The sequence below is a fragment of the Cyprinus carpio genome, chromosome B7 (genome assembly GCF_018340385.1).
Source record: "Cyprinus carpio isolate SPL01 chromosome B7, ASM1834038v1, whole genome shotgun sequence".
In the NCBI taxonomy this organism is placed as follows: domain Eukaryota; kingdom Metazoa; phylum Chordata; class Actinopteri; order Cypriniformes; family Cyprinidae; genus Cyprinus; species Cyprinus carpio.
The window spans coordinates 3,104,510-3,169,876 of NC_056603.1; the positions used below are offsets into that span (position 1 = coordinate 3,104,510).

The following is a 65,367-nucleotide window of genomic DNA, read 5'->3' on the forward strand; positions in this document are numbered from 1 at the left end:
TCTGAAATAATTGTCATAAAAATGCACATTTAATATAAATGGCGTAATCTAAAAAAAGATCAAAATAATCACTTTCTAAAAATAAGTAAATCACAAAAATATAGAATGTAATTATAATAAATATATTGTGTAAATAAAAATGATCAAAATTGAGCACTTTATTAAAAATAAATAATAAAAATGTAAAGTTAAAATAAGTCATTGTAAAATGAAGGCGAACAAAATAACGTCCTTTCTAAAAAATAAAAAAAATTGTCTTTTTTTTATGCTCTTGAACATTTTTGGATTTGTTTGTCTTATTACATTTATTTGATTCCTAAATGTTTTTTCCCTCTCCTTTTTACAAGAGGAAGACGGAAGCTGCCAAGAAGGAGTATCTGAAAGCCCTGGCGGCTTATAAAGCCAATCAGCTTCAGACGGCAGTAATACTCCATAATATTACCAATCATATTGCTGAGCCATATAGGATTCACAAGCCCATTTACAGCTGGTATTATCATGTGTTGTGCTTGGCTGATGTGTCTAGGGACTTTTATGTTGACATCGCTGAGAACGCCTGCCGTGCCACATCCAGTGTCTTGTTCCCATCACTTTCACTCTGTGCTTTATGTAAACTGACCACTACTAATTTACATAAGTGTGTTTACCACAAAGAATATTTTGGTCATCCCATTAAACAATCATTTTTAGAGCTCTAAGTGCTGGAAACAGTTGTGGATGTGCTTTTCAATTAAGAATAACAATAAATCCATCTTTTGCTTTAGTCTTCAAATTGAAATGTGTGTTAATATAAGCAAAACAGACAATTATCTTTTCTTGTAAAACGTGACAAGATTGTGAATTTGAAAGCGAAAGCCTCCGAAGCCTGCAGCTTATAACACAGCAAAAGAGGAACGGTTCACGAAATCAAATCACAAGCAATACTAACTGATGAAAAAGAGCGGGTTGAATGTTAACCACTTTCATTTCCATATAACTATAAATGATGATAACAGTTCAGCAGCATGCATCGATTAATCCCATAGCAAAAAACAAATCAAAATTAAAAATTATGACCAAATTATAAGTAAGTCAAAAGAGTGACCGGTGGGAGGAGTCTAGAGCCCCATCAGCAGAAAAACTGGAGTCTGGAGCCCTGCTTGTGTTTATTTGAGAAGTAGGTTTAAGAGCACCCTTGTTAATGTGGTGTTGTTTTTCTGCAGCAGCCGACTATTGAAGTATTAGACGCTCCGGTGTCTCCTCCGGAACCCGTCACGCCGCCGCGCTCCTCCCGCATCCCAGTGCATGCTCCCGACAACAACACCATCACCAACATCTGCACCTCCAACATCATCCTGGACCTGCCGCAGGTGACCACGCGCTCGCGCACCGGCGCGCACAAACCACAGGCCCCGCCCCCCGCCAACAAGATCTCCAAGCAGCAGCTGCAGTCGCCGCGGCAACCCCCGCCGCTCCAGCAGATGCAGAACACGCCCCCTCCCCCGCGCCTGCAGCAGATGCTGCATTCCCCGGCTCCGCCCCCTCTGCAGGCCAAACCACGTGTGATCGCCACGGCAACGCGGCCGCCACTGCAGATCAAGTTCGTCCCGGTCGCGCAGAGCAACGTAAGCGCACCGATCATCGTAACCACCGCAGAGTCGCCGGCCGCCGAGGTGCCGCCCCCCACTGCCATAATAACGGACCTGTCGCCGACGGCAACCGAGGAGGTCACTGAAGAAGGGGTGAGTCTGAACTCTGTGCGCGAAGATCCTGTTCTGAACTAAAATTCTGTTATTCCTTTTAGTTGGTGAAGAAACTGTTGAAACTAATAATAAATTAAATTGAAATAAATATATAATTTAAATACAAAACTATCAAAATAAACACTTTGTAAATGTAATTAAATCATAAAGATATCACATATATGATTTGGAAAATATTGAAATAAACACTTTCTATAAAATAGCGCTGTGGGATCGGTGGGCGGGGCTAAACTGGCAGCACTGTGGGATCAGATCGGTGGGCGGGGCTAAACAGGCAGCGCTGTGGGATCAGATCGGTGGGCGGGGCTAAACAGGCAGCGCTGTAGGATCGGTGGGCGGGGCTAAACAGGCAGCGATGTAGGATCGGTGGGCGGGGCTAAACAGGCAGTGATGTAGGATCGGTGGGCGGGGCTAAACAGGCAGCGCTGTGGGATCGGTGGGCGGGGCTAAACAGGCAGCACTGTGGGATCAGATCGGTGGGCGGGGCTAAACAGGCAGCGCTGTGGGATCGGTGGGCGGGGCTAAACAGGCAGCGCTGTGGGATCGGTGGGCGGGGCTAAACAGGCAGCGCTGTGGGATCGGTGGGCAGGGCTAAACTGGCAGTGATGTAGAAGCAGGCACTGATGTTCTGTGGAGGCGGTGCTTATCTACACTATTACATCATCTAGTTTTCACATTCCACAGACTGTTGTTTTGCCAGACTGCCTTCAATATAAGCTGATTTGAGTTCTGAAACTGTCAACCCTTTAATAAAAATGTTTTATATATATGTAGGCTTCAAACGGCGAGAGTGATTTTGATTGTGTGTGTGTGTCCTCGTCAGATGGAGGTGGAGCTGAACGTGTCTCTGACTCCAGACGCTCCTCCTGCAGACGCTCCCAGTGTGTGTGTCCGCGCCGGCTGTAACAACACACCCACAGAGAGCAAAGACTGGGACCGAGAGTACTGCAGCAACGAGTGTGTGGCTACTCACTGCAGGTACACACACACACACCTCACACTTACACCTCTCTGCTTAACCTGCATTTGAAAAAGCAGCACACCCTGAACTTGTTCCCTTGCGATGAGAAGCGTCTCTGCTGTCCAACAAAAGAGAACATTTTACAGCACAACCCACAATCACCGTCAAACTGCTGCCACTCGAAAGATGTTCCCAAGCTCGGCAGGTCTGCAGAAGTGACAGTTAAATCATTGGGAAAAAGCTTTTTATCCCCAAAGCTGGCCTGCTTGTAACTCAAGAAGTAATTATCTCAGTATCCTTTGATATTGTAGTTCTTAAACTCGTCTTTTAATGTCTTCATTTTTAAGGCCCACTATGGCTCACTTCCAGATATTTTGGGGCGTCAGTGCAGCTCCATGTGCAGATTTGACACTTTCAGTGGTTGAAAACCAGATGCATATCATGCTGAAGGAGCAGCTGTGTTCATTTGTGCTGTTACTGATGTCTGGTCTGATGTCTGCAGGGACGTGTTCATGGCCTGGTGCGCCATCAGAGGACAGAACTCAACCACCGTCACATAGAAGCACATGAACACGGATGAGACGGACCTGTGTGTGTGTGTGTGGACACTGAACCCTCAGCGTGAAGCTTGAGCTGCATAAGAACAGCAGAAACACCCATCAAAGACTCAACGTCAAACTGTTAAACGCTGCCTCACATGCACAGACTGACCGAGAAAAGCAGCGAAAATCTTGGGATTTATATAAAAAATATGAATATTCAAAGAGATTTCAATAATGTAACTGTATATGAATGGATGGAGTGTGTGTGAGAGAGGAGAGTGTGTGTGTGAAAGAGAGAGAGAGACAGACCATGCATGTGTGTGTGTGTGTGTGAGTCTGAGCTATGCAGAGTGAGAGAGAGAGTGTGCACTAAACCGATTCTTAAGCTAATAATGCACTGTTTTAAACCCATGACATCACTCGTGTGAATATTCCTGATTTTGCTTGATTTCATTTTGAACAAGGGCAAAAATTACCATGGTAACCAGAGTTCATGCCCAAAATTCTGTTGTTGCCATGATTATAGTTACACTAGCACTGTGGTAACTAACGGCCACAAAATCAAAACCGATTCAGCGAAACAGCTCTGTTTGATCCCATATTTATTGTGATTTTATTATGCTAACAATTGTAGAATATATTTAATTTGTGTGAATGGATTTGGCAGACGCTTTTATCATTGCATTGGGGGAAGTCGTGGCCTAGTAGTTAGAGAGTTTGACTCCTAACCCTAAGGTTGTGGGTTCGAGTCTCGGGCCGGCAATACCACGACTGAGGTGCTCCCCGGGTGCCGCAGCATAAATGATACCCACTGCTCACGGTGTGTGTGTGTGTGTGTTCACTGCAGTGTGTGTGCACTTTGGATGGGTTAAATGCAGAGCACCAATTCTGAGTATGGGTCACCATACTTGGCTGTATGTCACGTCACTCACTCAAGCTCTAGATTTGACCGTTTATGTGTTCGAACCCGTGACCTCTGTGATGTAACTGGGAAACAGAGGTCACTGTGGGCAACCCTTGTACAGTGTTTAATACCTTTTACATTCTCAGCTCTCAGCTGTGACGCTGTGGATTAAAAACAGAGAGATTTTTATATTGAGGACTTGTACAGAAACAGACAATATATGTTTAATGTTTTTTTTTTTTTTCACTTCTTTGATTTTTTTGGACTGCTGTAACATCATCTCAGTTCTTGTATTGTGTTGAGGAGTTTGAGTTGAATAAATAATCAAATGGAAATTAAATAAAACAGTGCTGTGTTCGTCTGATCATTACAATCGCTTTGTCTATTAGGATGATTCTTCAATGATATCCTTTCAGTCCCTTACAATGATAGATAGATAGATAGATAGATAGATAGACAGACAGACAGACAGACAGATAGACAGATAGATAGATAGATAGATAGATAGATAGATAGATAGATAGCTATTCTGTCCTCGTTCAGTATCATATGCATGATATCATGTATTTATGTAATTATGCAATTATCAGTATTATATTTTGTAGTATATGTTGGATTAAAAAGTAAACAGTTACTAAACTGTTTAGTTTTTATTTGGGATTAATTCTTGACCCTTCCAAAATCACTAATTTAATCATTTTTTTCTGTAAAGTAATCTCATATAGGGACCTCGAAGTCGAACACATTAAGAAGTCTGCTTTAAATCATGATGATGTTCAGAAGTAAAATATGATTATTGTTTTAGCTTGAGCTGTCACAGTGTATCAGCTCTGTAACACATTATTTAGCTCATAAAATGTTCTTAAATTATCTTTTTTAAAAACTTACTATCAGCGCGCTGCGAGCCCACGTGCTCCGCTGGAGTTCGCGCTCTTTCGAATGACACTAGATGGCGGGAAAAGGCCGTGCGCGCGGACGGCCGGAACGCGGTGACGTAGGCGTCAGGGGCGGGGTTTGCGCGGGAGCGGAGCGCAGCACGTGGCCATCAGGGCGGGATGTCATTGGGCCCAAGCCGGATGACGTGATGACGTGAGCGTCAAGGGAGGGAAGCGCAGGACAACAAAAGCCGTAATAAACACCGCTGTACCTTTAATAGCCAATATATAGTTAATAAACGCGCGCAGATTTATTTTTTTGCGTTGTTTTTTTATTTTATAACGTGCTTTGGTTTTAGTGGAACGTGTTTGTGTTTTGATTATTATATAATAAACATATCTTCTAAAAACAGACACAAAATGGCAGCATAAATAAATATATAAATAAGTAAATAATTATCCATAAGAAAGAAACAAATACTATTAATTTAAATTAATAAAAATATTCAACTAAAAAAACAATCACGTCAAACAATAAATAAACATGTAAATAAATAAATGTTAAATATATGCATAACGCGCAAAAAGGGGCGGAGCCGAAGATCAGTGGCGCACACATGCGTGTTTTATCACGTCATCATCATCAGCGCGTGCACAGCCCGACAGCACTTAAAACACAACGAATTTATTTTAAACAAGAATAACCGTCTTTTTTTAAATACATAGCATTTATTTTCCGTGGTTTCGGTCTTTTGGGATTTTTTTTTTTTGTAATTTATTTTTTTTGCGCGTGTGTTATTATTATTTTATCCAGCGGAGAGCAGAAAGAGTGAAATCCACCGGAGTGTGGTGTGTGTGTGTGTGTGTGTGGTGTGGTGTGTGTGTGGTGTGTGTGGTGTGTGTGTGTGTGTGTGTGTGTTGTGTGTGTGTGTGTGTGTGTGTGGTGTGTGAGTGATATTATGGCGGTGAATCTGGATAAAGACGCGTTTTATCGCCGCATCAAGCGACTCTACGGGAACTGGAAGGTACGGAGAGCTCGAAGCCGGTCGGTATGAGTTAGGAATCAGCTCAGTATGATTAGGGTAATAATCTTCTGAGGGATATTGTTCTGTTTGGTTTGTTTGTGTTTGTTTTTTTTGTTGGATCCTCTCTCACACACTCTCGGGCCTCATTTCCATATAACGGTCATATAAACGCAGCAGGGCCCCGCGCCGGTCTCTGATCCGGGGTTTATTTGGGTTCGTAACGGAATCGCAGAAGTTTGCGAGCGGTTCTATTTTTTAAATATTTTTTAGCGCGATTAGCGCAGCGGCTAGTGTGCTAGCTTGTTAGCATGTGTTGTCACGCCATTTCCGCTCGGTTGTGATCAGTGTTGATAACGCAGATATAAGTAACCCCGCGGCCTCAGCGTTCCGATGATGTTTCGGTGAATGTTTCTCCGGTGAACGCTTGGTTTGGCTGCAGTTCAGTCAGATGTAGCGTGAGCTGTTAGCTAGCTCATGTCGAGATGCTTCAGACTGTTATCATCACTAACCTGAGATATTACATTTACGACAAAGAGTACAAAACTCAATCAGGCTTCAAAACCAATCTAAGGACTTTTTTTTTTTTTTTTTTTTTTTTTTTTTTTTTTTCTGCAGCATCGTTTCATTGCCAAATCCACATTTTATCTTTACACCAAGACATTTTGTGTAGCCACTCTATGTGTAATATTTTTATGTTGTTTTATAAAATAGTGTAATGTAATAAGTTTTTAATTTTAACAATTTAATGTTGTTTTAGATTTTTATTTAGTTTATTATATTATTATTATTATTCCATTAGCTAAATAATAAAATGTTAGTACATTTATTTTAGAATATATATTAATTATACAGTTATGTTTGATATAATGTATAGTTTTTTGCTCATACTGAAATCTGACCATTGTTGTACGGTTGCAGATCTGCTTTAGAGAAGCGTTTGAGTGGGTGCACATGATACACTCAGTTTCTCATCACTTGTTCATGATATAATTGTGCACCATAACCCTGTTTTGTGTGGCAGAAAGGTGAAGATGAGTTCGGGAAGGTGGACGCTATCGTGGTCTCTGTCGGAGTCGATGAGGAGATCGTCTACGCCAAATCCACAGCCCTTCAGGTGCAGCAAAACACTGCTTATGAAAACACTGATACCATCAGAGCGCATTACATGTTCATGTGTTCCTGTGCGCAGACGTGGCTGTTCGGGTACGAGCTCACCGACACCATCATGGTGTTTTGCGAGACCAAGATCCTCTTCCTGGCCAGTAAGAAGAAGGTGGAGTTCCTGAAGCAGGTCGCCGTCACGAAGGGCAACGAGAACGCCAACGGGGTTCCTCCGATCACGCTGCTCGTCCGAGAGAAGGTACCGCACGCTTCACACTCTGCCATCATCTGAGCGTGCACAAAAACAACTTTTACAGACCCAATGCGAATGCTTTCTTGAAATTAATATTAAATGCAATTAAAATAGTAAAATGCCATTAAATGTGAAGTGTCTGTATGTGACTCTGAACCACAAAACCGGTCAGTTTTTGATCATCTGAAAGCTGGATAAATAATCTTCCCGTTAGAAGTGTGGTTTGTTCTGATCGGACCGTATTTGAATCGTATTTGAACCGCTCGAGCGCCAGTGCTTTAAAGCACTAACAGGTTTTTAATGTTTGTGTGACAGAACGAGAGCAACAAGGTGAACTTCGAGAAGATGATCGAAGCCATCCGAGGAAGTAGAGACGGCAAGACGGTCGGCGTGTTCGTGAAGGACAAGTTCCCCGGAGAGTACATGAAGAGCTGGAGCGACATGATCACGGCCGAGGGCCTGCAGAGGGTCAGTGTCACTCGCTTCACATGCAGAGCGTACCGAAGCTGTGGCATGAGCTGATCGCGTGTGTTTGTGGCGCTCTGTCAGGTGGACGTCAGCACGGCGGTGGCGTATACGATGGCGGTGAAGGAGGACGGAGAGCTGGCGCTCATGAAGAAGGCGGCTGCCGTCACCAGCGACGTCTTCACCAAGTTCTTCAAGGAGCGCGTGATGGAGATCGTGGACGCCGACGAGGTTGGTTCACGCGTGACTAGCTCTATCCTTCATGCAACGCACACCTCTCCAGGCTCACGGTTTCAACACTGGGCTGAGGGTTGAATACAGAACATGGTCTCCCTCATGTATTTTGCCAGTTTTTTTCACCATTACATAATTAGGCCACGACTTCCACACAGAAGTTCTTTTAAACCATTAAAATATATTACAGATCCCGATTTGAACACTGTGTGAATGTTATAATACATGTATTAATAGAGCTGTCGTAATAATCATTATTATTGCCTTTTTTAACTTTATTTTAAAGAACAACAGTAAAATTACAAACTATGAATGTTCTTGCTTTTTCTCAGCGTTTATTTAGGCAGAAACCTCCTTTTTGTTGACAACAGCAGATTTATAAATGATGTTTTTTGCACATATCAATAAAATAAGTGTTACTGAGCATCTGACGAGTAACCGTGTTTCAGCCAGTGTTGGGTAAGTTACTTTCAAAAAGTAATTAATTACTATTACTTCATCAATATTGTATTTAAATTACTTTACTAATTACTCTGTCTGAAAATACTCAATAAGTAACTTAATTATTCAAATCGCTAATTAGGCTACATCTTAAAATCCCTATAAATCTTAATAGAAATTAAACTCTTTATTCTTTCAGTTGGAGTCTAACATAGAATAGTTTAGCCTTTTAGCTTTGAAACAACTGTAATATTAAACATTTTTTTTATATAAAAAAAAAAAAAAAAAGTCGTGAAAATATTGAATAAAACATGTTTTAGGCATTTTAAACTTGCGGTTGTTTTTGCAGTCGAATGTTTAAAATAATCTGAAATGCATAATTTATTTCATATTCCGGTTATTTATTGCAGTGGAGAGCCAGAGTTATTTTGTGGTCGTGGTGCGTCTGTTAACGTCTGTCCCGTGTCTGTTCCTCAGAAAGTCAAGCACAGTCGTCTTGCCGAGTCGGTGGAGAAGGCCATCGAGGACCGGAAGTTTCTGGGCGGCGTGGACCCGTCGACGGTGGAGATGTGCTACCCTCCCATCATTCAGAGCGGCGGCAGCTACAGCCTGAAGTTCAGCGTGGTCAGGTGAGAGCGGCAGAACCGCAGGAGGTTACTCGTCTGACGGAGACGCTCCGGCGCTAAACCACTGCGTCTCTCTCCACAGCGATAAGAACCACATGCACTTCGGCGCGATTACCTGCGCCATGGGCATCCGCTACAAGTCCTACTGCTCCAACCTGGTGCGCACGCTCATGGTGGACCCGCCGCAGGAGATGCAGGACAACTACAACTTCCTGCTGCAGGTGGAGGAGGAGCTCCTGAAGGAGATGAAGCACGGTGAGCCGACGAGTGTGTGAGTGTTTGTGTGCATTTTGTGTTTGCATTTGTTTTTTTTTTTTTTTGTGTGTTTTTGTTTTTGTGTGTTTTATTTTTATTTTTTATTTTTTAGGAGGCTTTTATCCAAAGCGACTTACAAATGAGAACAGTAGAAGCAATCAGATCAACGTGAGAACAACAACAGTATACAAGTGCTATGACAAGTCTCAGTTAGTCTAGTACAGAACACGTAGCTAGGTGTTTTTTTCCCAAGAATAGGATAGACAAGAAAAGGTAAGTACTAGTATTAGTTGGTTAAGTGCAGGCGAAAGTCTTTAGATGTTTTTTGAAAATGAGTAAAGACTCAGCTGTTCGAATTGAGATCGGGAGGTCATTCCACCAGCTGGGAGCAGTCCAGGAAAAGGTCAGTGAGAGTGATTTTTGAACCTCTTTGGGATGGCACCACAAGGCGTCGTTCACTTGCGGAGCGCAAACTTCTGGAGGGCACATAAGATTGAACTAGTGAGTTTAGGTATGTTGGTGCCGTGCCCAGTGGTCGTCTTGTAGGCAAGCATCAGTACTTGAATTTGATGCGAGCGGCTACTGATGGCCAGTGTAACCTGATGAGGAGACGAGTAACGTGAGCTGTTTTTGGCTCATTGAAGACAACCCTCGCTGCTTCATTCTAGGTCAGTTGTAGAGGCTTGATAGTACATGCAGGAAGGCCCGCAGGAGAGCATTACAAATAGTCCAGTTGGAGAGAACAAGAAGTTTGGGTGGCTTGCTCTGACAGGAAGGGTCTAATCTTCCTAATGTTGTATAAGGCAAATCTGCAGGGACCGGGTCGTTGTAGCAATATGGTCTGTGAAGCTTAACTGATGATCCATCACAACTCCTAGGTTTCTGGCTGTCCTGGAAGGAGTTATGGTTGACAAACCCAGCTGTATAGAGAAGTTGTGATTGAAACGATGGGGTTAGCTGGAACCACACCAGCAGTTCAGTCTTAGTAAGGTTGAGCTGAAGGTGATGGTCATTCATCCAGCTAGAAATGTCACTCAGACAGGCTGAAATGCGAGCAACTACCGTCGGGGTCATCTGGTGGAATGAGAAGTAGAGTTGAGTGTCATCAGCGTAGCAGTGATAGGAAAAGCCATGCTTCTGATGACAGATTCTAATGACGTCATGTAGATGGAGAAGAGAAGCGGTCCAAGTACTGAGCCTTGAGGAACCCCAGTAGCAAGTTGTTGTGACTTAGAAACTTCACCCCTCCAAGACACCCTGAAGGATCTATCAGAAAGGAGGAGTTAAGCCACTGGGAGTGCGGTTTCCAGAGATGTCCATCTTTGCTGAGGGTGGACAGGAGAATCTGGTGATTAATGGTGTCAAAAGCAACAGACAGGTCCAGCAAAATGAGTATACTGAGGATTTTGAAGCTGCTCTTGCCAGTTGGGCAGGGCTTCAGTACCGAGAGCAGGGCAGTTCTCAGTTTGAGTGGCCACTTTTGAAGCCAGATTGGTTGCTGTCCAGGAGGTTGTTCTGTACAAGAAACATAGAGAGCTGGTTGAACAAGACTCGCTCAAGTGTCATTTGCAATGAATGGAAGAAGGGATACCGGTCTGTAGTTTTCTAGAAGTGCTGGATTTAGAGATGGTTTCTTCACCAGTGGGCTTACCCGAGCCTGCTTAAATGCTGAGGGAACTGTACCAGAGTAAAGAGAGGAGTTGATAATGTGAGTAAGTGAAGGTATGACTGAAGAAGTGTGTATGTTGTATGTGTGTGTGTGTGTGTGTGTTTGCATTTGTTTGCATTCGTATTTGTGTGTATTTGTTTATTTGCGCTTTTATTTGTGTGTGCTTGTGTTTGTATATGTGTCTATGTTTTTTGGATTTTTTTTGTTTGGTTGTGTTTGATCTGTTTGTTTGTATTTGTCTTTTTGTTGTATTTGTGTGTGCTTGTTTGGTATCACCGTTTGTTTTTGTGTTTGCATTCATGTTTGTATTTTTGTGTGTGTTTGTATTTGAGTGTTTGTGTATTTTGTTTTTGTGTGTGTCGTGGAATGGTTTAATAATTATTCTGTGTGTGTGTTGTACAGGAGTGAAGCTGTGTGACGCCTATAACACCGTCCTGGAGTTCGTCAAGAAAGAGAAACCAGATCTGGTCAGCAAATCTGACGAATAAACCTCGGGTTTGTGTCCTGTAACGCTTTGTTTACTCCAGATCATCGATATGAAATGTGTAAAATTGAGCCGTTGGTGTCACGTGATTTTGTGTGTGATGTGTGTTGCAGGTTTGCTATGGCAAGTTGAGTTCAGAGAAGGATCGCTCGTACATGCAACGCCAAAAAAATCAGTTCAAACTCAAGAGAGGTGAGTGTTGCATATAATCAGGGCCTGTTGCACAGGTATTTATCATTATTGCATTAGAGATACTAGCAAAATTTTGTTCCTGTGTGTTAACTGTATACCTTAAAAACAAAGATTTGTGATACTGTCTGAAAAGTGTTATTGTGTGTAAAGTCTGAGTTGCAGCTACAGAGGGCTTGCACATTGTGGCTTGGTGTGGTGGTTTGGGGGTTTTTGGTTTCATTTAGGGTTGCACATGTTTTGAGGTGGGAAAAAAATTTGATTTTTCAAATCTTATTTTTAAATTGCAAATCTTTAATCATCATTGTTTTTAATGTGTATATAAAATAAACTGTGCAGTGCTTCACTCTTAAACATGCATATTGGTTTCTTTTATTTGTTTGGTTTAGTGTTTTTGTTTAGGGTTGGTGTTGGGTTTGAGTGTCATGATCAACCACGAGGCGAAGAAAGACGAGCAGAAGAAATACGCCCTCTTCATCGGAGACACCATACCAGATCAACGAGGTGCGTTATGCTGCAGTGCTTCATGGGCTGGAAACTCTGGTCTCTGTGAAAGCTCTCAGTAATCCTCTACTCGTGTGTTGTGATGGCAGGAGGATCAAGCGGCGACCGTGCTCACGCCCCGTCAAAAAGAAGATCAAAAACGTTGGCATTTTCCTCAAGGTAAGGACAGTCTGTCTCAAGTGTGTTTCAGTTCAGTTCGAGTCAACCCTTGGTCCAAAATCACACTCGCTGTAAATGTACAATTAAACACAAAACCGACTGAATATGATTATAAGCTTTTCAATCCATGCTATTTGTTTAATGAAAAATTTTGGGATATAGGCATTAACAAAATGCTGGATTTAAATGCAAAGATGTGAAATGTGCTTAAAATATAATATGCATAAAACGTGCTCAGAGTAGGTACTTTTTTTCCTCAATGTTATTGTTGTTGATTATTAGTTCTAAAATCAAAACTAAGGTTTTTTTTTTTTTTTGTCTGTTTTTTTTTTTTATTTTTTTATTGTTTTTTTTTTTTTTTTTTTTTTTACTTTTTTATGATTTATTTATTTATTTTGGTATTTATGTGGGCATTTAAAAATATATTTATTTATTTTGGTAATTTATTTTTTTTATATTTTTTTTTAAAAACCACTTTTTATTTTATTTTTTAGGGTATTTATATGGGCATTTAAAATAAAATAATTGTTACTGAAATTTAAAAAAATGACCTGAAAGAGAATTATATAAAAAAAGAAAAATGTATAAAATATTGTTAAAACCTATTAAATAAATGGCTAATATTAATGAAGTAAACTGAAATGAAATATAAAACTTCTAATTCATTCTAACTTCAGCAATATGCCAATAAAAATATTCATTTACTTTAATAAAATAAACTAAAACTGAAAAGAAACTGAATATCTGTATAAATTGCTGAAAAAATCATAAAAATCATGTAGACCTATTTAACATATTATTTATTTTTAAATGAAGATCTTAACTGAATAAAATAATAAAACATCTATTTCAGCTAGACACTAAAAGTAAAAGTTTCTACATTAACACATTAAGTATAAAAAAATAAAATAACAAAATATGAAATTATCATAAAAAAATAAATAGATAAAATACATAAAACATAAAACAAAAAATAAGAATTCAAAATAAGCGGTTTTTTTAATGGTTTGTGGCACTATGGCATTATATTTTTTTTTTTTAGTTTAGGATTATATGCAGAAAAAAAGATTCTGTAGAGTTTATAAATGTATCTCTAAAAGATGAAAGACAGGTTGTTTACTGTGCACTTCTAGAACGACGATGAATGAGAGGACGAGGGAGGAAGGAGCGAGATAACGCCGAGGAGTCTGCTGGGGAAAAGGAGCTCGCAGCGACCGCCCTGCTGGCGGACCAGAACCAGGGTACGTGCCTCTTCCTGTTCACTAACTCCTCAAAAAACTCACCGTCTCAGCCGCCTGTTCATTCTCTCGTGCTGATTGGTCAGAACGAGGATGACGGCCTGAGGAGAGAGAAGGCGGGCCCATCAGAAAGAACTGGCCAATCAGGTGAACGAGGAGGCCAAGCGGCGTCTGACCGAGCAGAAGGGAGGAACGCAGATACAGAAGTACGAGGATGAACGCTTTTACACCACATTCAGTTCATGTGTGTCCCTGCAGCACAAACTTCAGTCTCTGGGGTGTATTTGTAGCAATAGACAACAATACATTGTATGGGTCACAATTATACAATTCTCTTTTAGGCCAAAATGATCATGACGGATATTAAGTAAAAGATCATGTTCCATGAAGATATTTAGTAAATTTTCTACCGTAAATATATCAAACTTAATTTTTTGATTAGTTAATATGCATTGCTTTAAGAACTTCATTTGAACAACTTTAAAGATGATTTTCTCAATATTTAGATTTTTTTGCTCCCTCAGATTCCAGATTTTCAAATAGTTGTATCTCAGACAAATATTGTCCTCCTCAAAAACCAATGGAGAGAGGATGTTATATGATGTATAAATCTGAATGGTTGTGTGGTCCAGGCTCATGTACTTTAACACGCACTCCTCTCTTCTCATGTTCCCCCGCTCAGTAGCCAGAAAGTCGAACGGTGTCGTATAAGAACGTTTCGCAGATGCCCCGTGAGAAGGACATCAGAGACATGAAGCATCTTCATCGAGTAAGAAGTACGGAGACGGTGGTCATGCCCGTGTTCGCATCGCCACGCCGTTTCAAATCGCCACCATTCCAAGGTAACGGGCATCTCTATCAGGTCTCTATCCGGACACGCTTGGGCTTCATCTGACGACTATGACCTGTGTTTTGCAGAACATCAGTATGGTCTTGGAAGGAGATTACACCTATCTGAGGATAAAACTTCTCGTGCCGCGGCAGCTCGCTGGGACGACACGAACGGAAACATCTTCCCAAACCCCGAGGCCACTTTTTGTCAAAGAGATGTAAAGCCCTTGCTGATCTCCACAGATCTATACTGGAGCTTGCAGGAGCAACGTTCTTTGATTCCTGTAGTTGGTTAACGCTGTCAGCGAACAGCTGTTTCAGCTCCAGCCTAAACCACTGATCTGTCTAAAGCATAACACCAAGATGTTGCTTAAAATAAAATATTTCTTAAAATTAAAGATACTTTTTAATTCAACACTTATTTGGTTATCATAGTTCTAAACCAATAATCTATAATTAAAAAACATGGTTTCAGCTGCATGCCAAGTAAAATTTTCATTTAAGTTTAAAAAACAATAACCTAAAACGAAATAAAACATAATAATAAAGAAGAATATTCAAGACAGGTTTAAAAACAGAACAGACATGTAAAAATATGTAGAAGAGTCAATAATTAGTTATTTTTATCAGTAGTGATATTTGTATTGTTAATTGTTTTAATATTTTAATAACAAAATTAAAAAGTTAATAAAAAGTAGCCAAAAACTGCCTTATTAGTGCAGTTTAGTCAGAACTTTAATTATTTTGATTAATTAATGATTATAAATAAGTTATTTTATGGCTAAAGGCGGGCGTACACGGTGCGAATTCGGATGCAGATGGTCGGAAGATCGTATGTCCACGCGCACGTCACGAGTGAGTTTATCTAAAAATCGTACGGACGAGGTGCGTATACGACACGATTTTACGACCATGCCAATTTCCGAAGCAATCGCACGAAGTTGACAGGTGCGTTTCAACTGAAGCAGCGCTGCACAGATGATAACCGTAGGACATCAAAGTACCGCGGAGAGCGATAGAGAGCACACGGATCCCAATGCATTCGAATCGCTCTCGCGGTACTGGGGTACTTTTGATGTCATTACAGTGATAATTCTGTGCAGCCCTGCTTCAAGTCGACTTTTTGCGTCTAATATAACTGCTCTGCGCTCTCCTAATGCATATATAAATATTGATACGAGCCGTGACTGTTCCTACAATACAGGTTCTTTTTCAGCAAAGGAAACCGGGACGTCTGGTCACCCTAGTGTTGTGTGTGTGTGTGTGTGTGTGTGTGTGTCGTGTATATGGTTTATGGGGACACAAATGCCTAATAAAACATGGTATTACAACGTAAACATGGTTATGAGGACACTTCCTATGCCTCCGTAAACCAAATGGATTAAAAAAAAATACCAAACGGTGTTTAATTGAAATTTTTAACATGCATTTCTGTGATGGATAGAGGTAGTTATGGGGATAGAATATACAGTTTGTACAGTATAGAAAAAGTTACGCTCTAAACTACATATTCGTGTGGTGAGAGGGAGAGATGAGAGAGAATTTAAAAGCATGGTACGCGCTGCATAGAACATCACTACAGTCGCTGAACTCATACTCCTGCCCAGAGTTCAGCGAGTTTATCCTCTTTGTCAGTAGTCCACATTCGCTGTGGCGCTGCGTATTCGTCTTTCTTCTTCTGTGGTTTTCCTAGTTTTGTTATTGGTCAACTTCAGATAGATCAACAAATCGGCTCGGCTTTCAACCGCACACATGTCACAAATTCAAAACCGATAGTCACAAAACTTTTTAGACAATGTTTAAAAATGATCGGTAGAGGTCGGTGCTCGTAAGGCACTCTGCTCGCTACGTAATTCCTCTCACATGATACGAGCCGCGACCATACGAGCACACACGATTTCCACACGATGGAAAAAAAATCGCATGCGAACTTTTTCGTACGACAGCAGAAATCGCACCGTGTACGCCCGCTTTTAGTGCATCCTGAATTTCGATTTAAACCAGAATTAATTTTGGTGCAGATCACTATTTTTACTCCTAGGATGCTTACTGTTAGATTTAATGAAAAGATTTGTAATGGAGTGAGGCAGATTTAACAAAAATAAGATTAAACATTCTTGAAAAAATTGTAATTGTTGTGTAATATAGTTTAGTAAAAAAAATATATATATATTTTTTTTTTTACTATGTCTCATATTAATAACATTGTGGTAGCTGAGTGAGTGGGCTGTCAATTTCAGCCTCTTCTTACAAACCTGTTATGACTCCTCTTTTTTATTTTTTTTTTCGTGGAGCACAAAAGAATTATGTTCATGGAGAAGAGTGTCACGCTGCTCTTTTCCCAACCTTCATAGTGGATGTCACATTTGCCGTTTGCTCCATTCTTTCTGCTACACCTTTTAGTAACGTGCCACAAAGTTCATTTTTGATTGAATCGATCCCTTTTTTGCGGGCTGACACGGTGCTCTCTCGTTGCAGTACGTACCCGCGAGTTCGAACCTCAAGTCCCCCCGGCGATCACTTGGTTCCTCCACCAACCTGCAGAACGCCGTCCGCATCATCAAGGAGGTGCAGAAGCTCTACAAGACCCGCGAGGCGGAGGAAGGAGGAGAGAAGGAGGGGGCATCGCTTAAAACAGGACTCTCTCGTCATCAACCTCAACCGCAGCAACCCCAAACTCAAAGAACTGTACATCGGCCAACATGCACAGAAGGAGGGGGTATAGGCAGGGCTCGCTGACAAGGCGCACACCAACGGGATTTGAGAGAGGAGGAATCTGCGCTTTTAGCAGGCCATTAATGTGGTTTTTTAAATGACCCAATCCAGGCTGATGCAACGCAATTATAAGGCCACTACGGGCCGGGGGGTTTAATCAATCAATTCCAATTGTTTCCTAACAAAATCATATAAAAGCCATTAACCTTTATAATTAATTGAAAATTTTATTATTATTTCACATTCAGAGTCTGTTGGTACCAGAAGAATCTAAATTTTCTCAACTAAAACAATATTGTATCTGATTGGCAGCTTCTCAATGTTATCTACTAGCAAATTTATTTATTTATTTATTTTAAATTGCTAAATTCTTTGAATTCCAAATTAAACATGAAACACACCCCCAAAAAATTATTGCAGAATAATGTCATATATTTTATAGGGTTGTGAAGCTTCAGAAAGACGCATTCCTGAATTTCTCATTATGAAACAACAACCTGATTTTTTTTTTCTCAAAAAACCTATGTATTTATTTCCAGTAATAACTAACTCAAAACTATTCATAAGAAATTAGATATCTCTTCCCGGTCAGAACTGACCTGAACGTGTGTTAATCACAAACGACGACTCTCTTCGTGTCTCTCCAGGCTTCCGTTTCACGTCGGTACGCTGGCGATAAAGTCGACATCCTGTACAACACACATCAAAACACTCCATATTCCAGCCCTGCGACGGGGGAGATGATCATCGGTGCTGCACTTCCATTCTGAAGGTGTCGCCACGAGCGAGAGCGTTCTGTCCTGTGTCTCGCGTGTCACATGACTGAACTGACCACATCTCTCTGTCTGTCTGTGTTAGAAACGCCATCATGTTCGGTAAGAAGCGGCACAACGGACGTGCAGTTCTACACGGAGGTGGGCGCGGATCACCAAAGGACCTGGGCAAACACCAGCACATGCACGACCGCGACGACCTCTACGCCGAGCAGATGGAGCGAGAGATGCGACACAAACTCAAATCGCCTTCAAGAACTTCAGCGAGAAGGTGGAGTCGCTCACCAAGGAGGAGCTGGAGTTTGAGGTTCCCTTCAGAGATCTCGGGTGAGTGGGATACGATCCGGTCAGCATCGAACATACTCGGATGTGCACATGGTGAGCCACAAATAAGATTAAAAAACGTGGGTCTCGTCACTGATTGTGCAAAAAATTCCTCCTACGGAATTTTATTTTTATGCTCTAATACCGAACCTCTGGTACGACAGTCGCTTATTTATTTACTTAAAATACATTAATATTGGGGCAAGATAAGATAAGTCATGTGGTTGTGAGTAGCCAGAACGGTTCCACAAGAAAGTACTGAAAAAGGAATTATCGATGTTAATTTTAATAGTAAAGGAGTTGTTTAATAGATTTAATGTATTAGTCACTTGTGTGGGATGGTTGCTGCTCTTTTTTTTGTTTTATTTTTTTTGTACTTTTTCCTCTATAAAATGTTTTAGTAATCATCTTAAATGTATATGTCATTGAAAAGCTTAGAAGCAAGATTCATCCTGTGAAAAACCATTTTGAAATCGGACATGCGTTACCATGGAAATGGTACTTTAAAATCGTATGGCGGTTACCTACCCAATTAGTGGGCGGAGTCAAGTGTCATATACAAAATGCCATTACGGTCTTTTAGAATCAAAACTTTTTATAATCTTGGCAACAAACATATCATTGGAAAGCTCTGAGTCTGATTACATATTTGGTGTATTTTATTTTGAGTATTGAAGTAAAATTGACAGAAATATAGGGAAAAATTCGTTAAACAAAATTCAAAGGAGTTTTGATGGGCTACAGTGGATGTTGTGGTATGACGCCATAAATAAAATCTCACAGGAACCTCAGTTTTTTCATATCAACTTCAAATTTGGAAACAAACTTATTTAGACACAAGGCTTTAATTTTATACCAATTTTAGATAAAACCTGTTATGTGAAATATTAATAAAAATAAAAATAAAATTGAATATAGCGCATTTTATTTACAGTACATTTAAACTTTCTATAACTTTTTGATACTTTAATTTTTGCAAAAAAAATTCCACTTCTCTTCTTTATAAAGAGGACCAACCTTAGGTCTATATTCCAAAGTGTTCATAAAATACAACAATTTAAGTTTGGATAGTGCACTTTAATGCCTATTTTAAAAAATGGGGGTGACAGTTAAAGGGTTAATCATCATGTGATGATGTTTTTGTGTTTCAGGTTCCAGGGCGCCCCCTACAGGAGCACCTGCCTGCTGCAGCCCACGTCCAGCTCCCTCTGTAAAACGTCACGGAGTGGGTGAGTGTCTCGCCAGACAAAAACATACCCCAAACCCAGGCTTGAGTATCGCTTGAGTTTGATCCAATTCAGATTCTGCTTCTGTGGTCAAAAGAATGAAGTCAAACATTTAGATATCAAACACATTTATTCTGTTTCTTTCTGGAAAACATTTAACTGCTGAAAAATCAGCCGGCTGCATAAAAAACTGGGTTCGTCGTGCAAAATAGAGCTGCACGATTCCAGATAAAATTGGTTCTCTTTATTATTACATTTTTATAAAATGGAGGTTGTAGTTCTCACAATTCTGAAGAAGAAAAAATATTAGACAACGAAATAATCTCATGGAATTTATGAATGAAATGATCTCAGTGACTCACTCAAGATTCATTACTGGGTGAATCTCGTGAATCACTTGAATGAATGATTCAGAGACAAAACACATTTTTAAAAGCCCCTTTTCACCACCAAAAAACAAAACAAACGAAGCTGTGGCGCACAGGAAATTGAAAGGTGGGAGATAAAACTGCAGCGAGTATCATCTGAATCCTGGCCTCAAGTGTCCGGTTTTCGATTCCTAATGACCCCCCTCTCTCTCTCTCGCAGCCTCCATTCGTGGTGACGCTCGACGAGGTGGAGTTGGTTCATTTCGAGCGAGTCCAGTTTCACCTGAAGAACTTCGACGTGGTCATCGTTTATAAAGACTACAACAAGAAAGTGACGATGATCAACGCCGTGCCCGTCAACTCTCTGGACCCCATCAAAGAGTGGCTGAAGTAAGCAGTGTGCGGCCGCGCGCTCTCGTCTGAGACGCTTACAGTGTGAGTGACTGTTGTGTGTGTGTGTGTGTGTGTGCAGCTCCTGTGATATCAAATACACGGAGGGCGTCCAGTCTCTGAACTGGACCAAGATCATGAAGACCATCGTGGACGATCCCGAGGGCTTCTTCGAGCAGGGCGGCTGGTCCTTCCTCGATCCCGAGAGTGAGGTAAGACGTCTCGCTCTGGGTGTCTTACTCTTATTAAGCAGCTTTCATAGTCTTCATTGAGGTGTAGAATTTTTATTTTACTATAATTTGAGAATCACTACTGCAACAGCTACTAAGAATCTTCATAATAGCATCTGAAAGCAGATTTCAGTTTAATCTGCAGTTCACCTGAGCACTGAGTGATCTGGACGCTGACGTCGTGGTGTTTCTGTGTCTCAGGGAAGCGGCGCGGAGGACGATTCTGGGTCTGAGATGGAGGACGAGACCTTTAACCCCTCGGCTGATGAAGAGGAGGAGGAAGAGGAGGACAGTGATGAAGATTACTCATCAGAGACAGAGGACTCAGGTATCGGATATATTACTCGTATAGATGCTGATTATGTGTGAATTTTGAAATTCAGTTATCGTTCAAGGATTTTTGTCCACTTTTTGTGTATTATTTTGTGATATGATGCTTCCTTTGTTGAACTCTTCTTAATTGTACTCATCAGTCTCTGTGACTGAGTTTTAGTTTAGCTGTGTGTGTGTGTGTGTGGTACTAAAGCATCTGTCGAGGGATGTTGATGTCTGATCGTTGATCACAGATTACAGCGCGTCTCTGGGCAGCGAGGAGGAGAGCGGCAAAGACTGGGACGAACTGGAGGAGGAAGCCAGGAAAGGTGAGATGCACATACAAATCCACATTAATCTGACGAGCTGCTGTTTCCCTCCAAAACAATGTCACTTCCTGGAGGTTTTGGCATATTAAGGCAAGAAGCCGCAGGTGTTTTCATTGTTGATTAATCACAGTACAGTAAGAGAATTATTATGTGTTGCACAATTTCTGAGGGGGTTTTGGATTTCTTGTTTTATAACACTGTAAATAAGAAAATACTGTCAACAGACAACTTCAGTGTGTATTTCGAATGTTTGTTATACATCTACTACACAGTGCTGTAACGGTCTCTTATTTCCTTCCGTCAGCTGATCGCGAGAGTCAGTATGAGGATACAGAGGAGACCTCAAACAGGAAGAGGAAAGGCCGTTCATCAGCGCCGCCCCCCAGCAGCAAGAAGAAGAGACGACATTAGATAACACACACACACACTGCCGAATCAGTCTCAGTCCTCTTTGACTGCCCCCCCACACACACACACACACACTGTTTGGTGTAAATAGTGTCGGCCAGCGCTGATGTGTGCTGTAGAATAGTGGTTTTCACATCAGCGGATGGACGGACCCTTACTCGTCTGCATTTCCTTTGGATTTCCTGCGTTCATTTGAATGGCATCTCTCAGGTGTGTGTGTGTGCGAGCGCTTTTCTGAAGCAGTAGCTGTGATGTAGTGTTGGTGTTTTGAGCGTTACATGACACTCATTCCTCAACTCGTCCGGCTCGTCTCTCTTTCTCACGTGCGCCGCTCCTGTTCGTTTATGAACAGACATGCGCCGTTTCACTGCCATGTGCTTTTACGTTAGTACATAATGAATCACTTTGTGCTTTTGTTTGTGTTTTTCTAATACAAGGGGACATAAACACACGTTGTAAACATACACCTTTTCTTTTCTCTTTTCCATTTAGTATTTTTTGCTCATTCTGGATTGGTAGTCTTGTATTGTTCAATCAAAAAAATTGTCTTTTTTTTTTTTTTTAATAAAAGTTAAGTGAAATGTAAAGAAACTTGTTTCTTATTTAAGCCTTATTGTTGGGGTCAAATGGTGTGGTGTGTCATTCATTGTGAAACAGGTGATGGACTTTACATTTGACTGGGTGTCAGTGGAAATCAGTGACGTGTTGCTGTGTAACTGTAAGAGCCCAGTATAAATTTATCTTCTATTCTGTTTTGAGGTTTTAGATTGATCAAGACAACAAATCTGTTATTTACACTTTTAGTAGTTTTTTTTTAGCAGGTTGTCTCATGCTATCTCAACATTCAAATCCGCATTCAAACCAGCTCTGTTTGCATGACTCTGTGCAGTATAGCCATAGCCTTGAGCACATTTACTGAAAGAGAGAATAGATGCTTTTTAACTGCGAGCTGGCTGTACTTATTCTTGAGACTGTACCCGATCGTATGATGGCTGTTATCTGTAGGGTTTATAAATGAAATATTGTGCACTAAATAATGACTGCAGGTCCTGCAAATGACCAGGATCAGTGATTAGTAAAGACAAACCTACAGATACTGATGCGCCTGGTGGATTCACTACATTTACATCTATTCATTTACTTTTGTTTATCCAAAGCAGCTTACAAATGAGGAAAACACTTTTAGACCAGGACAACACCAAATAAGTGTAATTACAGAACAATCTAAAGAAAAGGAAGGAGTTAGTAGGTTGGTTTATGTGTCTTTCTTTTATTTATATATATATATGTATATAATATATATATGAACATCTATATATATATATATACACACACACACACATATATATTTATATTTACTTAAATGTTTATTAATTGACTTGTTAAATGTAGTTTATTTGTTTATGCAATTTATTTATTGTATTCTTTACATATTTTTATGTATTATATTTTTATAGAATTTTATGTGTTTAGTTAAAATTGAGTTATGTGAATGACTATTTGTAATCTGTTATTTTGTTTTTTCTAAAATTTCAATTTTAGTTGATTTAAAATTATTTTTAAAACATTTCATTTCATATTAATTTACATCTGTCTGGTATTAGTGACTCTGTTAACTAATGGACTGAGCGTGATGATCAGGAGTTTGTGTCCTCACAGATTTCAGCTGGTGTTTGTTAATCCAGGTTGATATGTCAGAAGGACAGGCAGAGATATGAGCTGAGAGGAGGTGTGGTTTTGAGAATGAGGAGATAGATAGAGCTGCATGTCCTTTGTCTCGCAGTGAGGTGGGGTAAATCCAGAAGAGAAGCGGGCTGCGCACCGAACCCTGAGGCACACCACTGGTAAGAAGTCATTATTTGAACTTCCAGAAGAGTTTGTGACTTTCTAATGCCTAAAGTGAAGCAGTCTTTGATAAGTAATGTGTATTGACCTTTTAATTGGTCTAATTTAACTAGACTTAGAAGAGTTGAGTTGGCAGTAATCGCAGTGATTGATCTCCCCTCCATTCATCCACTCATTACTTTGAGAGGTTTTTTTTTTTTTTTTTTTTTATATCAACTACTCATGTATTGGTAAAGGAAGCATTTTGATAAAGCGTTGATGTTTTAGTACCATGGTTAGTTTGTAGGTTGAAACAGATTTTTTTTTGTTTTTTTTTTATTTTTTTTTAATAACAGCTTAGTTTTGTTTTCTTATAGGTGATTCATGATGAAGAGGGTTTTGCTCTTGGTTTTTCTGGCAGGTTGGTTAATTTTTCATTATTTATTATTTTTTTAAACAAGGATAATGTCATAGAGGCACCTGTCAAACATCGAATTTAAAGTTTTAGTTCATTTCAACCCAGTTCAAAACTCCAACAACATAGCTGTAGTTCATACACATTTAACTAATTAAATTTCTTTTATCTTCAGCTCTGACGCATGTGACATTCTCACAGACTCGTATGTTTTACTTTGTGCCGAAATTGATGAGCTGGTCAGATGCACAGATGCACTGCAGACAGAATTACATTGATCTGGCCACCATCGACGACCAGACAGATGGGGATGAGATGATGAGAGTCATACGGCAGTCTCATAATGGAGACGTGTGGACCGGACTCAGTCGGACAGATGAGAACGCTTCCTGGGTCTGGTCCGATCAGAGCCCATCCACGTTCATGCCGTGGGCTCCCACTCAGCCGAACAACTGGGAAGGGAAGCAGTTCTGCGTGTTAGTGACTCCGGCGGGGGACCTCAATGATGTGAACTGTACAATAACCCTTCCTTCTGTTTGCTATACTGGTGAGTATTTGCACACATTTCACCACTTTGATTTAAAAGTGCGAAACTTTGATTAATCCGCTGTCCTGTAATTTTTTATTTTTTTTTTGTAATTTAGACGAGATGTGTAATTGCAGATAATATAATATATATAAAAAGGGTTAGTTTGTGTGTGTATATATCTATATATTTAGTTCTTTTGTTATTTTGTTTTTGTGGAGTGGCTGAGATATTCAGAAGATTCTGTCTTTTATGTTTAGTTGCTGAATTTTGTATGTATTCATATTGATTTGTTTCATTCTTTATATACAGGTGCATCTCAATAAATTAGAATGTCGTGGAAAAGTTCATTTATTTCAGTAATTCAACTCAAATTGTGAAACTTGTGCATTAAATAAATTCAGTGCACACAGACTGAAGTAGTTTAAGTCTTTGGTTCTTTTAATTGTGATGATTTTGGCTCACATTTAACAAAAACCCACCAAGGTTATTGTTTTTGTTTATTTCATTGTTTTATTTTACAAATGTTATTTCAGTGTCCTGAATTTGTAGAAGAAATTGGATAATAGCATGATTGGCAGTTATTTTTCTACAATGATACAAAAAAAAAAAAACTACTACTGCAAAATGTTCTATTATTCCATCATACTTTGATCACTGTGTGTATTTTCGTGTTGCACAGAGAGACGCAAACAGACGGTGAGATTGGAGATCAGATCAAGTCAAAATGTGAATGATCCTGCAGTGAAGACAGAGATTCTGCTGCAGGTGAGTTCATATAAGAGCATGCACAGTATACGGAAAGCATAGTGATACTGGAGAAACTTAACAAGAGTGTTAAGATGTACAAGTCTGTTTGTGCTTCAGATAGGGAAGAGACTTGCGGAGAATGGATTAACGGATTATGCAACACTCTCGTGGAAGATTCAGCCAGAGGGAAATGTCTTCCAGAAGAGTAATGCGACTCAACAGACTGACCCTTGAAAAATGGACAAGAGGAAGTCTTTTATTAATCAACTGTTAAATATTAGTGTAGTAAGAGCTGCATCTTTGATTTGACACATGATTACCCATTTTAGCTGATTACATGTTTAAAACTGGCAGATATTTCAGTCACTCAGTACCAATATCAAATGTGATGAGTATATTTATTTAAATAATGTCAGCGAGTCACTATAATGTAATCTTAATCTTTAATTTGAATTAAGGGATCCTTGTTTAAATGCTTAAATCCTGAAACCGTGACATTAATCCTAGTTATTTTAATTGCTTATTCATTTCTATGGGGAAAATAACAAGGAGTTTCCAGTTTATGTGGCCATTTAATGAGGAAAAATTTTAGAGCTAAATACTATTTTCGAGTGCTTTTTCTTGAAATGTTCAATATAGGATCTATATATGCTGTTATGTTGTATAGCATTTAACCTGAAGTGAACTTTCTTCCCTCTGATCGAATGTGTTGTCGATGTTAGACCGCTAACAGCCAGTGATGCTGAATGTGCATCTGCTTCATCTCTGAAAAATGACTCTCGATTGACATTTTGCTGCTGGTTTTAGCAGAACAGGTAATCTCAGGAAAAGCATACTCAGGTTTTTTTTTTTTTTTTTTTTCACAGTTTATGCATCAAAGATACTGTAATGAGAGCAATATTTATGCTGCGTATATAATCTTAATGTTTTTGGCTTTATGATTGATTTGTATGTTCGACATGTTGTAGACTTGAACTTTGCTTGTTTGTTTTATATAAATCCTTGTCATGCAAATCTCTGCCGTAACGGATTGAATTACAGTAGCTTTTGTAAAGTATGTAAAATCAAAACAAAGGGCAAGTTAAAGTCATTCAGATACACAGTAGAGGAAATAAACACAGTCTCATTACACAGACTGTTAGAGATGGAATAAGAACATTTTATTGCAGCAGACTGAAGATTAAGAGCAGTTCATTTTATTTTATTTATTTCGTTTATTTGTACAGGGACAAAACACAACAACAGTGTTCTGCCAGAGTTAGCTATGAAGATAATTTGCATCTGCAGTCCCTGGGCAAGATGTTGATACAAAATTACAATATTAAGTGACAAACAATACATATAACACATACAATATCACATCATACTACATTAAATTACAAATCCAAGTCAGTGATCGCATATCTGATTTTCCTAGGTAACTGGTGCCTGATATTCCTGAAGATCATCAAACTTGCTCTAATACTCTTAGAGACCTTTTTAATGTTTTATAAAATTTAAGTTAGAATCCATAATATTCCCAAATATTTAATGTTCAGCAATATTTATGACCTCTCCTTTAACTAGAATATCTGGACAATGCTCATCAACTTGATCGAAGAAAAAAAAAAAAAAAAACCTTCCCACAGTTTTACTCACATTAAGGGTAAGGCATGAATGACAGCCAGTCTGAGACTTTGTTCAGTGCAGCAGTAAGTTTGATAGCAGCCTGTTCTTTTGTCTTCGCATAAGTATAAACAACTGTATCATCTGCATACATCTGAACCTGGACCTCTGGACAAACTGAAGGCCGATCATTAATGTATACACTGAACAAAATCGGTCCAAGAACCGACCCCTGTGGGACTCCAATATTGCAGTCAAGAAATGGTGAGCATGCATCATTTATTTGTGTACATTGTTTTCTTAAATTTAAGTATGACTCCATCCATGTTAATGTATTAGTAGAAAAATTAAACCCTGATCATTTAGGTAAAATTGTATTATTATTTTTGGTTTTGTATGCATTTTTGTTATTAAGGAAGACAGCACCAACAACATCTCCTCTATAAAGACTGGGTTTAATTTTTAAGTTTGCTGTCTCCGTAGAGTGATGTACCCTAAATCCAAACTGCATACGATGTAATGGAAACTGACCAAGATTTAAATGCTCTATTAACTGATTGCAAACGACCTTTTCAATTACTTTAGAAACAACTAGGTCTGTAGTTCGTTACATTAGCAGGATCGCCAGTCTTAAATATAGGTGCTATTACTGCTGACTTCAAGGCACTTGGAAAATGACATTGTTTTATTGACAAATTAACTAAATGAGTTATAGGTGTACTAAGAACATTTGCATACTTTTTAACAAATACAGAGTCACAATTAAAAGCATCTTTGGCCCTAGAACTCTTAAGCTGGCTTAAAATTGTTATTATATAGGACTCAGATACTTCAGAAATATTAAAAACAGTAAGATCATGATTTGGTAATATAATATCCTTACTTCTCACACTAAATCCTTGTGTTAAATCTTGAACTGAGTCTATAAAAAAAAATTTATTAAATACACTAGCAATTTGATGCTTATCTTGAATTAAACTTCCATGAACCTGTAATTCCATACCTTTATCGTTTTTATTATTTTTCTTTCGTACTTTATTGATATTCTCCCATACATCTCTATTATTCCCCTTTGCATCATTTATAAGATCAATAAAAAATTTGATTTTGCTTTTCTCAATTCCTTTATAACTTTATTACGTACGTGCTGAAATATCCTTCTATCATGAGCTGACCCTGATTTAAGCTCTGTTTCTAAAGCATGGTCCCTCTGTTTCATTAACTTCCATAACTCTTCATTTAACCAAATCAAATTCTGCTTCTTTCTAGAAAAAGTGACATTTTTACTAAATTCACCCTTGATCTTGTTACCATTAAACATTCAGAGGCAGCTTCTAAATTATGTGTAGACAAAGTCTCATTCCAATCTAGTTTTTTAAATTCCTCTCCAAATTTGTTTTTAAGTCTTTTTTGTATAATATTAAGCACATTTTCCTTTTCTTGTTGATATAAAAACCTGTGTTTTGTTAATTTTCTTACCACTAATATAAGATTCTGATCTGATAGTCCTGTTAATACATTTATTGACTTATTCTTTCTGGTTTGTTGCTAAATATTAAATCAATTTGAGTTTCAGATGATGAGGTGATTATCTTAAATGGTGTTCTGAAGACGAACAGAGTTTCTACCGGTTTGGAACGACATGGGGGTAAGTGATTAATGACAAAATTTCCATTTTGGGGTGGAGTATCCCTTTAAGTACAGTAACGAAGTATTGTTACTTCATTACAATACACCACTGTCACTAACATACAAGCAAATTAAACCTTAATCAAACATGCATTATTATTTTTATTTATTTTTTGTTACTGTTTTTTTATATAAATTATATAAATTTACTGTAAAAAGTATGGTCACAATATTTACATTCCATTAACTGAAATAGGTAATATAGGCTACCATTGTCTCGTATAAGTTTATCATAAATCTGAGATCATAATATATAGGTGCAAAGCAGTCTTTCTTTTAAAAGTAATGCGTTACAATATTGTGTTACTCCCTAAAACACTGATTCTTCTCAATTCCAGTCCCGGGGGCCCCCTGCTCTGCACATTTCGCATGTCTCGTTAATAAGATATCCTAACGAGCTGATGATCTGAATCAGGTGTGTTAAATAAGGGAGACATGCAACATGTGCAGAGCAGGGGCCCCAGGACTGACCACATGTGAAAATCACACATGAAAAGCACACCAAACATGGTTTCGGAACATTTTCATGATGTAAATGTGTGAACCCCAGGGGCGGACTGGCCATCTGGATGTTCTGGAGAAGTCCACATCGGCCGTCAAAGAAAAGCATCAGATAAAGTGACGCTGAGAGCCGACAAAAGTGAATGAAATCTATTTTTGTTTATAAGAAACAGAAACTGCCGTATACGGCCCGCAGTAGTACGGCCCGCTGGATCATTTTAGAGTGATGATCAGTTTTAAAATATTTGAAATGTAAGTCACGTAAAGATTGCTTTTAGTTTAATACTATCTCCAACCAGGAGAGTTAACTAGGTTCCAACCGCTCCTCGTATTAATTTGAGAGTAGGATGTGCACTCTAACATTTACTAACATTAGCTAATAATAAATGAAAAACTGACCATAAAAACAGCATTTTCCAGTCAAGATGGTAAACAGATGATCTTTTTACCCAGTTCAAGGGGATACTTATATGTTTGGAGTGTTTGGAAATGTTATTTAAATCATCATCACACCACTACAAACAGGGACGCCCTGTTGCACTTTCCTCAAATTTCAAATGTAAAATGCATTGTCAACAAAAGCTTTTTGCCAAATGCATGACAGAAGTGTTTGCACTGAACTATGTTCTTAGGGTTTCGGCGGGGCCTTAAAAAGTCTGAAGTTAAATCGTTTAAATTTAAGGCCATGTCAACTCTAAAATGATACAGAAAGTCTTAATTATAAGAGCTCTTAAATTTGGGGACAGAAAGACAAGAATTGCAATTGTAAGGAGTGAAATTATTTCCTTATGAAATTAATTCTTTGTGAAGACAAATACTCAGGAACTCTCGCAATGCAAATAGGAACAGATAGGAAGATCTGGAAGAAAGACCATTTGCTCTTTGGTACCTTCACCCCTCCTTCCCCCCAGGGCACATGGTCCAGGCATCTAAAAGTTGTTACGCTCACATAAAACATTTACTATATCTTCAGGATTCTTGATTGTAAACTTTTCATGTTTGGTATCATTTTAAAGGTCTCTGTGCGATTGGTAAAATGGTCTCAATTTCACAGTAGTCACTTGTATTATAAGAAAGATTGAAAACTTTTGTAGAATTGTGTTCTGCTGAGAAGGGGGTGTGTCCCCCTTTAGGGCTCTGTGAGAATGTTTATCTCCAGCCAGGTGTGACCCTGATGTGATCACGGGAGCCTAAAAAACCAAAAGGTCTTTTATGTTTTTACAGCTGATTTGAAGATTTCTTTGTTATCTGGTCTGAGTATTTAAGGGAAGTGACAAAACACTACTGGGCGATTCTGTAGCGAAAGCCCGTAGTGTGGGAGTGTCTTTCATATGCTCCATATTATGTATCTTCCTGAAGTCAGGTATACTATTATGTAATTGTGTTAAACACATTGTGCCTACAGAGCACACTGTATAGTTGTTTGTGCTACTACATGTACACATTGGCTAGTTAAGTTTATTCTCTAAAACACCTGAGTGCTTTGCTATGCATTTTAGACCATGTGTCTTAAATTAGGATAACGGTTACATGTGTGACTATGTTAAATTTGTGTGCCTCCTGCATGGATCGCTTGGCCGTTCCCAATATGGCTACAGTGTCTTTGTGCAGGAGCAAAGTTGCAACACAACTACAATGTGATTTACAATTACACTATCCTTTCTAAATTGGCTTCTAATTATTTTCATTATGTAATTGGCATGATACAATTTTACCTGACTGATAATAAATTGTTATATTTGATTTATTCTGCATTATTCTTAATTATTTATTCATTATTACTAGTAGATTAAAGCGAAGGTATTACCTCAAATCTGTGTTCAGGATTGTTCATACGAAAGGTTTAATAGATGGAGCATGGGGCACATCAATTGAGTCCATTTCGATTTCTGACTATCACTGTCTTAAATAAGTTGCAGTTTTCGTAAATGTATAAAAACTATGCTTTTTGTTACGAGTAAGCAGGGCGCGACCGACTTAAAGGTAGATATTTACCCTGCATCCAATGTTTAAGATCAGACTGACGAGTTTGTGTCCGGGAAGAGCATTCAGTCGACCGAAATGATTCTTCTAAAGCGATACCTGGTCTGCAGTGAACGAATAATTGAAAGTATGGGATTTCCAGAATACTCAAATATCACGTGAAACTGGACTCAGATTAAACACGGAGCTAGACTAAAATTCAAACTAAATCCTGATAAATTCAGAAGCTCAAATAAAAGACCGAATACGCATTAAACCTTTGACCAGGCCGCAATTCTGCTTTTTGGGCCAGCGGGTGGATCCTTACACAATATAGATTAGTATGTAGATTATACTTCAATTCGGATGTGATTTCACTGTATAAACCTGAGTGCTGCTTTGTGCTGCGGTTACCGGTGAAACTGATAGATCCGGAAGTGAACCCCACTGCTGCAGAGAACGAGTTTGCTTTTTCAGTAATATAATATAATATAGTATAATAATTGACTAATAATAGCCTAATTGTTTAAATTAATATAATAATTGATACTTTTGACTCTTCTCTTTTCTAAATAATAGTTTAAAGGCTGAAATGTGAATTGCAGGTCTTAAAAGGTCTTTAAAGCTTTTAAATTTTATTTTAAAAATCCTGCAGTTACCCGGTTATTTTATGGTACCATTTGCAATAACTATTTATTTATTTATTTTTAATAAGCCCTTTTTAATTGTCCTCTTATGTTGTTTTAAGAATTTTCTGTAATTAAAAATAGGACCTATGTTCATTTGTTTGTTGCAAATTTACAGACAGTGCAACTGAGATGTTTATTTGTTGGGGTGATATTACTGTCAACTGACAACAAAGTTTTCCTTCTGAATTAGATTAACTGCACAAGTTTTATAGTTAGTCAAATCTTTAAAAACAAATTACATTAATTATACTTTAATTTCCTTCAATAAAAAGGAAATTGAGTAAGACAGCGAAAAGGTGGATTAGTAATCTTGCCCCTGGGTGTAAGGAAGAAAAGAAGAAAAATGCTGGCCCTCGTCTCTATCAGAGTTGCCCATCCCTGCTATAGAGCATATAGCCTATGAGCACTATACTAATATTCCAGGACACCCCGGCCCTAGTCCGAACGTTCACTGCTATTTATTAGCCTACTTCACATTGTCTGAAATGAATAATTCATTTATTCATAAAGAGACAGCAGAGATTCTACAATGAGTTACATTTGAGAGATAGGCCTGTTGTTTTGTTAGAATATAGTGTATATAATATCTTATATGGTGTGTGTGTTTTTAATGTGACATATTCTCACACACAAAACAAAAAGAGAGAGAGAGAGAGAGACTGTGCTGTGATTGGATAGCTGCCAGTGTGTGCTGTGATCGGATAGCTGGTGCCAGATGTGTGCCAGTGTGATCGGATTGGATAGCTGGGCCAGTGTGTGCTGTGATCGGTTAGCTGGGCCAGTGTGTGCTGTGATCGGTTAGCTGGGCCAGTGTGTGCTGTGATCGGATATAGTGGGCCAGGGTGTGCTGCGGTCGGTTAGCTGGGCCAGTGTGTGCTGTGGTCGGTTAGCTGGGCCAGTGTGTGCTGTGGTCGGTTAGCTGGGCCAGTGTGTGCTGTGATCGGTTAGCTGGACCAGTGTGTGCTGTGATTGGTTAGCTGGGCCAGTGTGTGCTGTGATCGGTTAGCTGGGCCAGTGTTGTGCTGTGATTGGTTAGCTGGGTCAGTGTGTGCTGTGATTGGGTTAGCGGGGCCAGTGCGTGTGCTGTGATCGGTTAGCGGGGCCAGTGTGTGCAGTGATTGGTTAGCTGGACCAGCATGTGCTGTGATCGGTCAGCTGGGCCAGTGTGTGTGCTGTGATCGGGTTTGGGCCAGTGTGTGCTGTGATACGGTTAGCCAGTGTGTGCTGTGATCGGTTAGCTTGGCCAGTGTGTGCTGTGATCGGTTAGCTGGGCCGGTGTGTGCTGTGATTGGATAGCGGGGCCGGTGTGTGCTGTGATCGGGTTAGCTGTTCCTGTGATCGGTTAGCTGGGCCGGTGTGTGCTGTGATCGGTTAGCTGGGCCAGTGTGTGCTGTGATCGGTTTAGCTGGGACAGTGTGTGCTGTGATCGGTTTAGCTGGGCCAGTGTGTGCTGTGATCGGTAGCTGGGCCAGTGTGTGCTGTGATCGGATAGCTGGGCCAGTGTGTGCTGTGATCGGTTAGCTGGGCCAGTGGTGTGCTGTGATCGGTTAGCTGGGCCAGTGTGTGCTGTGATCGGTTAGCTGGGCCAGTGTGTGCTGTGATCGGATAGCTGGGCCAGTGTGTGTTGTGATCGGATAGCTGGCCCAGTGTGTGTTGTGATCGGTTAGCTGGGCCAGTGTGTGCTGTGATCGGTTAGCTGGGCCAGTGTGTGCTGTGATCGGTTAGCTGGGCCGTGTGTGCTGTGATCGGTTTAGCTGGGCCAGTGTGTGCTGTGATCGGTTAGCTGGGCCAGTGTGTGCTGTGATCTGTTAGCTGGGCCAGTGTGTGCTGTGATCGGTTAGCTGGGTCAGTGTGTGCTGTGATCGGTTAGCTGGGTCAGTGTGTGCTGTGATCTGTTAGCTGGGCCAGTGTGTGCTGTGATCGGTTAGCTGGGCCAGTGTGTGCTGTGATCGGTTAGCTGGGTCAGTGTGTGCTGTGATCGGTTAGCTGGGTCAGTGTGTGCTGTGATCGGTTAGCTGGGCAAGTGTGTGCTGTGATCGGTTAGCTGGGCCAGTGGATGTGCTGTGATCGGATAGCGGGGCCAGTGTGTGCAGTGATCGGTTAGCTGGACCAGCATGTGCTGTGATCGGTCAGCTGGGCCAGTGTGTGTGCTGTGATCGGTTAGCTGGGCCAGTGTGTGTTGTGATTGGTTAGCTGGGCCAGTGTGTGTTGTGACTGGTAAAATATTGTCCTGACGCTTTACTATTGGGGGCTCTGGCAGTTAGCTATACTGTTGGCTAATCAAATCTACAACAGGCTTAGCTAACGTTACGTATTTAGATGGGAGAGCATGAGAGGAGATAATAATTAAGTTGACTTATCACTGAGTTTAAGATGTTAAGTTAGTTATCTTACCCAGTATACGACCTGTTGCTCGTCATGATACAACCTCGCTCGCTCTTCTGTCAGACTGTGGCGCCAGTGCAGCGGATTCCGGGGAAACTGGGGCGTGGTCAACCTGTGACTTCAATCGAGAGTGACCAATAGGAAAAGGCCTTTTATCCTGGTGGGTAGAGACCGCACACTGAGAGATAGCTTAACTCGCAAGCAAAACTTTTCAACTCGCAAAAAAAAGTTTTAGACCCGCAAAAAAAGACGCCAGAAAAGAAAGCAACATTTGTGGTTTTGTGATAAAAAGTATTAAAGTGCACAAAGAAAAATAAAGATTTTAAAAGATTAATACGCACTGCAAATAAGAAGACTTTTTTTTCTTTTATTTTTTTAATTACAAAATAATTAGTTTTACTTTCAAACACAGAATGTTTGAATAATAAAGAAACAAAAAATCATTCCATAGTAGCACTCCAAAACACTGTATGGTCTTTGCTCGATATGAGTATTGTTTCTTGCTGTCTGTCTGCTTTATTACTTGCTTTTATTTCTTTTTACTGTCTAGTTTTATTACCCTGTTTCTCATTTCATTGGTTACCTCTGTTGCGGGTGAGTTTTTCTTGGAAGTACAGGCATGAATGTGACTGGGACAAATGGGGTGGATTGCAGAAAGCATGGTAACTTACCGTTTAGTCTAAACCCTGAACTCTCAGTTGATTAACCCCAAACCGTTTGCTTACTCAAGGTTTTTGATTATCAACAAGACATGCCTGGAAAGAATCAAGGCCATGGAAGGAAAGACAGTGTAAATAGTGATGAGACTTCTGCATAGGCTTTGTCCAGTGAGGATAAACTAAACTGAGTGATTAATAGCATGAACAGCATATTCACAGTTAGTCAAAGTACATTTTTGACTATTTTTCCATTGGAATTACAGTGATAAGGAGGCTCACCTTCGCTAAAATCTTGTCTTCATTTCCGGATCATTCAGGAACTAAGATTAAGTCAGTATCTCATAGCCGAGTCTCACAGGAACAACGGCTATGTCCAGCATCCCGAGGACAGTCTGACCTCAAAGACGAGACAATTTGGGTTATAAGAAAGCAGTATCCTAAGGTGGTTGTGAGGCTAAAGCATTAGAAATGTTGGCCGATGGCCAAATCTGTATCATTGGCTAGCGTTTGTAACGGCTTCAGAAATCGTCTAACTTGACTCACAGAGCTTTTGCATATTACATGTTCTGTCTTCAGTGACGTTCCCCTTTTTTTAATTACAAAACCACATGGGAAGTCATTAGGAGTTTGAGGGATAGACTTGGTCACACCACCACTGAAAATGTCATTGGTAAGAGTTAAGTGCTGTCATGACAGGTGTGGTTGATGTCTAATTGCAGGACCCTACAATCCTGGAAATGCATGAAGTGAGGTGATGAAGGCTTGGAGGAGCAGCATCACATCATCACATGTGCTTCTGTTAAAAATCCCATTCTGAGAACACCCAATAGAGTGCAGGTATCACAGTCAGATTCCTGCTTCAACAGAAGGACGTCGCATGCATATATCTCTACAAGCAAAAGAAAGCATTTCTTGACATATTCCATTAAGGTTCCATGAATATTTTGCTTCTTGGAGTCCCAAGCTTCTGTGATAGTTATAATTGTCCTACTAGGTAAAAGAAAAAAAAAAAAAGAAAAGGAAAAAAAAACTATTTAACTGTGTACACACCCAAATGGTACAACCTGGGGTGTATGATGTCCAAATTTATGCTTAAGTTAAAACGAAAACTTTGCCTGTTTTGTTGGGTGTAGGTCTTGGTCCGCTAGTTTCTGAAGAGTTGTTCAGCATTGTGAATCTTTTGTTCCTTTGTCTATAACGGCTCGCTCCCATGGGATTGTATATGTATTTTGTATATGACGTTCAGGACTTCCACGCACCGGGCACGTGAGCTTCAGAGCATAACCTACTCCTAAGAGTACAGTACCAAAGGTTTGAGTCGCACCTGGATCCACGAGAACTAAAGATGTGTAACACATTCACATGTAGTTAACTCTCAGTAAGAGTAGAGACGTGCAGAAACAGAACTTCCCTCACTGGAAACATGTTCACCTTGAATGCCCAATACACAGTAGATCCCCTTAGTTTGTTCATATGATGTTGTCAGGATGTAGAATCAGCGGATCTTAAACAGATTCTTAAAGTTGTAATCCCACAGTCCCCCCTTAGAGAGTTCTAATAATTCTCACAAAATACAAATTTAAACCTCCATAAGTCCATTCTACAGCCTGTTTGTTAACACAAGCCCCATCTTGAAATAGTTACAGGTACATAAAACTTCAGTGTCATGTCCTAGATTTAGATTGGGTGTAATAGTTCTTTTCAAAACTATAACAACACAAAAGGGTGGTAACATGTCCGTATACACTACATGAGACACACCAGAAAATCATATAGCTTAGAGAACCGTCATGAAGTCTTTGGTGTAGTCTGTTTCCTTTGGAGTCCATTTCTAGTGCAGTTTAACTCAGATGACTTTGTCTTCTCTTTGATCGATGCTCTACACCAGGGTACTGCTTCTGTAGACGGCTGTAGCATCACGCATATTCCTGCAACACAAGAAACAGAGAAAACAGCAGACCAGCAGCATTCCTGCACAGGCTTCAATTTTTATTTTTAGACTTCTGTTGATCATATAGTGCTTTTACTTCTTACATGCAGAACTTCTGGTGATTGTATAGTGTTTTCTGAACCATAGTCCTAAATGAGCTGACAAACCCGTGGAACCACGTGAGGTGGTGGAATAAAACTAGCTGGGGGCTATGGAAAACTTCTAGATGGAGTCTTCCATCACAAGGGGTGGCCCCCCCGGCCTGTTGCACGTTAGTTTTGTAGTTGTTGTTTGTTGCTGTTAAGTTGGAAATACACTGAGGCATTGTGCGTGTGTGAAGATGAAGGTAAAGTGCGACTGGTGTCATCACTGGGGATAAAGCCATGTGTAACTTTTGGTGCGGCGGGGGGGGGATACATTTACCTTTTGTCGCATTGCTTGTGCAGGTGGCCATGACATATGTGTATCATGTTCGTCTTCAGGGAGGTCACAGGGGGCACGTTCGGGTGGGGTGTCGGTGCGGACCAAGTGATTGTGAACGTCACTGGTCCGGGCCAGAAGGAGGGGGCGATAGGTCCACCTGGCTCAGTGTGCTGGGAAGCAGCCTATCAAGTCCTGCTCAAGGCAGTTTTAATGTACCGGGAGATACAACAGGACATCGGTCATATCACCTAAGCCTGGGATCAATCCACGGACACCGTTACGATATTCTCGTGAAGATCATATTTGATTGTGTGTGACGTGGAATCCTAGGGCAAGTTTATCCTTCGGGTATAGCCTACTTGAAATATTCTTGCTAGTTCAAGACACATGTTCGCGAAAGACCCATACAAGCCTCATCATAGACACAGAATAGTCCCAGTAAAGGTTGAATGGATTATTTTGATATCAGTAAGCCCATAGATTTGAAACGTGACTGAAGTAGAAATAAATTTTATTTAATACATTACATGCTTACAGTGATGTACAATCTCAAATATTTTGATTGTGACACAAGGTTCCAACCCATAACCTTTGTGTTCATACACATCACTGTACCACCAGAATCAAGCGGAAAAGGGGGTTAACCAGTCCCACGTTTAATGGCCTATCAGATAATGCAAAACATTTTCACAAGATTACCTGACAACCTGTAAGCTGTTTAATAGGCACAGAGCACATTAATGGAAGATCTGGTATAAAAATCCAAATGTAAACATTCCAGAATTATAGCAAATCTGAAAGAAAAAACACTAAAACCTAAACTCATTAAGACTATTCTTTGGTTGATTCGGTCTCTAACACTCGTCACTTTTCATTATCCTTACATTAAGAAAGTAGCATGTGAAAATAAATAGTATCAACAAAACATCAACTTTTCAAATGAAGAACTCCTAAAAAGCACATTGTGAGAAGCACAACTGTAGTGGTCTACTATGAAAAAAGTTACAATTAATACAACATCGTTAGCAGAGAGGAAGCTCAACGCGTGTGCAAAAAACATACAAAAACCCTGCATGCAAATAGGAACAACACCTGCAAAATAAGAAAACTCACAACACAAACAAATACGAATGAGCTGCAAAGCTGCAGAAGAGAAAATAACATATGTTTGTAAATACTTATATAATAATATATATATTTTTAAAAATAACACATAATAAAAATAAATAAAATATAAAATCAACCACACTTACCTATTTAATAATGAGCTATTTACATACAGCAGTTATCCATAATCGTAATCAATACATAGTTTTACTTTTACTATAATAAACCATGGTTAATTGCCATGATTTTCATTTATTTGAGGTCCCCTTTGCGGTCTGTGCTCTTTGCATCACTTTTTTTGTTTTGTTTGTTTTATGTTATAGATAATGTAGTGTGTTTCTGCTTTTTATGGCGATACTTCTATTTGTTTTGTATGTGAGTATCTGCAGGTGTTTCTTAATTGGTTTGTGTGAGCATGTGCAGCTTTGTGTGCTGTCAAACTGATCCAGAGATGTTTATTAATTTTGACAGGATTTTTTTGTTTGCATGTTTTCTTGTTGCAGCGTCTCAGCCACCGTATATACATGTTTACCTTGTTGAATATATAAATTGTGTTTAAAACTGAAAAAAAACACATTAGAAGACCGTTTTGGAAACGTAAGGAAATATTTTGTTTTGTCTTGAGCACATTCCAATCCAGCCTGTTTATGTCGCGAGATGTTGCGTGTCATGTTGGTGTTTATTCCTGTTCTCCAGGATGAGTCTGCGAGGCGGCTGAATGTCTCGGACGGTCGGGTGACCCCTGCAAGGATATGATCATCACGCTCTCACTGGTCCTGGAAACATCTGCATTAAAACTCTTGCCGCAGGCTTCAGCGTCTCCTCTGCCGTCCCTCCCTGACCTACCTGACCCCTGCCGTGACCCCCCGGGGTCCAGTCTCGGTACTGCAGCACTTCGGTGTGGCGCGAGGCTCTGCAGACGGAGGAGGGAAGTGCCAGACACACCTGCTGAACGAGTGACTGCCGGGTAACAGGTAAACTACTGTGGAGCAGGACACACACACACACACACACCGTGGGAGTTTTCAACATGATATTTTGTTAGTGCTTTTGTAAATTTTAGAAAAATTTACAATTCGGCACGGGGCTTTTTGTTTTTTACGAAATGTTTTGCTTACTATCGGTTTTCACTAAAAAAACAAGAAATAGAGGTAATGTATTAAAAAATAAAAACAGTATTTTTTCCAAAAAACAATGTATTCCTCAGAAAAGTTGTGGTTGCAAACAGAGGGGTTCCCGAGAAAAACACAAACAAAACAAAGGTGGTGTTTGTAGGTAATTTACAACAGCTTTGAACGTGGCTCAGCCAACAAAAAAGGAGGGGGAACTCCCGCTTTATAATTAGTTTTGTTTTCCAAAATTAAATTTTTTAACTTTGTTTCATTTGAAAAAATTTTTATTTTTTTGTTTTTTTTTTTTTTTTGTTTTTTAAAAAAAATTAAAAAAAAAACGCCTTTGTGAGCGAAGTACTTTTTTTAAAAAAAATTTAGAAAATGTTGGACCCCAAATTTTGAATGGTGCTTTAAATTGAACAAAGGGGTTGTAGTGAATTTTAGCACCGTGGTTTTTTGTGGGAAATTCCTCAGATGAGGCCACCGCGGCCCAGGGATCGCGGGGAAACATAAGGATCCCCGGCAAACAGTACTGAACAAACTGAAAAACAACACTTTTCCGAAAAGAAGCAGAAAAAATGAAACACAGACAAACCTAGTTTTGCCTTCATAACTGGTCATTTAAGGCCATCAGGGGCACTTCAAATATGAAGACCTTGCTTTGCACAAAAACAATCACAATAATTATACAAAGGAAAAAAGAAAGAAAGAAAAGAGGGAGGATGAGAAAGAGCACGAAGCACGATTAAAAAGTCAAATTCAGAATTTTTCAACAGCCCCTTTTTTTTAATGTCTTCCAGCGGGCGCCCGCCACCGATCTTAGGTTGTAAGTCCAATATCCTTTCTCTCCCCAGCTCCGATAAATCAACCCAAAACAATACCGTTAATACCAAAACAGAGCTTTTTTTTCCAAATGTTTTTTATTTTTGTTTTTCATCACAGTTGCTACATCGAAATTTTTTGAGGCCCTACATTTAAGTTTAAATGTATGGAATTGCACAAAAACTAGTCTGGGTAAATTTTTGTTTTGAGATTTATGCCCATCGAGAGCGGGATAATAATCCCCCCCATTTATGTGTGGTTTATTAGGGTCTGAAAATAGTGGCTAGATACAACTTTTGAAAATTGGAATTGGGGGAAGCACAAAAAACTTAGGGGAAAACACCTTTAAAGGGTTTTTCCAAATTGTTCTTTGCAAGCTATTCAATAAAATAAGTTTTGTAATTAACGGGAGAAATTAAAAAAATCTTCATGAAAAATTAACTGATTTTTTGGATAAAAAAAAAGTTAATTTTTACCCTACAATGTATTTGGATTTTACAATATACCTGTGTCTGAGACGCTTTTGTGCTTCGGGGACAGTGTCCATTAGTTGGTTACACAGTTTAAAATAACTTTAACCCTTTTTTTAGGGAGGAAAAAATTACCGGTAATATTGGGTTTTTTCTTGCCCCCGACCTCTCGGGTGGAGTGTATTTGAGGAAAACCCCGATCACAGAGTTATTCGTAGCCTTTCTAAGAAAACAAAGAGCACATGATGACACACTCACTGCTGTCAAAAACACTGAGATGTCAAAGGTAATTGGCTTTTACCTTTAACCTTTTATTTTTCTTTTGCCTCCACTGAGGGAGAACCGGTGATTTACCCAGACCTCTTGCCCAAATGCTGTAAAGGGCCCGAGCGTGCCCCGCAGGAAAAAAAACACCCAAACCGTGACGTGGAGGATAGTGATTCACAGGTCGCTGCTCTTCTCTTTCCCGGGGGTTTTCGTTTCACTCCCCCTAGCTCAGTCAGTAATTAAAAACATCCGAAATTGCTTGAAGCTTTCCTCCCTACAAAATGACTTAAAAAGCACTTTGCAAATCATCCCTGACTGTCTATATTACTGACAAGACATTTTTCCTTTTTTTTTTCTCTTTTCCAGATAAATATCTAAACTTCTTTTAAAACAGTACAGTTTTAGCGAAGCAAAAAAGACAAAGGAAAAAAGGTTTTTTTTCTGAAAAGTGAAAATTAAAATGAATTTTTGCTTTTAAAAAAAAATCAAATAAAAAAGAAAAAGTAGAGAGCTGATTTTTTGATCCCACTGCCAAAAACGTTTTTTTTTTTTGTTTTTAAATGTAAACTTTTAAATTTTTTACATTTACATTTTTTTACTGTTTTGACCAAACATTCTTTATAACGTCTTCTTTCAGGCTAGTGGGAAGAAACACTTTAAGTGTTTTTTTAATTTCCTTATCTATATGCGTCGGTAGATTTCTAAAAAATCATATCTTTAAAGGGTTTTCCAAGTTTTTTTCTCCACTTAAAACACTTACAGACACCCAAAATTTCGTTTCATTCCCACTGTATTCTAAAGGTTTCGATGGTTTCTTAATGTCATGCACTGGGGTTTTTCTATCACCTTTTCTATTTGATCTGAGAGTTCAATACAAAACAACTCTAAAGGACTTTGAGTTGTTCTCCTTTAGATGCACTTGCATTTACCAAACTTTGCATTTTTTTCTATCTATTTGAAGGGTTTTTGAGTGGTTTTCATATGTCCCTTTAGCTGGATTTTATTGCACTTTATCTATTTGGTTGAGAACAGTTACATAAATATCTCTAAAAGGTCTTTTCTCAGAAGAGTTTTATCTCCACTTTGCCACCTTTCAGGGAAATACTGTAATACTGTACACCACCTCTCTATATTCTGAAGGTTTTTACTGAGGGGTTTTTTATTCATTTGGCCCGGTTTTTTAACTGCATTTTACTATTTGCCTGTAATTTGAATTACATAGAACTCTAAAGGGTTTTGGTTTCTGTGATTCACCACCAGGCCAGGGGCCTGCGGTACAATGAACGTCAGGCTCCAGGGCTTTTGGTAGACGGGAAACACAGTGTACACAAAGTCGACGGGGATACAGACTTCATAACATGTGTTCCCGGAGAATAACTAAAATGAAGGGAGGCAGAGCAGAAACAGCGCAGAGGCACAGGGAGGCTAAGGACATTGGTGACGAGTTTCCATTGAAAGACAGGGATAAGGGAGGCTCCCCTTCGCGAAAATCGTCTGCAGTTTCCGGGGATCTGTCAGGAACTAAATGAAGTCATTACCTCATAGCCGCGTCTCACAGGTAACAAAGGCGTATGTCAGCATACCCGAGGACTAGCCGACCCCCAGAAGTTGACCCGCATGCAGCTCAAATTTTGGTTATAAGAAGAGTATCATAAGTGGTGTGAGTGCCTAAAGGCAGAGAAATGTTGCCGAGCCAAGCTGTATCATTGGCTATGCCTTTTTTGTACGCCTTCAGATTATCGTCTAACACTTGAATCCAGAGCTTGCATATTACATTTCTGTCGTTCAGTGACGTCCCATTTTTCAGTTACAAAACCACATGGGAATTCATTAAGATCTTGAGGGATAGATGGTCCACACCAACTAAATGTCATTGGTAAGTAGTCAGTCTGTCATGACAGGAATGTGGGTTGAGTCTAATTGCAGGACCCTAAACCTGAATGCATGAATTGAGGTAGAAGCTGGAGGAAGCAGTCACGTCATCACATGTGCTTCTGTTAAAAATCCCTTCGTGGAACACCCAATAGAGTGCAGGTATCACAGTTCCTGCTTCAACAGAAGGAACGTCGCATGCATATATCTCTACAAGCAAGAAAGCATTTTCTTGACATATTATTAAGGTCATGAATATGTTGCTCTTGGAGTCCCAAGCTTCGGTGAATTTATAATGTTTCATCTAGTACATTAACTTGACACAACAAATGGGAACCTGTTTATGATGTCCAAATGTAGCTAAAGTAAAACGAAAACTTTGATGTTTTGTTGTGTAGTCTTAGGCCCTAGTTCGGAGAGTTGTTCAGGGTGAATCTTTTTTGTTCCTTTTTATATACGCTCGCTCCCAGGGATATGTTATTATGTGCTATATGAGTTAGGAGCTTCCACGCCCCAGCTCGGTAGCTTCACAACCTACTCCCTAAAGATAACGTAACCCCCAAAGGGTTTGAGCTCGCACCGGGCCATCGAAACTAGAGATGTGGAAACATTCACAAGTAGTTAACTCTCAGTAAAGATTAAGACTTGCCGACAGAACTCCCTCACTGGAAACATTTCACCTTGAATGCCCAAATACACAGTAATCCCCTTATTTGTCAGATGATTTGTCAGGAGGTAAAATCAGCAAGCTTAAACAGAGTCTGAAAGTGTCCCCCACAGTCTCCCCCTTAGAGAGGTCTAATAGATTCCACAAAATTACAAATTAAGACTAACCTCCATTCTTAGGTCCATTCTACGCAGATCGCGGGTGTTGTTAACTACAAGCCCCATCTTGCACCCATAGATTATCAGGTGCGTACATTAAAACGTCATTTCATAGGCCTAGATTTAGATTGGTGGTAATAGTTCTTTTCAAAACATAAACAACACCAAGGGTTGTGTAACAAATGTCGGTATATACCACTACATGAAGACACAGAAAATCATATAGCCCTACAAACCGTCCTGAAGTCTTTGGTGTAGTCGTTTCCTTTGGGTCCATTTCTATGCAGCTTAACTATCAGTGTACACGACTTGTTTATTCCTTCCCTCTTTGACTCGATGCGCTACACCCAGGGTATTTCCTACTTCTCTTCGTATACCGGACGAGCTGTAGCATTAATCTCATACTTCCTTGACTCTCACATCAAGACAACAGAGAGACAGGCAGACCAGTAGCAGCATTCTTGCATTCTCAGCTGGCGTTCAATTCTTTTCTATTCCTTTAGACTTCTGTGGATCATTAGTGCTTTTACTTATTCTGCCTACTCATTATACCTTCTGGTGATGTGGTTAGCGCTCGCGGGAGGGCAAGCGATTACTGTGGAACTGCACACCCAGCAACCTACTCTCTTCCTATAATAGACTTACACCCGTGTGCACCCCATTGAAGGTGGTGTCTACGAAAACTATTCCTTGCTACAATGGAAACCAGAGGGTAGTCCTTCACGCACCAGGTGTTCTGGCCCACATCCATCCTCTGTGCTATATCACTCTCTTGTTGTCTTGGCTTAGTTGTTCTGTCGTGGCCTTCTCTTTAATTTTTGTGCGAAAAGACACCTTTGTCATGGCCCCCGTGTCTCCCGCCTGGTGTTAAGCGCATGGACAGGTTTTTGACTTCCGCCTCTCTGGGATCGGGCACAGCCAATAAGCCTTCTCAATGTTTTCGTTTCTGATACAGTCCGGTGCCGCTTCTTCAGTTGGCCCAGAAGAGTCTGGAGCATTCTGTCCAATCATCTTTCCTACAAGGATTGAACGCACTGTCTGTCCATAAATGGAGTGGGAGTCCCAACTTTCTCAGGTTGCTAATCCACCTCTAAACTAGCGCTGGTCTTCTCAACATTTTTTTTAATGTCTTTATACTAGCCCCATACAGGTACCTTCCAGCCACCGCCTGTGTCATATCCGCCTAAGATATCCTAGTTATTTGAATTGTGTTGAAGTGGAACATTGCAAGTTATACTTCAGTAGAGCCTACTTGAAATATCTGCATTTAAAGACAAGTTAGCGAAAGAACCAGAACAATCCTCATCAATAGAAACATAATAAGGCCCAGTAAAGTTGAATTATTTTTTTATATATCATAAGCCTCAATTGAAACTTGACTTAAGATGAAATAAATTTAGTTTAAATCATTAAACATTCTTACAGTGATGTACAATATCAATATTTTGAATTGTGACACAAGGTTTCAAACCATACCTTTGGTGTTCATAACTCACTGTCCACCAGAATCACGCGGAAAAGGGTAACCATTCCCCCGTTTATGGCCTCGATATGCAAAATCATTTCACAATTTACTGACAACTCTTACTTGTTAATAGGCACAGAGCACATTAAATGACATCTTTATAAAAATTACCAAATGTAAACGCCAGATTTATAGCAAATCTGAAAGAAACATGAAAACCTAAACTCATTAAGACGTATCTTTGGTTGATTCGGTCTCTACCACTCGTCATCTTTTCATTATCCTTGACATTAGAAAGTAGCAGTGGAAAATAAATAGTATCAACAAAACACACTTTTCAAATTACGACTCCTAAAAGCCCTTGTGAAGCACAACCTGTAGTCTAAAAAAAAGTTACAGATTAAAGACAACATACTTTCGCAGAGCAGCCAACGCGTTGCAAAACAACATAAAAAAAACCCTGCATGCAAATAGGAACAACACCTGCAAAAAATAAGAAAACTCACAACACAACCAATACGAAAATGGAGCTTGCAATATATATATATATTAGAACTATATATAATCATCTATATCAATTTTTTTAAAAATGTATTAGTTTATAATAAAGAAAATAAATCATATAAACATGGTTTATATCTTTAAACTGTAAACCAACCACACTTACCTAGTTAAACCAGGTATGGACAACGTTATCAAAATGGTAATCAATACATGGTTTACTATTTTACTAGAATAAACCATGGTTAATTTTTATGATTGTATGCATTGTGGGGGCCCCTTTGCGGTCTGTGCTATATGCATCACTTTTTTTTGTTGTTTGTGTGTAGACTATATTAGCATGTGTTTTTCTGCTTTTTAGCGTGCTTCTATTGTTTGTATTGTGACGTAAATCTGCAGGTTTTCTTAATTTGTTTGTGTTGTGAGCATGTGCAGGCACATGTGCTGTCAACTGAATCCAGATTGTTTATAAATTTGGCTTGTGATTTTTTTTATTTGCAGATGTGTTTTCTTTCTTCTGTTGCCAGCACGTCTCTCCCCGTATAACATATTTACACTGGTGAATAGATAAATTTGTTTAAAAAACGGAAAAAAACAACATTAGAACCGTTTTGGAAACTACGGAAATATTTTGTTTTTGTCTTGAGCACATCAAAATCCCTCCTGTGTATGTCCAGATGTTGCGTGTCCCTGTTGGGGGTTTATTCCTGTTGCGCAGGATGGGGTCCTTCGAGGCGGCTGATGTCTCTGAACGGTCGGGTGCACTGACGGACATGATAATCCGCTCTCCTGGTCTAAACATCTCATTAAACCTCCTGCCCGCAGCTTTCAGCGTCTCCTCTGCCGTCCTCACTCCCTGACCTCCTGACCCCTGCCGTGACCCCCCGGGGTCCATCTCTCGGTACTGGCAGCACTTCGGTGTGACGCGCGGTCGCCTGCAGACGGAGGAGGGAATGAACGCAGTACACACCTGGAGCGACGATGACTGCCGGGAACAGGTCAACTTACGGTAAGAGCAGAGACCACCACACACACACACCGTGGAGTTCAACATGATAGTTGTTATGACATTGTCATATTTTAAGAACATTAGCATATTCGCGTCACGGCTGGTATTGCTTTTACGAAATGTTTATTGCATAACGTATAAGGTTTCCTAATAAACAAGCAAATAGAGTGTAATGATATTACTAAAAACAGTATTCTTCCACCAAACATGTAGTTCCTCAGAAACAGTTGTGGTTGGCACAGAGTGTTTACCGAGCAACACACAAAATAAACAATAGTGTGTGTGTGTAGAGTATTTACAACAGCTTTGAACGTGCCCCATCAGAACAAGGACCCGAACTCTACGCTTATACTTACAGCTTAGATACAGCAATAAATAGTTTAACATTATTCACTATTTGAAACATTTAAATTTTTTTACTGTTTTTTTTTGTTTTGTTTGTTAAAAAAATTAAAAATAAACGCTTTGTGAGCAGAATGACTTCTTTTAAAATATTAAAAATGTGCTGACCCAACTTTGTGAATGCTGTGCAGTTGTATTGAACGAGACAGTGTGATTCATGTGAATGTTAGCCACCTGGGGTGTTTATGTAAAGTCTCTCAGATGAGGTCACCGCGGCCACAAGTCGTCAGGTACATGAAGAATCACCGTAAACACTTACTGAAGCAAACTGAAACAACACTTTCATCAGTAAATGACAGCAGATATAAAAACTGTACACACAGACTCAACCTAGTGTGCTGCCTTCATAACTGGATCATTTAAGGCGCATCAGGGGCACTTCAATATGAAGACCTTGCCTTTGCACATAAAACAGCACAATTATTATCCAAGGTAAAAGAAAGAAGAAGTGGAGATGAGAAAGAGCACTGGGAACTGCACTGATTAAACGAGTCGAATTCCAGAACTATTTCACCATGCCTACCTTTTCTTTATTATGTCTCTCCCCCGGCGACGTCGCCACCAAATCTCTCAGGTTCCATTAGTCATACAATCACTCCTCGTCTTCTGCGCCATCTCCAGGCATGAATCTAACCACATCACTCCGTTAACTACCCCAACAGCACGGCTGTTCTTTCCATGTGTTTACTTTGCTTTTCATCACAGCTTGCTACACTCAGAATATATTGATGCCTACAGTTTCAGAGTAATGTATGTGAATTGCACAAAACTAGTCATACGTTTCAAGTTTCTTATTTGGAGATTTATGCATCATTCTGAGAGCTGGATAAATAACTCTCCTTGGATGTGTGTTTTTAGGATCGAAAATATGTGGCTTATTACAGACATTTGAAAATCTGGATCTCTTTCTCGAGGGAGTCCACAAACACAAATCTGTGATGAAAAATCAGACCCTCTTAAATCCGTTCCTCCAACATTTAAGTTTTCTAGCAATGCAAGTACTAAGCAAAAATTAAGTTTGATATATGAAACGTCGGCATTAACAAATATCTTCATGAAACTTAACTTGATTTTTTGGCATAAAGAAAAAATGTTATAATTTTTGAACTCCTCATTTATTGTTGGGTTTATATGCTAAAATATACAAACTGTGCGACTGATGAAATACTGCTTTTGGCTTCTCAGGGTCACAGATGTCCTCTAGTTGATTACACAGTTAACATAACTTTAACCCTTTTTTAACGAGATGGAATGATAATTACCGGTCATCAAGGAGATTTGATTCCTCTTGCCCATCGACCTCTCTGGATGGAGTGTATTTGAGAACCCCAATCACAGATGTCATTCATTATTGACTTTCTACCAAAACCACTAAGAGCCACATGATGACACCCTCACTGCTTGTCACAAGACCTGCGTAATGTCCAGGCATAAATTGAGCTTCACCTTGTAACCTTTGGTTGCGCTTTGCCTCCACTGAGGGACGAACAACGGTGGATTTTCCGATGACCTCTGTGTCCCTAACTGCTGTACGGCAAGCGATGCCTCGACAGAGAAAACACCCCCAAACCGTGACTTGTGAGGATAGCATCAGATTTCCAGGCTTTTTGAATCGCATCTGCTGGCTCTTTACCTCTTTACCCTGTGTGTTTTCGTTCACTCCCTAGCTCATGTCAGAGAATGTCAAAATCATCCCACTAGTGCTCTGAAGCTTTCCTCCCTACAACTGACCTTTACAGCATCTTCGCAAATCAGCCCTGACTGGGGGCCCCGCTCACTATATCTCTGACAAGACATTCTCCTCTGTATTTTATGTGTCTTCGTCTGGATCCAGCATAAATATCTAAACTTGGTCTTCAACATCAAGAGACAGTTAGCGAGATGCAGAAATGACAAAGATAATAAGTTTTTGGTTTCTAAAAATGATAAAATTAGTGCATTTGTGCTTAAACCAAATCAAAATTAAAAAGCGAAATAGTAGAGAGCATGGGTAGTTTTTCTGATCCCACTGCCGAATATCGTTTTTTTCTTTCCTTGTCTTAATAGTGTTACACTTTAATAAATTTTGTGCTCCACATTGACATTTGTACTGTTTTGCATGTCCAAACATTTCTTCAATAACACAGGCTTCTTTCAGGCGAGTGGGAAGAAAACACTTTTAAGTGTTTATTTACTTTGCACATTATCTATATGCGTCCGGTTAAAGATTTCTAATGAATACATAGCTTTAAGTGTTTTTTCTCATTTTCTTTCTCCACCTCCACAGCACCCTACAGACACCAACCTTTACCATTTTCATTCCTCACTGTATTCTAAGGATTTAACTGACTTCGTTTCTTAATGTCATGCCCTGGGTTTACTCTCACACGTTATCTATTTTGCATCGTAGATTTCATTACAATACATATCTCTAAAGTACTTTGAGTTCTCGTATTCTCCCACTTCAGATGCCTGTGCATTCCACACCAAATCTATCTAGCAGTTTTATTGCTATCAATTCTGAATGATTTTACTGAGTGTTTGTCATATGTCCTTCAGCTGGATTATTTATTGGCACTTTATCTAGTTGGTTCTGTAGTTACCGTTTACATACATATCTTAAGTCGTTTTCTCAGAATGATGTTTTCTCCACTTTCACAGCACCTGACAACACCCCAAACGAAGTAGCATTTCATTCCTCATCTATATTCTGAAGGTTTTGTACTGAAAGGGTTTGTTCATATACATTTGCCTGGTTTTATAACTGCATTTTATCTATTTTGGCCATGTAGAGTTGAAGTACGTAATATCTCTAAGGTTGTTTGAGTTTTATCTCGCCTTCAGCCGCACTACATACACCACCATTTACAGGTTTATTCCTGTCTATCTTTTGATGGTTTTTATAGAAGGGTTGTAATGTATCATAGCACTGATTTATACCACCTTTTTATTCCTAAAATTAGCTAAATATTTTTTGTTTTTTTTGCCTGTGACAGCATTTTCGATTTTTGGACTGTATAAAAACAAAAGCCAAAATCCCCATTGTAACCATCCTTTAACTCTAATATGACATAAAATCAAAAGAAAGATTTTTGAACCTTGCTGAACATCTCGGTTTTTCTTAAACAATTTGGATTTCAGAAAACTGGTGTGAAAATAGAGACGAGGTGTGCACTGTGGTCAGGTCAGGCGTGCGGTCAAAGTACGGTTATATCTATAGTGAAAGTATTTGGTACTATTTTTCTTCACGGGGGTCCGGGAGTTGGTATCTTGCCTAACATTTCCAGTTGGTGCATCTTTCAAGGAACAGTGGGGTCGTCTCTGTGAGTACTGACGGAAACTGCGTTGTGAGCGTACGCAGCTCTTCTGGGGTTGGCAACAAGAAAAAGTGTCAGGGTGGAAGGGCTGACAAGGCATTGTTCATGGTCACTGTATTTTTAATGGCACAATCAGCAAGTCTAGGCTTACGCAGTTAAAAAGTGACAATGCCAAAAGATATCAGCACTACGTGTTACATTCCGATCAATCTGCTATTCTCTTAAGCACTATATAGGGACTGCCGAAAGTGACGTCGCGGGAAATGCATTATGATCCTTTGGTGGTGCGAGGTGAGTTAGGGAGGGTCAAGGGGGCCGGGGAACACACCCGCTCTGTGCGCATTCCTGACCGGTCGGTACAGAGAGATGCAGCATAATTTGTGATTTGTGTTACCGGGGTGTGGTGCATGCAACATGTGTGGTGCTCCCATCGATGATGATCTGACGCAGCATGTGGGGTCACCAGGCTCGTCTGACACTGCGTTTGAAGGGCTCTCTGAGGCCTCTCAGGAACCGCTGAGTGTGCCCTGTGACCACATATGCCCCGCCTGGTCGCTGTGGTTAGTTTGGGCACAACAATTTGTTGGAGATATCTGGGGCGACTGAAACCCGGTTCTGACCCAACAGTCCGTGGAGGCGACCGACACGGGTGAAATCGTTTGTTGCACGTCAAGTCCAAGGTTTCAAGGATTATGTTGGTCTGCGGTGGGCCTCTCACAGATGAAGGCCTGCGCTATGTTCACCATCGAGTTTGGATGCATCTATTTTTGCATTCTCTCATTTCGGACTTTCTGCTCCGCGTTTCGAGATCTGCCAGTGAATTTGGGCCAATCTCCGATCCGCTTTTTTGCTGCCACCATTCTTGTCCGGGTGTGGCCTCGTCCGTCTTTCTGGCGTTGGCATGAAGCAGTCCAAGTCGTGTGGGCTGGGAGTTTTCAGGTAAATTGCTGGCACAATTCCATTACTCTCTCTCCTCGTTGAGCCAACAAGTGCTTCAGCCTTCTTCAACCATCCAAGACAAAGTTTCTTTCCTCTTTTTTCCCTTTCACTTTCCTCTAGCTATCTGAAGAGCTCGCTGTCTTCCCCCAATTCCTTCCTGCCACTTCGGGGACTCGCTGCGGCGTTTCGCTGGCGCGCTCTTTTGTCCCTGCGCCTGCTGGGTCAACCCGAAGGCTAGCGAGGCTTTTTTGGTGCCGGTTCGAGTCTTACACTGCTTTCTTTGCAAACCGCATGCCTCGGTAAATCCCAGGCAGTGAAGAACGTGAGAAGGGGTCAAATCTTCTCTGCTCCCGTTGACAACAAGACGTCCGTCCTTCGGTGGGCGGTCTCGGATTCGGTTTCTGTGGCATATAATCCCTGGTTCTGAGACTCTGGGATTCCTTCAAATTGTGTTTGAAGAACGGTATTGTAGTGATTGGCTGCTGAAAACACTGTGCCGTCTTAATTCGGTGGGATTGTGTGAAATACCGAGCGTGCTGGGAAGGCGAGTTTCTCTGCGTTACGATTTGAATCCTCCAGTACTTCCAAAAACATGTTCGTCACAGTTCTTTGCAACGCCCCATGATCCGTTGACTTGAACCGGATTGTCCTCTTGGGCCCTTTTTGGCATGCAGTTCCATCCGGACTGCTTCACCAAATCCATCAGGACCTCTTTCACCAGCAAGGGTACAACCATCAGGTCCATGTTTGACTTTCCTCCAGACTCTCCACGATGGCTTTGAAGGCCCTACGGACTCCCATATTCGAGTCCAGTCTCGGAGCGCCGTCCCTGGCTGCTCTGTACTTCTCCACAATGTCTGTAATTAAGGAATAGGCCTTTCAACCACAGGTCGCCAGCGCCCGTTATCAGGAAACGAGTTGCCTTGAGAATGCCCCCTGCGGGAGAGATTATTCACACAATTCATTAAAAGAAGCTGAGCTTACATGCTCTCTAACTACCACAGCAGATTACTATGGTACAGTAAGAAAGTGCATAACCTTACAAATGAGGATTAAAATTAGATCGAATTTAAAAACGCACCTAAATCACAAGGTATTTTTTTTTTTTTTTTTTTTTTTTTTTTTACTTAAATATCCACAAAATGGACCATGCATGCACACCTTTTTTATTAGTTGTCAAGGAATATGAGAATAGATACAGGCAGCACTTTTTAACGCATTTTTAGTGTACATTATCTTACCATGTGTGAATTTTTAATGTAAGACGGTTATTTTGGGCATTTATCAGTGTGTGTTTTGATTTTCATGTTACATTTGTCTTGCATTTTAAGAATTTTACCTTTGATTCTCCTGTTTACATTATATTGATTTTAGACTTTTAGTACCTATTATCTTGCATTTTTTCTACCTTTAATTTTCTCTCAGGTAATCCCTGTTTTTTTTAATGGCCTTTTAATGCAAATACGATTATCTACATTTTGCTTTAAGGTAACATTTAGCTCGGCTTTTTTTTTTTTTCTTTTTTTTTTAAGTTTTTTTTTCCATAGTAATCTTCCTACGTTTATCAGTTTTTGGTTCTCGTGTTACATTATCATGGTTTTTTATGCAGATCTTTGTATGTGTTTTATGGCCGTGTTATTTTCTTCCATTTTCATCTTGTTTTTATGGATGTTAGATATTTTTCAAAACACAAGACAGAAAATTACTTTTAGTCCGTGAATATCTCTTTTATCTCATAAATAGTATGACATCTATCTCACCTTCTGTTTTCCTAGTTTTCACTAACAAAGTTAGAATCATGTGGAAATATGCTATGGAATTACGACATGCTTAGTAAGAAAAGAGGTGGAAAATCAAGCTTGTTCATGCACACACTATCTTCAGATATTTGTGTGAGTTCGATAGGAGCGAAAATGTTTCATGATTAACGCCTGTCCTACATGTTTTTATTTTCTTACTGAGAAAATTGTTTTTGGCTGTGAATGTTTTAGTGCCTGTGCATCCAGGCAAGAACTGTAAACGCATATAAACTAAAAACATTCTATCTATAAAATCTGTACAGAGGTTGTAGTACAGCCTCATATAGTACACCTGCTCCTGTACTATAAAATACTGCTTCAAGCACAAATGAACTTTAGAAAAAACAGCTTCAACCCCCAAGAACTCGCTCGACGCGGGCTGCAGCGCCAGCAACGCCCCCCTCAACACACCGGCACAAGGTGAACTCGGTCCTCGACCTCCTGCTGCTCATCCGCTGGATCCCACCGGCCAGATGAAACTTGAGAGAGCCATGAACGCACCTCCACTGGAGGAGTACAACATGAAGCCATGCTTATGGTTCAGCATTGTAACGAAATTATCCCGAGGCAAGATGGAAAGCAGTCTGGAATATGCGGCGCCAGCAACGCCCCCCTCAACACCCCCTTCACAGGTGAACTCGTCCTCGTACCTCCCTCTGCGCCATCCGCTGTGATCCACAGCCGTCAGAGTGAGACTGAGAGAGCCATTGACGCACCTCACTGTAGGAGAACACAAGAGGCCATGCTTTATGGTTCAGCATGTAAAAATATCCCTAGCCAAGATTGAAATTCAGTCTGAATATTACCTGTCTGTATTTGTTTGCTACCAAGGATTAACAAACTCTGGCCTTTCAAGAATGTTTAATTGCCCGCTCGGAATTCTTGTTACATTTATTTTATTATTTTCCAGATATGTCAAATATACTGAGTTTAGGATTTAACTGGGCCGTTTCACCAAGTTAGTTCCTTTTCTCTCAAAAGAGGATTGTTGAGCAGTGAATGTACCAAGAAAGTTTTTTGAAACCCCTGGTGTCACCATTTTTAAAACAGGAACAATCTCAGAACATTAGGTTCTCCAGTAATATTAACGACTGTCATTCAATTATGCGTCTTTGATAACATCTCAAATGTTAGCGCAAAAATATTAACCATCATTCATGGAATGTTTTTTTTATTTTAGTTGCACGTCTAAGTTGTTTTTTTTTTTTTTTTTTTTTTTTTTAACCATACGACTAAAAGTTTCAGGTGGGTTTAGAGGAACATTCAAAGTAATGTTTCCCATAAAATGCTTGGAGACGTCAGGTTTGAACATTCCATTTTCACACGATCGTTCAAACACCAAGACAAATGTGTAAAACAGTCATGTTTGAGAGAACTTCCGAAAAAAAAGAAACAAAAAACCCTATTATAACGTAATGAGAAAGGTTAAGCAAAAATGTTTCGCAGAACATATTTAGTCAAGTACTAATGCGTGTGTTGCAATTAAAATCAGCCACGTCGTTAGAAAGATTACTAGTTTCCATAATGTTTTTTTTCTCAAAAAGAGATTTGAGGGTTACACTTTATTTTTAAGGTGTCCCTTGTTTACAGTGGAATTATACAGTTAACAGTACGGAGTATATATTAAATAACTATATACTTACTAGGTTAGTGGTCCAGATTAGGGTTTGGTTTAGAGTATTATTGCATGTAAATCATGGCACTCATTTATTGATATCAAAGATAAGTACATCCCACATTAAAAAATACCATAGTAAACTTTCTAGTAAGATATCTAATAGGGTTTTTGAACCATACTATAGTACAAATACCTGAATTCATTTGTTGTGGTTAATTGTATCGTTTGCTGGTGGTGATATAACAACTATAGAAAGATAGTAAACAAATTACTATAAACCCAATACTGTACTAATTTTTTTTTTTTTTTTTTTTTTCAACATGTTATATTATTATACAATACATTACAGTTTACAGGTAGTAAAACTAAAGTATACACCAGTAAGTTATTACAGTTGCCCAGCATTGTTAATACCACAGTATGCTATCGCATTTCAGTAACCAAAGTGTTGTAAATACTATAATATATACAGTACAATACACTTCAAAACACTATAGCATTTACTATACATGTACTACAGTATTTTTCCAGTGAATGTAACGTGTATTAAGGACACCTTAAATAAAGTGTTTTACCGATTTGACAAGTGTATGTAACAGAAGAAAGGGTGTTTGGTATACAAATGTTTAAAACAGGAACGATCTCAGACATGGCATCGTTCATTGAACGATTTTAGTTGCACGTCTAATTTTTTTTTTAAACGTTACTACTTAAAAGTTTCAAGTGTTTAGAGAACATTCAAAGTTCCAAATGTTTGGAAAACAGTAATATTGAACATTCCAATTTCTGCTAACGTTCAAACACAAGAAAAACGCTTGTTTAAAACAATCAAAACACTGTGTAGGGCTACGTTTTCGAAAACTTAATGGGAACGCCAGCAACGTTCTTAGCACATATTTAATTACGTAATATTCTCGTGTGTTTCTCAAATCAAAATCGGCCGAACGATTCAAAATTAACTGCTTCCATAATGTTCTACATGTGACTAAAAAAGTGTAATTCCTCTGATTATCCAGGCGAAACCGATTTCCAATGAAGTCTCATTAAAAACACAGAACAAAACAGAAATGTGTAGGATATGACCGATGCTACAGTCAAACTTGGGTTCTTACCATAATCGCGTGAACTTTTAACCGGCGCTTTTTTTTCGTGGGTTACGAAGCGTTCGCGATCACAATACGGACCGCGATCTGAACGCTCTTCTGCTTCACTCCGGATTCAGTCTAGTTTTAGTCCTGCTTCGGTTTATAAAAGGCTTCTTCTTGTTTAGAAATCATCCGTGGTTTCGCGAGACTCGTTACTCCGCATTTTCGGACTGGTAATGATGATTGTGGAGAAAATGAAACCAAAGGGAAACTTCGCGTTGATCTTCTACCGTAACGAACGCAAAGAACGCGCATCGAGGATTCTGCTGAGGCGCTTTAATGTTTTGCTCACATTCAGCTGCCGACATTAAAACGCAGAAACACACATGACCTTTGATCGGAAACGAATTAAAAAACACGTATAAAACATAATAGTTGAAAATGAGTGAAAAACAGGAACGCAGAACGCTTTATTATTGCGGCTTTTTAGTCAGATACATTCACATCGTGTGGGAATTTCCACTGACGTAAAAGCAACATCCGTTTAAAGGCAACAGCAAAACTATATATAAAAACCCCAATCCATTTTAATTATTGCAGTATTTTTCTATTGTTTACATTCTTCTTTCTTACACCGTTTCACTTATCTGAACGGGGACCATGTGTTATAATTGTATCTTTTTAAAACATATAGTCTACTACTGAATTTATGATTTTATTGAAGCACATGTCGACATATGAGTGACGAAATAAAGGGTGGAGATTTTGGAAATCCTACTCAATAAAATGTAGCTACCATAGCTAACATAGAATGTTTCTCAGAACTCTCCACATTCTTCCAGTAATGGACCGTTTTAATATTTCGAAGTTATCCGGTCTTTAATAACGTTTCTCAAAACATTAGAAGAAAAATTTATGTTTATGGAACATGTTTATGGTTTATAGTCGTTTCAAGTGGTTCAAAAACAACATTGATGCTTCTCTAACATAACCATTTTTTTAACATTTAACCTAATGATTTGAACTTTCAGCAGCATTCAGAAATAACATTTAATATTTGAACAGGAACGTTATCAAACAATACACATTATAATGGACGTTTCTTTAAATGCTGTTTTCAGATGCTTCGGAAAATATTTCAGTAAATGTTTGAAAATGATCAAATGAAACTCTCTTAAAAACGTTTTCTCTTAAGAGAACGTTTGGAACGTTCTTTCAAAAATAGCGTTTGATAGGCTTAATGGTAACGTTCTTGGAACATGTTTTTCTTAGACTGACTGACATTGTGTCGCAATAATCTCAGACGTATTGACATAATAAATATGATTTGAGATTACTGGTGTAATTTCAGAATGTGAGAACGATGCAGTGGCGGTGTTCTTGTTTGATGGGGAAGTGAAAGGAGCTTCTCGATGTGGAAGCGTCGCCATTAACGAGGAACTCAGAGGAACGGTCGCAGTCAGACGGAATATGACATGTTCTTTCTCCGGGTTTGAGTAGATGAGAGGCCTCGGTGAGAGATGGACGAATCTGTGCGCATCAGGGTCGAGGTGATCCGTGATGAGTGTCTGCGGGGCTGGAGGAGCGTCGGAACCGGCGTGTTCGGTCAGATCTACCGGGCGAAGCACAAGACCCTGGGGATGGACGTGGCCATCAAGTTATTACATTATAAAAGACGGGTAATTACAGCACCTGGACATCGTCCTCAAATATTCACCTTGATAACACAGTTTATACAGCTCAGTCCAACCTTGATATTCTACAGTGCATTACTTTGTCCTTCAAACAGTATGAGAGGGGGTCATTCTTTCATTCTGATCATTGTGTTTAATGGGGAGCTCGGGGTATGTTGGCAGATTGGGAAGTTAGTTGTCTGTGTCACGTGAACACAGTGAAACCACACGGACAGCCAAAACATTAGGACAAACACCAGTGTGTAAACAGTCGCGTGTGTTCGTCTTTTATTTCCACTCTTGGTATTGCATTGTGTTGTGCATAGCATACTATAATGACGGACATGTGTGAGTGTCTTATATTTAAAAAGTACACTCACTGTAAAAAAGTAATTTTCGATTCGTAAATGCACTGGAAAAAAAAAGTTTTCACTCAAAAATTGCTAATAAATTGAATAAATAATGGCAGCAAGTAACTTGAATCGGATTTAAAATTGTTTAGTATGAAGACTGAAATAGTGTATTTTCTTGTAAAACCTACTCCATATAATCTTTATTTCATTTAACAACTTCGAAAAATCATTTTTACAATATAAAACACAGATTTTGCAGATTTTGGACTACATTTTATAAAAATAAATAAATAATAATAATAATAAAATAGTTTTTTCAGTCATTTTTACGTCAAAATTTCACTTTTTTTTTTTTTTTACAGTTTCTTTGTAATTATTTGTGAAATTTGAGCAATTTAAAAGTGAAAACTGTTCCATTTACATTTATTCAAAAATGTATCCAAGCGACTTACAAAATGCATTTTTATATATAAAGAAAAATATGTTTATACATTAAATATATTTCTATATATTATAAATTGTATGAATATAAATATATACATATAAATACATGTTATATTAAAAAATATGCTGTATGTTTTGTGTACTTATAGATACAATAATAAATATACACAGTACACACACCATATATAACAAAAACCTTTATTTTGGATGCGATTTATCTCAACTGATCGTTTGACAGCACTAATATATATATATATATATGTATATGTACACACAAGTAGATAGAATAGACTAAGAACAGAGAAAGGTAGTGTTAGAGGCTGTTTTAAAGAAAACAAGCCGTTAGAAAAACAAAAAGTTTCAAAGTGACAGTTTTTTTCACTGTATAAAAATTCTTCTTCTGGTCATGTGTGTGTGTGTGTGTATTAAAAAATGTCTGATTGCTCTTAAACTGTGAGTGCCGTGGTGCTTTGAGTACGTGGATCTGCTGGTTTCAGATGTCGACTGGTTTGTTTCTTCTCCTCATGAAGCAGATCTGCGTCCTCCATCCAGAGGGAAGCTCACCTGATGTTCCAGGGTGGGAATCCTAACGTGATCAGGATCTTGGGTCTGTACGAGGGCCGTGTGGGCGGCGCGGGGCTGCAGTCGGGGCTGGTGATGGAGTTCATGCCCAAGGGTTCGCTGGCTGATCTGCTGCAGAAGCTGACCGGGGGGCCGCCGCCGTGGCCTCTGACCTTCCGCATGGCGCACGAGATCGGCCTGGGCATGAACTTCCTCCATCATCTGTCCCCTCCGCTCCTGCATCTGGACCTCAAGCCCAGCAACGTGCTGCTGGACGACAGCCCTCAGAGCCAAGGCCAGTCCAGAGTCTTAATTGTTCATTTAGTTTTAATAATCGAACAAAAGGTGTCCTCATCAATTAATTTAATTAAACCATTTAATATTTTAAATTACTGCTGTCAACAATTAATCGTGGTTACATATTTTTTCATGTACATATTTCAGAAAAATATTTTTATATCTATATTAAATATATACTATATATATATATATATATAATATATATATATATATATATATATATATATATACACACACACACACACACACACACACACACACACACACACACACATATAGATATAGATATATATATATATATATATATATATATATACACATACATATGTAAATATTCTTAAAATATATACTGTATGTGTGTGTAATTATATAAACATAATAGATATACACAGTACACACACATATATTACATAAACAAAAACTTTTATTTTGGATGCGATTAATCGTTTGACAGCACTAATTTAATTTATTATATAATTTCTTTACAATAGTAAAAAATAAAATAAATCCTGAGCTGTCAGTTTTAATTGTTATGGATTCTGCTTTAATATCAAACACATTAATTTGGTTGTTAACCATTTAAGTAATCCTCTTATTTGTAATTAAATTTGAACAATTGGCAACAATCGCTGCACAGCAGAGGTTTACTGATTAAATTAAAGCAAAAACCGATAAAAACATGTGATATCCCTCTAAAAACATTTTGAATAGATTATTATTATTACGACTGCTACTTTTAGAAGTGCATTCTACTGTAAAAGTAGGAGTTATGATTTCTGCCATTATTTTTCTTCATTATTGAATCAAAACCGTAAATATAATTTCTGAGTGTATGTGATGATATTAAATGCTGAAATCATCTGTGGAGATGAAGTGCTTTATATGGATCAGATGAATTCTTTCAGCTCACATACTCCGCTCTTTTCAGTTGGATCGAAATGTACTTCAGGTCACATTATTTAATTCACACGTTTAGATGAAGGCTGTCGGGTTTGATTATTAATAGATTCTGTGGTTGCATGTTATTGTAGCTACTGTTAAACCACACTGTCCTTGTTTCCTGCGTGGACCTGCGCTCTTTCAGTGTCTGACGCTGCTTCGCTTGCTCAGTGTGGGACACAGTAAAGCGGGGAAATTCCCCGTGTGCATGAGCCGTTAAACCCTCCGCTGTGGTGTCTCCTCCACATCTGCTGATTTAACACTGCTTTAAAACAAAGAGCGAGTGTAAATCACTCCTTCAGCGGGAGAAACCCCTCCAGCTTCAGACAGACTCTCACATGACAGGTCTCGAGACAAAGACGTGTAAACAGACTCCTCCAGGAAATGAAGACCTTTTGACCTTTCTTGAAGAAATGGGGGCTGAGAGCTTAATGTGAGCGTTTAACTGTCTTAAAGGGACAGTACACCTAAAAAAAAAAACGTTTAAACTGTCGTTAAATTCAGGATGTCACTGTTGATGGCCAACCAGTGTAATATGAAATCTGTTGTCCATATCAGCTTATTGCACGATTGTCAGTGCCCTTTGAGTGGTGAAACAGGCAAAATGCATTCTGACTTTAATTAACCCTTGCTCTGTTTTTTCCTGCAGCTCACAGATTTCGGTCTGTCTCGAGTGGCTCGAAGCGTTTCTAGATGCTCCAGCGATAAAGACGATGATGATGGAGGAACACTGAGCTACATTGCCTCCAAGCGCTGCAGGTCGCTCAACTACAAAGCCTGCAAAGCCACTGACGTCTACAGGTGACCACAGAAACAACCCAAATACTGAAGCAGGGTTCTTAATGTTTTTAACCTCACAGAGGCTGCATGTATTTGATCACAAGCACAGTAAAATTGTTAAATATTATTCTAATTTTAAAAACAGCTGTTTTCTGTGTGAATCTCTGTTAAACTGTAATTTATTTCTGTGATGTGCAGCTGTATTTTCAGCATCATTACTCCAGTCTTCAGTGTCACATGATCTTCAGAAATCATTCTAATATGCTGCTCAACATTTCTGATTATTATTAATGTTGAAAACAGTTGTGCTGCACAATATTTTTGTGGAAACCATGATGCATTTTATTTTCCAGGATTCACAGATGAATAGAAAGCTCAAAAACATTTAAAATGTTACAAAAGATTTATATTTCAAATAAATGCTGTTCAATTATTTGGTTTCTGGGTTACTATACAGATTTTTTTCAAAATAAAACAAATCAAAATATTTTTTATTGCGTCCTTGATTGATAAAAGTATCAATTTCTTTTTCTTTTCTTTTTTTTAAGGAAAGAAATGGCCAGAAAGTGTAAAAAAATGGTTTAAATGGTTATAACGCTTAATTTATTTAAAAAAAATTAAACATTTATAATCTGAAATTCTATGAAATAGATTGCAATGTTTTTTTTTTTTTCATGCAATAAAAAACATTTATTGTTTTGTTTTTTTTTTTTTTTTTTTTACTTGCCTGAATGCAAAAGGTGTTACAAGTGGTTATGTCTCTTAAATGATATTTAACAACCTGGAAAATAAATGAATAAAATAAAATAAATGACAGTGCGAGTGCACATAAAATTTTTTTCAGCTTTACTCGCTCCGTGTCCAATAAAGCAATCTCACGTACTCTGGTCCGATATATTGCATAATCTCATCTCAGAGATCAATCAAATAAATAAAATTAAAGAAACTAAATATACTCTTACATCTTAAAAATCACGGATGCGGTCAAGAAAACTGTGACTCTGCTGTATTCCAAAGAACGGCAGACTTCACGCTCGCGAGTTTGAGCATATTTTCAATGTGAAACACAGAATATTTATCCAAGTGGCACACATGAAGTTCACAAACGCAAACGATCCAAACATGAGGTGTAGTGTGTAATGAAGTGTGTCCGGTCTGCTCTGCCGTTACGGCGTTCTGCTGTGGTCCATGGTCAACCGGAATGAGCCGTATGAAGGTAAGTGTCCCTCAGCGCTCTCTGACTGGCGTCCGCAGCACGTCTCACTCCGGTCTGTCCCGCAGGCGCTCTGTCCAAATCTGGTGCGCTTCCGGATCCCTCAGGGGGACAGACCTGACCTGACCTCCAAACACCGCGGGGTTAAAGGTCTGGAAGATATGGTGCGGCTCATGACTGAGTGCTGGCATCAGGATCCCAGCAGCAGACCGTCGCGTCCTCGGTGAGACTCCATGAGGATCTAACGCTGCTGAAGCGACGCTGATCTGTTGAATAAAATGATGCTGTGATGTCCATGATGCCATAATTACAACCCCAAATTGTCTCAGCAAAAATAAGTTGTTGTATAGTTTCATTTTAGATGGTTGTCATAAAATAATATTATTTTTTTTTAAGATAAAATACAACATTGAACAATCAACATATTTTTTGAACAGTTTACGGGTTTTAGCTTGGAACTAGGTAAAAACTCCACATTCTGAACAAATATAGTTTCAAGCAGTCTAAAATAGGCCGCGATCTACTGTTAAAATAAAGAGAAATATTACGTATTGTGTTTTTTTAACTGCATTTTAAATGATTGGATAACAGATAATAGTTATGTACCTTTTCCACTTTTCGAGATATTTTTCTTACAGTGTACGGACTGATCAACAGTCCCAGGTACAAACAAGGTGCATCATAAATGAACAGTTATTCAACTATTACTTTATTCTGTTAATATTAATTATGTGTGTACTCTTTGGTTTCCTCTTTTTGTGTCATCACTTATCAAATGTTGCTGATAGTTGCCCAACAAATTAAAAAGAAATGCTAGATGTGTTGCTAGGTGCTTTTGGAAGAATAGTTTGTAGGGTAGTGTGAAAAGGTGGTAAATTTAGCAGCAGGATGGCTGAGTTGGCAGCGCCTCCACACGTTCTCACCTGGCCGTCTCATGCTTTCAGACTGTGTTCATGTGACTGAGAAGATCTTTCAGATGCACAGACAGGGACTCAATGAGGCCGTCTATGGTGTTCTGAAGCAGCTGGTACAGTTTACTTTCGTTTTGGGTTTTTAACCAGTGTTTATTCACCATTTCCATCACACGGTGAAAGTACAATAAGTTGAAAATGGCATTTTATGTAGACTTAAATGGCTTTTTTTTTTAAAATAGAAATTCGTTGTATATTTGAACTCTTTAACCCTAACCCTATCTTTTCTTATGAGCAGGAGGATGACATTTGTTCCGGTTTGAAATCAGTCCAGATCAGCCGTAAAACACACAATGGTATGCTTTTGGTTTTATAAATAATACATTATTTTAATTCTGTTGTTTGCAAAAAAAAAGAAAAAGAAAAAAAAAAGCAACTCTGATTTTGGTTCAGTTTAACATTAAGTACTAAAACTAAATAAACTAGAAAGATAACGGCAAAAACACAACAAAATTACTAAAACTCGTGTTTAACTGAAATTAAAGTTAAAACAAAACATTGTACATCCAAAATATTAACAAAAACTTTAATAGTATCTCAGTGGTATTAATATGGAGTGTTATGAGCAACACATTACAAGTAACGTGAGTTACTTAATCAGATTACTTTTAAATTTACAAGAAAATACTTTTTTCAAATAAGTTACTTTTTTTTCTATTTAGTCACTATCTGTGCTGTCCCCAGGTTTTTTTTTTTTTTACTAAAAATAAATCAGCAAGCTCAACTCAGGTGACAAAAACATAAAGCAAAAGTAATGAAACTAGTGCTATCAAACAAATTAATAACGATTAATCACATCCAAAATATATATTTTTTTTGTTACATAATATATATGTGTGTGCTGTTTATTTATTATGTATATATAAACGCAAACACATGCATGTATATATTTCAGAAAAATATGCCATGCTTATATATTAAATATATTTATTTATAATTTAAATTATATGAATATAAATATAGACTTGTACATACATCTTAATATTTTCAAAATATATACTGTATGTGTGTGTATTTAAACATATTATGCAAACAAAAACATTTTGTATGCGATTAATTGCAATTAATCATTTGACAGCACTAAATGTAATGTAATGGCTCACAGAATAAATATTTGCAGGATTGTTGAGCTCTTGATCCTCTTTATGTTTCAGAAGCACCGCCTCAGGTTTCGTCCTGCATCACTGGACCACTTCCTAAACAGGTCATTTATGCTTTCATTCATTTAAGTTTAATTAAAATCTTCGCCAATTTGACCTCATAAAAGCATTTCAGTCAACATAAATGTTTATGTACTTATTTAAATCGTACACAATTGTATTTCTCATTAAGGTCAATAATCAGCTCATCGTTTGTACAATAGTACGTAAAACAAAGCATTAGAAAGTGATTCAGAGCTAATATTATTACATTTTTTGGTTTTAAAAGGGTTGAAACCATCTTCAGTAGAAAATTAAGATGAGATCAATTCCAGTAATTGTGTATTTAAAGCATAGATCTTGTTTTTAAAGGTGCTACAGTATATAAATAACAGTAAATCTTATACAGTATGTTATCTCGCAGGAAACAGCTGCCAGTTACACAAAATCCATGAAGAAAGGTAATCTGAGCTCCAGAGATGAAGTCACAGAAGCATTTCCTCGTCCTGCTCCGCCGGGGATCAGAACAACACAGGTCTGAAACACACAAACACACAAACAAACAAATATGCGTTTCATATGACCGACCTCTCCTCTCCTAACATCCTGCTGTGTGTTTGTTCTTACAGCGTCAGAGTTCAACACCAGGTCAGTTTTACTCTGTGTAATTACAAACAAGTAATTATGGGAATAAATAAAAAAGTAATTGATTTTGTTTTTTTATCTTACAATTTGGACTTTATTTCTGAGATAAAAAGGCTGAATTGCGAGATATAAACTCCTATCGCAAGAAGAAAAATCAGAATTGTGAAAAGAATTGCAAGTACCTTTTCTACTTTATATTCCAACTCGGAATTCTAAGAACAAAGAAACAGTTACTTTTTCAAATGTTTTACTCCATGCAGAAACTGGCTTTCATAAATAATAGCTTAGTGTATTTTTGTCCTTAAAAATAACATTTCCCCGTTTTGCCCTTGTCCTAAAATAAAGCTAACAGAGTGAACAGTGGAGATGCCTTTATTTACAAACATAAACATAAACAAAACAAAACAAAAAAGCCTTCATGGTCAGAGGTCAAGCTGTTGAGTTCATCAGGAAACCCCACCTCTGCCACTAGATGGAGCTGGACCTTTAGCTCCTCAGTGCTGACGGATTTGATCAGATCAGGAGCAGAAAGCGTGACTCTGCTTTCTGTTTTTCTCTCAGACAGACCTCAGATCACCATGTACAACGTCTGTGGAGTTCAGATCGGCAGCAACAACACCATGAATATAGTACAGCGGCAGAGACACCAAACGGCTCCTTCCAGCGTCGGCACGTCTCACTCAAACTCGGAGAACTCACAGAAGAAACCTCAGTGACATCTTCACACTCACTTCTGCAGGAATCAGCTCTCAAGAGTTGAGAGTGTTTTAGTGGCTTTTCTAAGTGAAATAGAAATTTAATGCGGCTGAACACTTTTAAAAAATATTCA

At 39.0% G+C, this 65,367-nt stretch overlaps 2 protein-coding genes and 2 pseudogenes across 7 annotated transcripts; all 4 read left to right on the forward strand.

Moving 5' to 3' along the window:
* Positions 1 to 3,574, forward strand: part of LOC109092946 — a 12,631-nt pseudogene extending 9,057 nt beyond the window's left edge.
* A 2,074-nt stretch (positions 3,575 to 5,648) lies between these two features.
* Positions 5,649 to 22,136, forward strand: LOC109092543 (annotated as a pseudogene).
* A 222-nt stretch (positions 22,137 to 22,358) lies between these two features.
* Positions 22,359 to 26,102, forward strand: LOC109092947 (C-type lectin BfL-2-like). 6 transcript variants are annotated; one of them, XM_019106663.2, is made up of 6 exons: positions 22,359 to 22,822; positions 23,233 to 23,417; positions 23,775 to 23,818; positions 23,988 to 24,359; positions 25,021 to 25,106; positions 25,206 to 26,102. In XM_019106663.2, exons 3-6 carry the CDS (start codon positions 23,782 to 23,784, stop codon positions 25,320 to 25,322), a joined length of 612 nt encoding a protein of 203 aa, XP_018962208.1. In that variant the 5' UTR covers positions 22,359 to 22,822; positions 23,233 to 23,417; positions 23,775 to 23,781; the 3' UTR covers positions 25,323 to 26,102. The 6 variants fall into 6 exon arrangements, 5 of the variants coding, with proteins under 5 accessions (XP_018962208.1, XP_018962209.1, XP_018962210.1 ...); XM_019106664.2 differs by having other exon boundaries at positions 23,259 to 23,417; XM_019106665.2 differs by having other exon boundaries at positions 23,357 to 23,417.
* A 30,938-nt stretch (positions 26,103 to 57,040) lies between these two features.
* On the forward strand, positions 57,041 to 60,595 carry LOC122138078 (receptor-interacting serine/threonine-protein kinase 3-like). The gene is made up of 3 exons (XM_042728882.1): positions 57,041 to 57,177; positions 58,521 to 58,857; positions 60,440 to 60,595. Exons 1-3 carry the CDS (start codon positions 57,041 to 57,043, stop codon positions 60,593 to 60,595), a joined length of 630 nt encoding a protein of 209 aa, XP_042584816.1.
* Positions 60,596 to 65,367: the final 4,772 nt, after the last annotated feature.

What these genes read in the sequence shown, in the direction of transcription:
- LOC122138078 (XM_042728882.1), top strand. Translation starts at nt 57,041, where the DNA reads ATGGACGAATCTGTGCGCATCAGGGTCGAGGTGATCCGTGATGAGTGT. An exon ending in GGGATGGACGTGGCCATCAA is followed by an intron (nt 57,178 to 58,520) that starts GTTATTACATTA and finishes CTCCTCATGAAG; the next exon opens with CAGATCTGCGTCCTCCATCC. An exon ending in AGAGCCAAGGCCAGTCCAGA is followed by an intron (nt 58,858 to 60,439) that starts GTCTTAATTGTT and finishes TTTTTCCTGCAG; the next exon opens with CTCACAGATTTCGGTCTGTC.
- LOC109092947 (XM_019106663.2), top strand. Translation starts at nt 23,782, where the DNA reads ATGATGAAGAGGGTTTTGCTCTTGGTTTTTCTGGCAG. An exon ending in TCCTTCTGTTTGCTATACTG is followed by an intron (nt 24,360 to 25,020) that starts GTGAGTATTTGC and finishes CGTGTTGCACAG; the next exon opens with AGAGACGCAAACAGACGGTG. An exon ending in AGACAGAGATTCTGCTGCAG is followed by an intron (nt 25,107 to 25,205) that starts GTGAGTTCATAT and finishes TTTGTGCTTCAG; the next exon opens with ATAGGGAAGAGACTTGCGGA.